Genomic DNA, 69,375 nt, shown 5'->3' with positions numbered 1-69,375 from the left:
TGAGCGTGGATGTTGTAGAGGTGAGCGTGGATGGTGTAGGGGTGAGTGTGGATGTTGTATGAGTGAGCATGGACGTTGTAGATGTGAGTGTAGATGGTATAGGGGAAAGCGTGGATGGTGTAGTGGTGAGTGTGGATGGTGTAGGGGTGAGCGTGGATGTTGCAGGAGTGAGCGTGGGTGTTGTAGGAGAAAACGAGGATGGTGTAGGGGTGAGCGTGGATGGTGTAGGGGTGAGCGTGGACGTTGTAAAGGTGAGCATGGATGATGTAGGAGTGAGTGTAGATGGTGTAGGGGGTGAGCGTGGAGGTTGTAAAGGTGAGCATGGATGGTGTATGAGTGAGCGTGGATGTTGTAGGGGTGAGAGTGAATGGGGTTGGGGTGGGCGTGGATGGTGTTGGGGTGAGTATGGATGTTGGCGTGGTGAGCATTGATGTTACAGGGGTGAGCGTGGATGTTGCAGGAGTGAGCGTGAATGTTGTAGGGGTGAGAGTGGATGTTGGAAAGGTGAGCGTGGATGGTGTAGGGGTGAGAGTGGATGTTGTATGAGTGAGCATGGAAGGTGTAGAGGTGAGTGTGGATGGTATAGGGGAAAGCATGGATGGTGTAGTGGTGAGCGTGGATGGTGTAGGGGTGAGAGTGGATTTGGTGGGGGTGAGCGTGGATGTGGTAGGGGTGAGCGTGGAAGGTGTAGGGGTGAGCGTGGATGGTGTAGGAGTGAGCGTGGATGGTGTAGGGGTGAGCGTGGGTGGTGGAGGGGTGAGCGTGGATGGTGTAGGGGTGAGCGTGGATGGTGTAGGAGTGAGCGTGGACATTGTAAAGGTGAGCGTGGACGGTGTAGGGGTGAGCGTGGACGTTGTAGGGGTGAACGTAGATGTTGTAGGGGTGAGCGGGGATGTTGTAGGGGTGAGGGTGGATGTTGTAGCGGTGAGCGTGGATGGTGTTGGGGTGAGGGTGGATGTTGTAGGGGTGAGCGTGGATGTTGTAGGGGTGAGCGTGGATGGTGCAGGGGTGAGCGTGGATGGTGCAGGCGTGAGCGTGGATGTTGCAGGAATGAGCATGGATTTTGTATGAGAGAGCGTGGATGTTGTAGGGGTGAGTGTGGATGGTGAAGGGGTGAGCGTGGATGTTGCAGGAGTGAGCGTGGGTGTTGTATGCGTAAACGTGGATGGTGTAAGGGTGAGCGTGGACGTTGTAAAGGTGAGCATGGATGATGTAGGAGTGAGCGTAGATGGTGTAGGGGGTGAGCGTGGAGGTTGTAAATGTGAGCGTGGAGGTTGTAAAGGTGAGCGTGGATGGTGTAGGAGTGAGCGTGGATGTTGTAGGGGTGAGAGTGGATGGGGTTGGAGTGGGCGTGGATGTTGTCGGGGTGAGTATGGATGTTGGAGAGGTGAGCGTGGATGGTGAAGGGGTGAGAGTGGATGTTGTATGAGTGAGCATGGACGGTGTAGATGTGAGTGTGGATGGTATAGGGGAAAGCGTGGATGGTGTAGGGGTGAACGTGGCTATTGTAGGGGTGAGCGTGGATGGTGTAGGGGTGAGCGTGGATGGTGTAGGGGTGAGCGTGGATGTTGCAGGAGTGAACATGGGTGTTGTAGGAGTAAACGTGGATGGTGTAGGGGTGAGCGTGGATGGTGTAGGGGTGAGTGTGGACGTTGTAAAGGTGAGCATTGATGATGTAGGAGTGAGCGTAGATGGTGTAGGGGGTGAGCGTGGATGTTGCAGGGGTGAGCGTGGATATTGCAGGAGTGAGCGTGAATGTTGTAGGCGTGAGCGTGGATGGTGTAGGGGTGAGCGTGGCTATTGTAGGGGTGAGCGTGGATGGTGTAGGGGTGAGCTTGGATGGTGTAGGAGTGAGCGTGGATGGTGTAGGGGTGAGCGTGGATGGTGTAGGGGTGAGCGTAGATGGTGTAGGGGGTGAGCGTGGAGGTTGTAAAGGTGAGCGTGGATGTTGTAGGGGTGAGAGTGGATGGGGTTGGGGTGGGCGTGGATGGTGTGGGGGGTGAGAGTGGATGGTGTCGGGGTGAGAGTGGATGGTGTCGGGGTGAGTATGGATGTTGGAGAGGTGAGCGTGGATGGTGTAGGGGTGAGCGTGGATGGTATAGGGGTGAGCGTGGATGGTGTAGGGGTGAGAGTGGATGTTGTAAAGGTGAGCGTGGATGGTGTAGGGGTGAGAGTGGATGATTTATGAGTGAGCATGGACGGTGTAGATGTGAGTGTGGATGGTATAGCGGAAAGCGTGGATGTTGCAGTGGTGAGCGTGGATGGTGTAGGGGTGAGCGTGGATGTTGTAGAGGCGAGCGTGGATGGTGTAAGGGTGAGCGTGGCTATTGTAGGGGTGAGCGTGGATGGTGTAAGGGTGAGCGTGGATGTTGCAGGAGTGAGCGTGGATTTTGTATGAGAGAGCGTGGATGTTGCAGGAGTGAGCGTGGGTGTTGTAGGAGTAAACGTGGATGGTGTAGGGGTGAGTGTGGATGGTGTAGGGGTGAGCGTGGACGTTGTAAAGGTGAGCATGGATGATGTAGGAGTGAGCGTAGATGGTTAGGGGGTGAGCGTGGATGTTGCAGGGGTGAGCGTGGATATTGCAGGAGTGAGCGTGAATGTTGTAGGGGTGAGCGTGGATGGTGTAGGGGTGAGCGTGGCTATTGTAGGGGTGAGCGTGGATGGTGTAGGGGTGAGCTTGGATGGTGTAGGAGTGAGCGTGGATGTTGTAAAGGTGAGCATGGATGATGTAGGAGTGGGCGTAGATGGTGTAGGGGGTGAGCGTGGGGGTTGTAGGGGTGAGAGTGAATGGGGTTGGGGTGAGCGTGGATGGTGTTGGGGTGAGTGTGGATGTTGGCGAGGTGAGCGTGGATGTTGCAGGAGTGAGCGTGGGTGTTGTAGGAGTAAACGTGGATGGTGTAGGGGTGAGCGTGGATGGTGTAGGGGTGAGCATGGACGTTGTAAAGGTGAGCATGGATGGTGTAGGAGTGAGCGTGGATGTTGTAGGGGTTAGAGTGGATGGGGTTGGGGTGGGCGTGGATGGTGTTGGGGTGAGAGTGGATGGTGTCGGGGTGAGTATGGATGTTGGAGAGGTGAGCGTGGATGGTGTAGGGGTGAGCGTGGATGTTGTAGAAGTGAGCGTGGATGTTGTAGGAGTGGGCGTGGATGGTGTAGGGGTGAGAGTGGATGTTGTAAAGGTGAGGGTGGATGGTGTAGGGGTGAGCGTGGATGTTGTAGAAGTGAGCATAGATGGTGTAGGAGTGAGGGTGGATGTTGTAGCGGTGAGCGTGGATGGTGTTGGGGTGAGGGTGGATGATGTAGGGGTGAGCGTGGATGTTGTCGGGGTGAGGGTGGATGGTGTAGAGGTGAGTGTGGATGTTGTAGAGGTGAGCGTGGATGGTGTAGGGGTGAGCGTGGCTATTGTAGGGGTGAGCGTGGATGGTGTAGGGGTGAGCGTGGATGTTGCAGGAGTGAACGTGGGTGTTGTAGGAGTAAACGTGGATGGTGTAGGAGTGAGCGTTGATGGTGTAGGGGTGAGCGTGGATGTTGTTGGGGTGAGAGTGGATGTTGTATGAGTGAGCATGGACGGTGTAGATGTGAGTGTGGATGGTATAGGGGAAAGCGTGGATGGTCTAGTGGCGAGCGTGGATGGTCTAGTGGTGAGCGTGGATGGTGTAGGGGTGAGCGTGGATGTTGTAGAGGTGAGCGTGGATGGTGTAGGGGTGAGCGTGGATGTTGTATGAGTGAGCATGGACGTTGTAGATGTGAGTGTAGATGGTATAGGGGAAAGCGTGGATGGTGTAGTGGTGAGTGTGGATGGTGTAGGGGTGAGCGTGGATGTTGTAGGGGTGAGCGTGGCTATTGTAGGGGTGAGCGTGGATGGTGTAGGGGTGAGCGTGGATGTTGCAGGAGTGAGCGTGGGTGTTGTAGGAGTAAACGTGGATGGTGTAGGGGTGAGCGTGGATGGTGTAGGGGTGAGCGTGGACGTTGTAAAGGTGAGCATGGATGATGTAGGAGTGAGTGTAGATGGTGTAGGGGGTGAGCGTGGAGGTTGTAAAGGTGAGCATGGATGGTGTAGGAGTGAGCGTGGATGTTGTAGGGGTGAGAGTGAATGGGGTTGGGGTGGGCGTGGAAGGTGTTGGGGTGAGTATGGATGTTGGCGAGGTGAGCATTGATGTTGCAGGGGTGAGCGTGGATGTTGCAGGAGTGAGCGTGAATGTTGCAGGGGTGAGAGTGGATGTTGTAAAGGTGAGCGTGGATGGTGTAGGGGTGAGAGTGGATGTTGTATGAGTGAGCATGGAAGGTGTAGAGGTGAGTGTGGATGGTATAGGGGAAAGCATGGATGGTGTAGTGGTGAGCGTGGATGGTGTAGGGGTGAGAGTGGATTTGGTGGGGGTGAGCGTGGATGTGGTAGGGGTGAGCGTGGAAGGTGTAGGGGTGAGCGTGGATGGTGTAGGAGTGAGCGTGGATGGTGTAGGGGTGAGCGTGGGTGGTGTAGGGGTGAGCGTGGATGGTGTAGGGGTGAGCGTGGATGGTGTAGGAGTGAGCGTGGACATTGTAAAGGTGAGCGTGGACGGTGTAGGGGTGAGCGTGGACGTTGTAGGGGTGAACGTAGACGTTGTAGGGGTGAGCGGGGATGTTGTAGGGGTGAGGGTGGATGTTGTAGCGGTGAGCGTGGATGGTGTTGGGGTGAGGGTGGATGTTGTAGGGGTGAGCGTGGATGTTGTAGGGGTGAGCGTGGATGGTGTAAGGGTGAGCGTGGATGTTGCAGGAGTTAGCATGGATTTTGTATGAGAGAGCGTGGATGTTGTAGGGGTGAGTGTGGATGGTGAAGGGGTGAGCGTGGATGTTGCCGGAGTGAGCGTGGGTGTTGTAGGCGTAAACGTGGATGGTGTAGGGCTGAGCGTGAATGGTGTAGGGGTCAGCGTGGACGTTGTAAAGGTGAGCATGGATGATGTAGGAGTGAGCGTAGATGGTGTAGGGGGTGAGCGTGGAGGTTGTAAATGTGAGCGTGGAGGTTGTAAAGGTGAGCGTGGATGGTGTAGGAGTGAGCGTGGATGTTGTAGGGGTGAGAGTGGATGGGGTTGGAGTGGGCGTGGATGTTGTCAGGGTGAGTATGGATGTTGGAGAGGTGAGCGTGGATGGTGTAGGGGTGAGAGTGGATGTTGTATGAGTGAGCATGGACGGTGTAAATGTGAATGTGGATGGTATAGGGGAAAGCGTGGATGGTGTAGTGGTGAGCGTGGATGGTGTAGGGGTGAGCGTGGATGTTGTAGAGGTGAGCGTGGATGGTGTAGGGGTGAGCGTGGCTATTGTAGGGGTGAGCGTGGATGGCGTAGGTGTGAGCGTGGATGTTGCAGGAGTGAGCGTGGATTTTGTATGAGAGAGCGTGGATGTTTAAGGAGCGAGTATGGTGTAGGGGTGAGCGTGGATGGTGTAGGGGTGAGCGTGGATGTTGCAGGAGTGAACGTGGGTGTTGTAGGAGTAAACGTGGATGGGGTAGGGGTGAGCGTGGATGGTGTAGGGGTGAGCGTGGACGTTGCAAAGGTGAGCATTGATGATGTAGGAGTGAGCGTAGATGGTGTAGGGGGTGAGTGTGGATGTTGCAGGGGTGAGCGTGGATATTGCAGGAGTGAGCGTGAATGTTGTAGGCGTGAGCGTGGATGGTGTAGGGGTGAGCGTGGCTATTTTAGGGGTGAGCGTGGATGGTGTAAGGGTGAGCTTGGATGGTGTAGGAGTGAGCGTGGATGGTGTAGGGGTGAGCGTGGATGGTGTAGGGGTGAGTGTAGATGGTGTAGGGGGTGAGCGTGGAGGTTGTAAAGGTGAGCGTGGAGGTTGTAAAGGTGAGCGTGGATGGTGTAGGAGTGAGCGTGGATGTTGTAGGGGTGAGAGTGGATGGGGATGGGGTGGGCGTGGATGGTGTGGGGGGTGAGAGTGGATGGTGTCGGGGTGAGAGTGGATGGTGTCGGGGTGAGTATGGATGTAGGAGAGGTGAGCGTGGATGGTGTAGGGGTGAGCGTGGATGGTGTAGGGGTGAGCGTGGATGTTGCAGGAGTGAGCGTGGATGTTGTAGGAGTGAGCGTGGATGGTGTAGGGGTGAGCGTGGATGTTGTAGGAGTGAGAGTGGATGTTGTAGGGGTGGGCGTGGATGGTGTAGGGGTGAGAGTGGATGTTGTAAAGGTGAGGGTGGATGGTGTAGGGGTGAGCGTGGATGTTGTAGAAGTGAGCGTAGATGGTGTAGGAGTGAGGGTGGATGTTGTAGCGGTGAGAGTGGATGGCGTTGGGGTGAGGGTGGATGTTGTAGGGGTGAGCGTGGATGTTGTCGGGGTGAGGGTGGATGGTGTAGAGGTGAGTGTGGATGTTGTAGAGGTGAGCGTGGATGGTGTAGGGGTGAGCGTGGCTATTGTAGGGGTGAACGTGGATGGTGTAGGGGTGGGCTTGGATGGTGAAGGTGTGAGCGTGGCTGGTGTAGGAGTGAGCGTGGCTGGTGTAGGAATGAGCGTGGATGGTGTAGGGGTGAGCGTGGATGTTGTAGGGGTGAGAGTGGATGTTGTATGAGTGAGCATGGACGGTGTAGATGTGAGTGTGGATGGTATAGGCCGGGAAAGCGTGGATGGTCTAGTGGCGAGCGTGGATGGTCTAGTGGTGAGCGTGGATGGTGTAGGGGTGAGCGTGGATGTTGTAGAGGTGAGCGTGGATGGTGTAGGGGTGAGCGTTGATGGTGTAGGGGTGAGCGTGGATGTTGCAGGAGTGAGCGTGGGTGTTGTAGGAGTAAACGTGGATGGTGTAGGGGTGAGCGTGGATGGTGTAGGGGTGAGCGTGGACGTTGTAAACGTGAGCATGGATGATGTAGGAGTGAGTGTAGATGGTGTAGGGGGTGAGCGTGGAGGTTGTAAAGGTGAGCATGGATGGTGTAGGAGTGAGCGTGGATGTTGTAGGGGTGAGAGTGAATGGGGTTGGGGTGGGCGTGGATGGTGTTGGGGTGAGTATGGATGTTGGCGAGGTGAGCATTGATGTTGCAGGGGTGAGCGTGGATGTTGCAGGAGTGAGCGTGAATGTTGTAGGGGTGAGAGTGGATGTTGTAAAGGTGAGCGTGGATGGTGTAGGGGTGAGAGTGGATGTTGTATGAGTGAGCATGGAAGGTGTAGAGGTGAGTGTGGATGGTATAGGGGAAAGCATGGATGGTGTAGTGGTGAGCGTGGATGGTGTAGGGGTGAAAGTGGATTTGGTGGGGGTGAGCGTGGATGTGGTAGGGGTGAGCGTGGAAGGTGTAGGGGTGAGCGTGGATGGTGTAGGAGTGAGCGTGGATGGTGTAGGGGTGAGCGTGGGTGGTGGAGGGGTGAGCATGGATGGTGTAGGGGTGAGCGTGGGTGGTGGAGGGGTGAGCGTGGATGGTGTAGGGGTGAGCGTGGATGGTGTAGGAGTGAGCGTGGACGTTGTAGGGGTGAACGTAGATGTTGTAGGGGTGAGCGGGGATGTTGTAGGGGTGAGGGTGGATGTTGTAGCGGTGAGCGTGGATGGTGTTGGGGTGAGGGTGGATGTTGTAGGGGTGAGCGTGGATGTTGTAGGGGTGAGCGTGGATGGTGCAGGGGTGAGCGTGGATGGTGCAGGGGTGAGCGTGGATGTTGCAGGAGTGAGCATGGATTTTGTATGAGAGAGCGTGGATGTTGTAGGGGTGAGTGTGGATGGTGAAGGGGTGAGCGTGGATGTTGCAGGAGTGAGCGTGGGTGTTGTATGCGTAAACGTGGATGGTGTAGGGGTGAGCGTGGACGTTGTAAAGGTGAGCATGGATGATGTAGGAGTGAGCGTAGATGGTGTAGGGGGTGAGCGTGGAGGTTGTAAATGTGAGCGTGGAGGTTGTAAAGGTGAGCGTGGATGGTGTAGGAGTGAGCGTGGATGTTGTAGGGGTGAGAGTGGATGGGGTTGGAGTGGGCGTGGATGTTGTCGGGGTGAGTATGGATGTTGGAGAGGTGAGCGTGGATGGTGTAGGGGTGAGAGTGGATGTTGTATGAGTGAGCATGGACGGTGTAGATGTGAGTGTGGATGGTATAGGGGAAAGCGTGGATGGTGTAGGGGTGAGCGTGGCTATTGTAGGGGTGAGCGTGGATGGCATAGGTGTGAGCGTGGATGTTGCAGGAGTGAGCGTGGATTTTGTATGAGAGAGCGTGGATGTTTAAGGAGCGAGTGTGGATGGTGTAGGGGTGAGCGTGGATGGTGTAGGGGTGAGCGTGGATGTTGCAGGAGTGAACATGGGTGTTGTAGGAGTAAACGTGGATGGTGTAGGGGTGAGCGTGGATGGTGTAGGGGTGAGTGTGGATGGTGTAGGGGTGAGCGTGGATGTTGCAGGAGTGAGCGTGGGTGTTGTAAGAGAAAACGTGGATGGTGTAGGGGTGAGCGTGGATGGTGTAGGGGTGAGCGTGGACGTTGTAAAGGTGAGCATGGATGATGTAGGAGTGAGTGTAGATGGTGTAGGGGGTGAGCGTGGAGGTTGTAAAGGTGAGCATGGATGGTGTATGAGTGAGCGTGGATGTTGTAGGGGTGAGAGTGAATGGGGTTGGGGTGGGCGTGGATGGTGTTGGGGTGAGTATGGATGTTGGCGTGGTGAGCATTGATGTTACAGGGGTGAGCGTGGATGTTGCAGGAGTGAGCGTGAATGTTGTAGGGGTGAGAGTTGATGTTGTAAAGGTGAGCGTGGATGGTGTAGGGTTGAGAGTGGATGTTGTATGAGTGAGCATGGAAGGTGTAGAGGTGAGTGTGGATGGTATAGGGGAAAGCATGGATGGTGTAGTGGTGAGCGTGGATGGTGTAGGGGTGAGAGTGGATTTGGTGGGGGTGAGCGTGGATGTGGTAGGGGTGAGCGTGGAAGGTGTAGGGGTGAGCGTGGATGGTGTAGGAGTGAGCGTGGATGGTGTAGGGGTGAGCGTGGGTGGTGGAGGGGTGAGCGTGGATGGTGTAGGGGTGAGCGTGGATGGTGTAGGAGTGAGCGTGGACGTTGTAGGGGTGAACGTAGATGTTGTAGGGGTGAGCGGGGATGTTGTAGGGGTGAGGGTGGATGTTGTAGCGGTGAGCGTGGATGGTGTTGGGGTGAGGGTGGATGTTGTAGGGGTGAGCGTGGATGTTGTAGGGGTGAGCGTGGATGGTGCAGGGGTGAGCGTGGATGGTGCAGGGGTGAGCGTGGATGTTGCAGGAGTGAGCATGGATTTTGTATGAGAGAGCGTGGATGTTGTAGGGGTGAGTGTGGATGGTGAAGGGGTGAGCGTGGATGTTGCAGGAGTGAGCGTGGGTGTTGTATGCGTAAACGTGGATGGTGTAGGGGTGAGCGTTGACGTTGTAAAGGTGAGCATGGATGATGTAGGAGTGAGCGTAGATGGTGTAGGGGGTGAGCGTGGAGGTTGTAAATGTGAGCGTGGAGGTTGTAAAGGTGAGCGTGGATGGTGTAGGAGTGAGCGTGGATGTTGTAGGGGTGAGAGTGGATGGGGTTGGAGTGGGCGTGGATGTTGTCGGGGTGAGTATGGATGTTGGAGAGGTGAGCGTGGATGGTGTAGGGGTGAGAGTGGATGTTGTATGAGTGAGCATGGACGGTGTAGATGTGAGTGTGGATGGTATAGGGGAAAGCGTGGATGGTGTAGGGGTGAGCGTGGCTATTGTAGGGGTGAGCGTGGATGGCGTAGGTGTGAGCGTGGATGTTGCAGGAGTGAGCGTGGATTTTGTATGAGAGAGCGTGGATGTTTAAGGAGCGAGTGTGGATGGTGTAGGGGTGAGCGTGGATGGTGTAGGGGTGAGCGTGGATGTTGCAGGAGTGAACATGGGTGTTGTAGGAGTAAACGTGGATGGTGTAGGGGTGAGCGTGGATGGTGTAGGGGTGAGTGTGGATGGTGTAGGGGTGAGCGTGGATGTTGCAGGAGTGAGCGTGGGTGTTGTAGGAGAAAACGTGGATGGTGTAGGGGTGAGCGTGGATGGTGTAGGGGTGAGCGTGGACGTTGTAAAGGTGAGCATGGATGATGTAGGAGTGAGTGTAGATGGTGTAGGGGGTGAGCGTGGAGGTTGTAAAGGTGAGCATGGATGGTGTATGAGTGAGCGTGGATGTTGTAGGGGTGAGAGTGAATGGGGTTGGGGTGGGCGTGGATGGTGTTGGGGTGAGTATGGATGTTGGAATTGTGAGCATTGATGTTACAGGGGTGAGCGTGGATGTTGCAGGAGTGAGCGTGAATGTTGTAGGGGTGAGAGTGGATGTTGTAAAGGTGAGCGTGGATGGTGTAGGGGTGAGAGTGGATGTTGTATGAGTGAGCATGGAAGGTGTAGAGGTGAGTGTGGATGGTATAGGGGAAAGCATGGATGGTGTAGTGGTGAGCGTGGATGGTGTAGGGGTGAGAGTGGATTTGGTGGGGGTGAGCGTGGATGTGGTAGGGGTGAGCGTGGAAGGTGTAGGGGTGAGCGTGGATGGTGTAGGAGTGAGCATGGATGGTGTAGGGGTGAGCGTGGGTGGTGGAGGGGTGAGCGTGGATGGTGTAGGGGTGAGCGTGGATGGTGTAGGAGTGAGCGTGGACATTGTAAAGGTGAGCGTGGACGGTGTAGGGGTGAGCGTGGACGTTGTAGGGGTGAACGTAGATGTTGTAGGGGTGAGCGGGATGTTGTAGGGGTGAGGGTGGATGTTGTAGCGGTGAGCGTGGATGGTGTTGGGGTGAGGGTGGATGTTGTAGGGGTGAGCGTGGATGTTGTAGGGGTGAGCGTGGATGGTGCAGGGGTGAGCGTGGATGGTGCAGGGGTGAGCGTGGATGTTGCAGGAGTGAGCATGGATTTTGTATGAGAGAGCGTGGATGTTGTAGGGGTGAGTGTGGATGGTGAAGGGGTGAGCGTGGATGTTGCAGGAGTGAGCGTGGGTGTTGTATGCGTAAACGTGGATGGTGTAGGGGTGAGCGTGGACGTTGTAAAGGTGAGCATGGATGATGTAGGAGTGAGCGTAGATGGTGTAGGGGGTGAGCGTGGAGGTTGTAAATGTGAGCGTGGAGGTTGTAAAGGTGAGCGTGGATGGTGTAGGAGTGAGCGTGGATGTTGTAGGGGTGAGAGTGGATGGGGTTGGAGTGGGCGTGGATGTTGTCGGGGTGAGTATGGATGTTGGAGAGGTGAGCGTGGATGGTGTAGGGGTGAGAGTGGATGTTGTATGAGTGAGCATGGACGGTGTAGATGTGAGTGTGGATGGTATAGGGGAAAGCGTGGATGGTGTAGGGGTGAGCGTGGCTATTGTAGGGGTGAGCGTGGATGGCGTAGGTGTGAGCGTGGATGTTGCAGGAGTGAGCGTGGATTTTGTATGAGAGAGCGTGGATGTTTAAGGAGCGAGTGTGGATGGTGTAGGGGTGAGCGTGGATGGTGTAGGGGTGAGCGTGGATGTTGCAGGAGTGAACATGGGTGTTGTAGGAGTAAACGTGGATGGTGTAGGGGTGAGCGTGGATGGTGTAGGGGTGAGTGTGGATGGTGTAGGGGTGAGCGTGGATGTTGCAGGAGTGAGCGTGGGTGTTGTAAGAGAAAACGTGGATGGTGTAGGGGTGAGCGTGGATGGTGTAGGGGTGAGCGTGGACGTTGTAAAGGTGAGCATGGATGGTGTAGGAGTGAGTGTAGATGGTGTAGGGGGTGAGCATGGAGGTTGTAAAGGTGAGCATGGATGGTGTATGAGTGAGCGTGGATGTTGTAGGGGTGAGAGTGAATGGGGTTGGGGTGGGCGTGGATGGTGTTGGGGTGAGTATGGATGTTGGCGTGGTGAGCATTGATGTTACAGGGGTGAGCGTGGATGTTGCAGGAGTGAGCGTGAATGTTGTAGGGGTGAGAGTGGATGTTGTAAAGGTGAGCGTGGATGGTGTAGGGGTGAGAGTGGATGTTGTATGAGTGAGCATGGAAGGTGTAGAGGTGAGTGTGGATGGTATAGGGGAAAGCATGGATGGTGTAGTGGTGAGCGTGGATGGTGTAGGGGTGAGAGTGGATTTGGTGGGGGTGAGCGTGGATGTGGTAGGGGTGAGCGTGGAAGGTGTAGGGGTGAGCGTGGATGGTGTAGGAGTGAGCGTGGATGGTGTAGGGGTGAGCGTGGGTGGTGGAGGGGTGAGCGTGGATGGTGTAGGGGTGAGCGTGGATGGTGTAGGAGTGAGCGTGGACGTTGTAGGGGTGAACGTAGATGTTGTAGGGGTGAGCGGGGATGTTGTAGGGGTGAGGGTGGATGTTGTAGCGGTGAGCGTGGATGGTGTTGGGGTGAGGGTGGATGTTGTAGGGGTGAGCGTGGATGTTGTAGGGGTGAGCGTGGATGGTGCAGGGGTGAGCGTGGATGGTGCAGGGGTGAGCGTGGATGTTGCAGGAGTGAGCATGGATTTTGTATGAGAGAGCGTGGATGTTGTAGGGGTGAGTGTGGATGGTGAAGGGGTGAGCGTGGATGTTGCAGGAGTGAGCGTGGGTGTTGTATGCGTAAACGTGGATGGTGTAGGGGTGAGCGTGGACGTTGTAAAGGTGAGCATGGATGATGTAGGAGTGAGCGTAGATGGTGTAGGGGGTGAGCGTGGAGGTTGTAAATGTGAGCGTGGAGGTTGTAAAGGTGAGCGTGGATGGTGTAGGAGTGAGCGTGGATGTTGTAGGGGTGAGAGTGGATGGGGTTGGAGTGGGCGTGGATGTTGTCGGGGTGAGTATGGATGTTGGAGAGGTGAGCGTGGATGGTGTAGGGGTGAGAGTGGATGTTGTATGAGTGAGCATGGACGGTGTAGATGTGAGTGTGGATGGTATAGGGGAAAGCGTGGATGGTGTAGGGGTGAGCGTGGCTATTGTAGGGGTGAGCGTGGATGGCGTAGGTGTGAGCGTGGATGTTGCAGGAGTGAGCGTGGATTTTGTATGAGAGAGCGTGGATGTTTAAGGAGCGAGTGTGGATGGTGTAGGGGTGAGCGTGGATGGTGTAGGGGTGAGCGTGGATGTTGCAGGAGTGAACATGGGTGTTGTAGGAGTAAACGTGGATGGTGTAGGGGTGAGCGTGGATGGTGTAGGGGTGAGTGTGGATGGTGTAGGGGTGAGCGTGGATGTTGCAGGAGTGAGCGTGGGTGTTGTAGGAGAAAACGTGGATGGTGTAGGGGTGAGCGTGGATGGTGTAGGGGTGAGCGTGGACGTTGTAAAGGTGAGCATGGATGATGTAGGAGTGAGTGTAGATGGTGTAGGGGGTGAGCGTGGAGGTTGTAAAGGTGAGCATGGATGGTGTATGAGTGAGCGTGGATGTTGTAGGGGTGAGAGTGAATGGGGTTGGGGTGGGCGTGGATGGTGTTGGGGTGAGTATGGATGTTGGCGTGGTGAGCATTGATGTTACAGGGGTGAGCGTGGATGTTGCAGGAGTGAGCGTGAATGTTGTAGGGGTGAGAGTGGATGTTGTAAAGGTGAGCGTGGATGGTGTAGGGGTGAGAGTGGATGTTGTATGAGTGAGCATGGAAGGTGTAGAGGTGAGTGTGGATGGTATAGGGGAAAGCATGGATGGTGTAGTGGTGAGCGTGGATGGTGTAGGGGTGAGAGTGGATTTGGTGGGGGTGAGCGTGGATGTGGTAGGGGTGAGCGTGGAAGGTGTAGGGGTGAGCGTGGATGGTGTAGGAGTGAGCGTGGATGGTGTAGGGGTGAGCGTGGGTGGTGGAGGGGTGAGCGTGGATGGTGTAGGGGTGAGCGTGGATGGTGTAGGAGTGAGCGTGGACATTGTAAAGGTGAGCGTGGACGGTGTAGGGGTGAGCGTGGACGTTGTAGGGGTGAACGTAGATGTTGTAGGGGTGAGCGGGGATGTTGTAGGGGTGAGGGTGGATGTTGTAGCGGTGAGCGTGGATGGTGTTGGGGTGAGGGTGGATGTTGTAGGGGTGAGCGTGGATGTTGTAGGGGTGAGCGTGGATGGTGCAGGGGTGAGCGTGGATGGTGCAGGGGTGAGCGTGGATGTTGCAGGAGTGAGCATGGATTTTGTATGAGAGAGCGTGGATGTTGTAGGGGTGAGTGTGGATGGTGAAGGGGTGAGCGTGGATGTTGCAGGAGTGAGCGTGGGTGTTATATGCGTAAACGTGGATGGTGTAGGGGTGAGCGTGGACGTTGTAAAGGTGAGCATGGATGATGTAGGAGTGAGCGTAGATGGTGTAGGGGGTGAGCGTGGAGGTTGTAAATGTGAGCGTGGAGGTTGTAAAGGTGAGCGTGGATGGTGTAGGAGTGAGCGTGGATGTTGTAGGGGTGAGAGTGGATGGGGTTGGAGTGGGCGTGGATGTTGTCGGGGTGAGTATGGATGTTGGAGAGGTGAGCGTGGATGGTGTAGGGGTGAGAGTGGATGTTGTATGAGTGAGCATGGACGGTGTAGATGTGAGTGTGGATGGTATAGGGGAAAGCGTGGATGGTGTAGGGGTGAGCGTGGCTATTGTAGGGGTGAGCGTGGATGGCGTAGGTGTGAGCGTGGATGTTGCAGGAGTGAGCGTGGATTTTGTATGAGAGAGCGTGGATGTTTAAGGAGCGAGTGTGGATGGTGTAGGGGTGAGCGTGGATGGTGTAGGGGTGAGCGTGGATGTTGCAGGAGTGAACATGGGTGTTGTAGGAGTAAACGTGGATGGTGTAGGGGTGAGCGTGGATGGTGTAGGGGTGAGTGTGGACGTTGTAAAGGTGAGCATTGATGATGTAGGAGTGAGCGTAGATGGTGTAGGGGGTGAGCGTGGATGTTGCAGGGGTGAGCGTGGATATTGCAGGAGTGAGCGTGAATGTTGTAGGCGTGAGCGTGGATGGTGTAGGGGTGAGCGTGGCTATTGTAGGGGTGAGCGTGGATGGTGTAGGGGTGAGCTTGGATGGTGTAGGAGTGAGCGTGGATGGTGTAGGGGTGAGCGTGGATGGTGTAGGGGTGAGCGTAGATGGTGTAGGGGGTGAGCGTGGAGGTTGTAAAGGTGAGCGTGGATGTTGTAGGGGTGAGAGTGGATGGGGTTGGGGTGGGCGTGGATGGTGTGGGGGGTGAGAGTGGATGGTGTCGGGGTGAGAGTGGATGGTGTCGGGGTGAGTATGGATGTTGGAGAGGTGAGCGTGGATGGTGTAGGGGTGAGCGTGGATGGTATAGGGGTGAGCGTGGATGGTGTAGGGGTGAGAGTGGATGTTGTAAAGGTGAGCGTGGATGGTGTAGGGGTGAGAGTGGATGTTGTATGAGTGAGCATGGACGGTGTAGATGTGAGTGTGGATGGTATAGGGGAAAGCGTGGATGTTGTAGTGGTGAGCGTGGATGGTGTAGGGGTGAGCGTGGATGTTGTAGAGGCGAGCGTGGATGGTGTAAGGGTGAGCGTGGCTATTGTAGGGGTGAGCGTGGATGGTGTAGGGGTGAGCGTGGATGTTGCAGGAGTGAGCGTGGATTTTGTATGAGAGAGCGTGGATGTTGCAGGAGTGAGCGTGGGTGTTGTAGGAGTAAACGTGGATGGTGTAGGGGTGAGTGTGGATGGTGTAGGGGTGAGCGTGGACGTTGTAAAGGTGAGCATGGAAGATGTAAGAGTGAGCGTAGATGGTTAGGGGGTGAGCGTGGATGTTGCAGGGGTGAGCGTGGATATTGCAGGAGTGAACGTGAATGTTGTAGGGGTGAGCGTGGATGGTGTAGGGGTGAGCGTGGCTATTGTAGGGGTGAGCGTGGATGGTGTAGGGGTGAGCTTGGATGGTGTAGGAGTGAGCGTGGATGTTGTAAAGGTGAGCATGGATGATGTAGGAGTGGGCGTAGATGGTGTAGGGGGTGAGCGTGGGGGTTGTAGGGGTGAGAGTGAATGGGGTTGGGGTGAGCGTGGATGGTGTTGGGGTGAGTGTGGATGTTGGCGAGGTGAGCGTGGATGTTGCAGGAGTGAGCGTGGGTGTTGTAGGAGTAAACGTGGATGGTGTAGGGGTGAGCGTGGATGGTGTAGGGGTGAGCATGGACGTTGTAAAGGTGAGCATGGATGGTGTAGGAGTGAGCGTGGATGTTGTAGGGGTTAGAGTGGATGGGGTTTGGGTGGGCGTGGATGGTGTTGGGGTGAGAGTGGATGGTGTCGGGGTGAGTATGGATGTTGGAGAGGTGAGCGTGGATGGTGTAGGGATGAGCGTGGATGTTGTAGGAGTGAGCGTGGATGTTGTAGGGGTGGGCGTGGATGGTGTAGGGGTGAGAGTGGATGTTGTAAAGGTGAGGGTGGATGGTGTAGGGGTGAGCGTGGATCTTGTAGAAGTGAGCATAGATGGTGTAGGAGTGAGGGTGGATGTTGTAGCGGTGAGCGTGGATGGTGTTGGGGTGAGGGTGGATGATGTAGGGGTGAGCGTGGATGTTGTCGGGGTGAGGGTGGATGGTGTAGAGGTGAGTGTGGATGTTGTAGAGGTGAGCGTGGATGGTGTAGCGGTGAGCGTGGCTATTGTAGGGGTGAGCGTGGATGGTGTAGGGGTGAGCGTGGATGTTGCAGGAGTGAACGTGGGTGTTGTAGGAGTAAACGTGGATGGTGTAGGAGTGAGCGTTGATGGTGTAGGGGTGAGCGTGGATGTTGTTGGGGTGAGAGTGGATGTTGTATGAGTGAGCATGGACGGTGTAGATGTGAGTGTGGATGGTATAGGGGAAAGCGTGGATGGTCTAGTGGCGAGCGTGGATGGTCTAGTGGTGAGCGTGGATGGTGTAGGGGTGAGCGTGGATGTTGTAGAGGTGAGCGTGGATGGTGTAGGGGTGAGCGTGGATGTTGTATGAGTGAGCATGGACGTTGTAGATGTGAGTGTAGGTGGTATAGGGGAAAGCGTGGATGGTGTAGTGGTGAGTGTGGATGGTGTAGGGGTGAGCGTGGATGTTGTAGGGGTGAGCGTGGCTATTGTAGGGGTGAGCGTGGATGGTGTATGGGTGAGCGTGGATGTTGCAGGAGTGAGCGTGGGTGTTGTAGGAGTAAACGTGGATGGTGTAGGGGTGAGCGTGGATGGTGTAGGGGTGAGCGTGGACGTTGTAAAGGTGAGCATGGATGATGTAGGAGTGAGTGTAGATGGTGTAGGGGGTGAGCGTGGAGGTTGTAAAGGTGAGCATGGATGGTGTAGGAGTGAGCGTGGATGTTGTAGGGGTGAGAGTGAATGGGGTTGGGGTGGGCGTGGATGGTGTTGGGGTGAGTATGGATGTTGGCGAGGTGAGCATTGATGTTGCAGGGGTGAGCGTGGATGTTGCAGGAGTGAGCGTGAATGTTGTAGGGGTGAGAGTGGATGTTGTAAAGGTGAGCGTGGATGGTGTAGGGGTGAGAGTGGATGTTGTATGAGTGAGCATGGAAGGTGTAGAGGTGAGTGTGGATGGTATAGGGGAAAGCATGGATGGTGTAGTGGTGAGCGCGGATGGTGTAGGGGTGAGAGTGGATTTGGTGGGGGTGAGCGTGGATGTGGTAGGGGTGAGCGTGGAAGGTGTAGGGGTGAGCGTGGATGGTGTAGGAGTGAGCGTGGATGGTGTAGGGGTGAGCGTGGGTGGTGTAGGGGTGAGCGTGGATGGTGTAGGGGTGAGCGTGGATGGTGTAGGAGTGAGCGTGGACATTGTAAAGGTGAGCGTGGACGGTGTAGGGGTGAGCGTGGACGTTGTAGGGGTGAACGTAGATGTTGTAGGGGTGAGCGGGGATGTTGTAGGGGTGAGGGTGGATGTTGTAGCGGTGAGCGTGGATGGTGTTGGGGTGAGGGTGGATGTTGTAGGGGTGAGCGTGGATGTTGTAGGGGTGAGCGTGGATGGTGTAAGGGTGAGCGTGGATGTTGCAGGAGTTAGCATGGATTTTGTATGAGAGAGCGTGGATGTTGTAGGGGTGAGTGTGGATGGTGAAGGGGTGAGCGTGGATGTTGCCGGAGTGAGCGTGGGTGTTGTAGGCGTAAACGTGGATGGTGTAGGGCTGAGCGTGGATGGTGTAGGGGTCAGCGTGGACGTTGTAAAGGTGAGCATGGATGATGTAGGAGTGAGCGTAGATGGTGTAGGGGGTGAGCGTGCAGGTTGTAAATGTGAGCGTGGAGGTTGTAAAGGTGAGCGTGGATGGTGTAGGAGTGAGCGTGGATGTTGTAGGGGTGAGAGTGGATGGGGTTGGAGTGGGCGTGGATGTTGTCAGGGTGAGTATGGATGTTGGAGAGGTGAGCGTGGATGGTGTAGGGGTGAGAGTGGATGTTGTATGAGTGAGCATGGACGGTGTAGATGTGAGTGTGGATGGTATAGGGGAAAGCGTGGATGGTGTAGTGGTGAGCGTGGATGGTGTAGGGGTGAGCGTGGATGTTGTAGAGGTGAGCGTGGATGGTGTAGGGGTGAGCGTGGCTATTGTAGGGGTGAGCGTGGATGGCGTAGGTGTGAGCGTGGATGTTGCAGGAGTGAGCGTGGATTTTGTATGAGAGAGCGTGGATGTTTAAGGAGCGAGTATGGTGTAGGGGTGAGCGTGGATGGTGTAGGGGTGAGCGTGGATGGTGTAGGAGTGAGCGTGGATGGTGTAGGGGTGAGCGTGGGTGGTGTAGGGGTGAGCGTGGATGGTGTAGGGGTGAGCGTGGATGGTGTAGGAGTGAGCGTGGACATTGTAAAGGTGAGCGTGGACGGTGTAGGGGTGAGCGTGGACGTTGTAGGGGTGAACGTAGATGTTGTAGGGGTGAGCGGGGATGTTGTAGGGGTGAGGGTGGATGTTGTAGCGGTGAGCGTGGATGGTGTTGGGGTGAGGGTGGATGTTGTAGGGGTGAGCGTGGATGTTGTAGGGGTGAGCGTGGATGGTGTAAGGGTGAGCGTGGATGTTGCAGGAGTTAGCATGGATTTTGTATGAGAGAGCGTGGATGTTGTAGGGGTGAGTGTGGATGGTGAAGGGGTGAGCGTGGATGTTGCCGGAGTGAGCGTGGGTGTTGTAGGCGTAAACGTGGATGGTGTAGGGCTGAGCGTGGATGGTGTAGGGGTCAGCGTGGACGTTGTAAAGGTGAGCATGGATGATGTAGGAATGAGCGTAGATGGTGTAGGGGGTGAGCGTGGAGGTTGTAAATGTGAGCGTGGAGGTTGTAAAGGTGAGCGTGGATGGTGTAGGAGTGAGCGTGGATGTTGTAGGGGTGAGAGTGGATGGGGTTGGAGTGGGCGTGGATGTTGTCAGGGTGAGTATGGATGTTGGAGAGGTGAGCGTGGATGGTGTAGGGGTGAGAGTGGATGTTGTATGAGTGAGCATGGACGGTGTAGATGTGAGTGTGGATGGTATAGGGGAAAGCGTGGATGGTGTAGTTGTGAGCGTAGATGGTGTAGGGGTGAGCGTGGATGTTGTAGAGGTGAGCGTGGATGGTGTAGGGGTGAGCGTGGCTATTGTAGGGGTGAGCGTGGATGGCGTAGGTGTGAGCGTGGATGTTGCAAGAGTGAGCGTGGATTTTGTATGAGAGAGCGTGGATGTTTAAGGAGCGAGTATGGTGTAGGGGTGAGCGTGGATGGTGTAGGGGTGAGCGTGGATGGTGTAGGAGTGAGCGTGGATGGTGTAGGAGTGAGCGTGGATGGTGTAGGGGTGAGCGTGGGTGGTGTAGGGGTGAGCGTGGATGGTGTAGGGGTGAGCGTGGATGGTGTAGGAGTGAGCGTGGACATTGTAAAGGTGAGCGTGGACGGTGTAGCGGTGAGCGGGGATGTTGTAGGGGTGAGGGTGGATGTTGTAGCGGTGAGCGTGGATGGTGTTGGGGTGAGGGTGGATGTTGTAGGGGTGAGCATGGATGTTGTAGGGGTGAGCGTGGATGGTGTAAGGGTGAGCGTGGATGTTGCAGGAGTTAGCATGGATTTTGTATGAGAGAGCGTGGATGTTGTAGGGGTGAGTGTGGATGGTGAAGGGGTGAGCGTGGATGTTGCCGGAGTGAGCGTGGGTGTTGTAGGCGTAAACGTGGATGGTGTAGGGGTGAGCGTGGATGGTGTAGGGGTCAGCGTGAACGTTGTAAAGGTGAGCATGGATGATGTAGGAGTGAGCGTAGATGGTGTAGGGGGTGAGCGTGGAGGTTGTAAATGTGAGCGTGGAGGTTGTAAAGGTGAGCGTGGATGGTGTAGGAGTGAGCGTGGATGTTGTAGGGGTGAGAGTGGATGGGGTTGGAGTGGGCGTGGATGTTGTCAGGGTGAGTATGGATGTTGGAGAGGTGAGCGTGGATGGTGTAGGGGTGAGAGTGGATGTTGTATGAGTGAGCATGGACGGTGTAGATTTGAGTGTGGATGGTATAGGGGAAAGCGTGGATGGTGTAGTGGTGAGCGTGGATGGTGTAGGGGTGAGCGTGGATGTTGTAGAGGTGAGCGTGGATGGTGTAGGGGTGAGCGTGGCTATTGTAGGGGTGAGCGTGGATGGCGTAGGTGTGAGCGTGGATGTTGCAGGAGTGAGCGTGGATTTTGTATCAGAGAGCGTGGATGTTTAAGGAGCGAGTATGGTGTAGGGGTGAGCGTGGATGGTGTAGGGGTGAGCGTGGATGTTGCAGGAGTGAACGTGGGTCTTGTAGGAGTAAACGTGGATGGGGTAGGGGTGAGCGTGGATGTTGCAGGGGTGAGCGTGGATATTGCAGGAGTGAGCGTGAATGTTGTAGGCGTGAGCGTGGATGGTGTAGGGGTGAGCGTGCTATTTTAGGGGTGAGCGTGGATGGTGTAAGGGTGAGCTTGGATGGTGTAGGAGTGAGCGTGGATGGTGTAGGGGTGAGCGTGGATGGTGTAGGGGTGAGTGTAGATGGTGTAGGGGGTGAGCGTGGAGGTTGTAAAGGTGAGCGTGGAGGTTGTAAAGGTGAGCGTGGATGGTGTAGGAGTGAGCGTGGATGTTGTAGGGGTGAGAGTGGATGGGGATGGGGTGGGCGTGGATGGTGTGGGGGGTGAGAGTGGATGGTGTCGGGGTGAGTATGGGTGTAGGAGAGGTGAGCGTGGATGGTGTAGGGGTGAGCGTGGATGGTGTAGGGGTGAGCGTGGATGTTGCAGGAGTGAGCGTGGATGTTGTAGGAGTGAGCGTGGATGGTGTAGGGGTGAGCGTGGATGTTGTAGGAGTGAGAGTGGATGTTGTAGGGGTGGGCGTGGATGGTGTAGGGGTGAGAGTGGATGTTGTAAAGGTGAGGGTGGATGGTGTAGGGGTGAGCGTGGATGTTGTAGAAGTGAGCGTAGATGGTGTAGGAGTGAGGGTGGATGTTGTAGCGGTGAGAGTGGATGGTGTTTGGGTGAGGGTGGATGTTGTAGGGGTGAGCGTGGATGTTGTCGGGGTGAGGGTGGATGGTGTAGAGGTGAGTGTGGATGTTGTAGAGGTGAGCGTGGATGGTGTAGGGGTGAGCGTGGCTATTGTAGGGGTGAACGTGGATGGTGTAGGGGTGGGCTTGGATGGTGAAGGTGTGAGCGTGGCTGGTGTAGGAGTGAGCGTGGATGGTGTAGGAATGAGCGTGGATGGTGTAGGGGTGAGCGTGGATGTTGTAGGGGTGAGAGTGGATGTTGTATGAGTGAGCATGGACGGTGTAGATGTGAGTGTGGATGGTATAGGGGAAAGCGTGGATGGTCTAGTGGCGAGCGTGGATGGTCTAGTGGTGAGCGTGGATGGTGTAGGGGTGAGCGTGGATGTTGTGGAGGTGAGCGTGGATGGTGTAGGGGTGAGCGTGGATGTTGTATGAGTGAGCATGGACGTTGTAGATGTGAGTGTAGATGGTATAGGGGAAAGCGTGGATGGTGTAGTGGTGAGTGTGGATGGTGTAGGGGTGAGCGTGGATGTTGTAGGGGTGAGCGTGGCTATTGTAGGGGTGAGCGTTGATGGTGTAGGGGTGAGCGTGGATGTTGCAGGAGTGAGCGTGGGTGTTGTAGGAGTAAACGTGGATGGTGTAGGGGTGAGCGTGGATGGTGTAGGGGTGAGCGTGGACGTTGTAAACGTGAGCATGGATGATGTAGGAGTGAGTGTAGATGGTGTAGGGGGTGAGCGTGGAGGTTGTAAAGGTGAGCATGGATGGTGTAGGAGTCAGCGTGGATGTTGTAGGGGTGAGAGTGAATGGGGTTGGGGTGGGCGTGGATGGTGTTGGGATGAGTATGGATGTTGGCGAGGTGAGCATTGATGTTGCAGGTGTGAGCGTGGATGTTGCAGGAGTGAGCGTGAATGTTGTAGGGGTGAGAGTGGAAGTTGTAAAGGTGAGCGTGGATGGTGTAGGGGTGAGAGTGGATGTTGTATGAGTGAGCATGGAAGGTGTAGAGGTGAGTGTGGATGGTATAGGGGAAAGCATGGATGGTGTAGTGGTGAGCGTGGATGGTGTAGGGGTGAGAGTGGATTTGGTGGGGGTGAGCGTGGATGTGGTAGGGGTGAGCGTGGAAGGTGTAGGGGTGAGCGTGGATGGTGTAGGAGTGAGCGTGGATGGTGTAGGGGTGAGCGTGGGTGGTGTAGGGGTGAGCGTGGATGGTGTAGGGGTGAGCGTGGATGGTGTAGGAGTGAGCGTGGACATTGTAAAGGTGAGCGTGGACGGTGTAGGGGTGAGCGTGGACGTTGTAGGGGTGAACGTAGATGTTGTAGGGGTGAGCGGGGATGTTGTAGGGGTGAGGGTGGATGTTGTAGCGGTGAGCGTGGATGGTGTTGGGGTGAGGGTGGATGTTGTAGGGGTGAGCGTGGATGTTGTAGGGGTGAGCGTGGATGGTGTAAGGGTGAGCGTGGATGTTGCAGGAGTTAGCATGGATTTTGTATGAGAGAGCGTGGATGTTGTAGGGGTGAGTGTGGATGGTGAAGGGGTGAGCGTGGATGTTGCCGGAGTGAGCGTGGGTGTTGTAGGCGTAAACGTGGATGGTGTAGGGGTGAGCGTGGATGGTGTAGGGGTCAGCGTGGACGTTGTAAAGGTGAGCATGGATGATGTAGGAGTGAGCGTAGATGGTGTAGGGGGTGAGCGTGGAGGTTGTAAATGTGAGCGTGGAGGTTGTAAAGGTGAGCGTGGATGGTGTAGGAGTGAGCGTGGATGTTGTAGGGGTGAGAGTGGATGGGGTTGGAGTGGGCGTGGATGTTGTCGGGGTGAGTATGGATGTTGGAGAGGTGAGCGTGGATGGTGTAGGGGTGAGAGTGGATGTTGTATGAGTGAGCATGGACGGTGTAGATCTGAGTGTGGATGGTATAGGGGAAAGCGTGGATCGTGTAGTGGTGAGCGTGGATGGTGTAGGGGTGAGCGTGGATGTTGTAGAGGTGAGCGTGGATGGTGTAGGGGTGAGCGTGGCTATTGTAGGGGTGAGCGTGGATGGCGTAGGTGTGAGCGTGGATGTTGCAGGAGTGAGCGTGGATTTTGTATGAGAGAGCGTGGATGTTTAAGGAGCGAGTATGGTGTAGGGGTGAGCGTGGATGGTGTAGGGGTGAGCGTGGATGTTGCAGGAGTGAACGTGGGTGTTGTAGGAGTAAACGTGGATGGGGTAGGGGTGAGCGTGGATGGTGTAGGGGTCAGCGTGAACGTTGTAAAGGTGAGCATGGATGATATAGGAGTGAGCGTAGATGGTGTAGGGGGTGAGCGTGGATGTTGCAGGGGTGAGCGTGGATATTGCAGGAGTGAGCGTGAATGTTGTAGGCGTGAGCGTGGATGGTGTAGGGGTGAGCGTGGCAATTTTAGGGGTGAGCGTGGATGGTGTAGGGGTGAGCTTGGATGGTGTAGGAGTGAGCGTGGATGGTGTACGGGTGAGCGTGGATGGTGTAGGGGTGAGTGTAGATGGTGTAGGGGGTGAGCGTGGAGGTTGTAAAGGTGAGCGTGGAGGTTGTAAAGGTGAGCGTGGATGGTGTAGGAGTGAGCGTGGATGTTGTAGGGGTGAGAGTGGATGGGGATGGGGTGGGCGTGAATGGTGTGGGGGGTGAGAGTGGATGGTGTCGGGGTGAGAGTGGATGGTGTCGGGGTGAGTATGGAAGGTGTAGAGGTGAGTGTGGATGGTGTAGGGGTGAGAGTGGATGTTGTATGAGTGAGCATGGAAGGTGTAGAGGTGAGTGTGGATGGTATAGGGGAAAGCATGGATGGTGTAGTGGTGAGCGTGGATGGTGTAGGGGTGAGAGTGGATTTGGTGGGGGTGAGCGTGGATGTGGTAGGGGTGAGCGTGGAAGGTGTAGGGGTGAGCGTGGATGGTGTAGGAGTGAGCGTGGATGGTGTAGGGGTGAGCGTGGGTGGTGTAGGGGTGAGCGTGGATGGTGTAGGGGTGAGCGTGGATGGTGTAGGAGTGAGCGTGGACATTGTAAAGGTGAGCGTGGACGGTGTAGGGGTGAGCGTGGACGTTGTAGGGGTGAACGTAGATGTTGTAGGGGTGAGCGGCGATGTTGTAGGGGTGAGGGTGGATGTTGTAGCGGTGAGCGTGGATGGTGTTGGGGTGAGGGTGGATGTTGTAGGGGTGAGCGTGGATGTTGTAGGGGTGAGCGTGGATGGTGTAAGGGTGAGCGTGGATGTTGCAGGAGTTAGCATGGATTTTGTATGAGAGAGCGTGGATGTTGTAGAGGTGAGTGTGGATGGTGAAGGGGTGAGCGTGGATGTTGCCGGAGTAAGCGTGGGTGTTGTAGGCGTAAACGTGGATGGTGTAGGGGTGAGCGTGGATGGTGTAGGGGTGAGCGTGGACGTTGCAAAGGTGAGCATTGATGATGTAGGAGTGAGTGTAGATGGTGTAGGGGGTGAGCGTGGATGTTGCAGGGGTGAGCGTGGATATTGCAGGAGTGAGCGTGAATGTTGTAGGCGTGAGCGTGGATGGTGTAGGGGTGAGCGTGGCTATTTTAGGGGTGAGCGTGGATGGTGTAAGGGTGAGCTTGGATGGTGTAGGAGTGAGCGTGGATGGTGTAGGGGTGAGCGTGGATGGTGTAGGGGTGAGTGTAGATGGTGTAGGGGGCGAGCGTGGAGGTTGTAAAGGTGAGCGTGGAGGTTCTAAAGGTGAGCGTGGATGGTGTAGGAGTGAGCGTGGATGTTGTAGGGGTGAGAGTGAATGGGGATGGGGTGGGCGTGGATGGTGTGGGGGGTGAGAGTGGATGGTGTCGGGGTGAGAGTGGATGGTGTCGGGGTGAGTATGGATGTAGGAGAGGTGAGCGTGGATGGTGTAGGGGTGAGCGTGGATGGTGTAGGGGTGAGCGTGGATGTTGCAGGAGTGAGCGTGGATGTTGTAGGAGTGAGCGTGGATGGTGTAGGGGTGAGCGTGGATGTTGTAGGAGTGAGAGTGGATGTTGTAGGGGTGGGCGTGGATGGTGTAGGGGTGAGAGTGGATGTTGTAAAGGTGAGGGTGGATGGTGTAGGGGTGAGCGTGGATGTTGTAGAAGTGAGCGTAGATGGTGTAGGAGTGAGGGTGGATGTTGTAGCGGTGAGAGTGGATGGTGTTGGGGTGAGGGTGGATGTTGTAGGGGTGAGCGTGGATGTTGTCGGGGTGAGGGTGGATGGTGTAGAGGTGAGTGTGGATGTTGTAGAGGTGAGCGTGGATGGTGTAGGGGTGGGCTTGGATGGTGAAGGTGTGAGCGTGGCTGGTGTAGGAGTGAGCGTGGATGGTGTAGGAATGAGCGTGGATGGTGTAGGGGTGAGCGTGGATGTTGTAGAGGTGAGAGTGGATGTTGTATGAGTGAGCATGGACGGTGTAGATGTGAGTGTGGATGGTATAGGGGAAAGCGTGGATGGTCTAGTGGCGAGCGTGGATGGTCTAGTGGTGAGCGTGGATGGTGTAGGGGTGAGCGTGGATGTTGTAGAGGTGAGCGTGGATGGTGTAGGGGTGAGCGTGGATGTTGTATGAGTGAGCATGGACGTTGTAGATGTGAGTGTAGATGGTATAGGGGAAAGCGTGGATGGTGTAGTGGTGAGTGTGGATGGTGTAGGGGTGAGCGTGGATGTTGTAGGGGTGAGCGTGGCTATTGTAGGGGTGAGCGTTGATGGTGTAGGGGTGAGAGTGGATGTTGCAGGAGTGAGCGTGGGTGTTGTAGGAGTAAACGTGGATGGTGTAGGGGTGAGCGTGGATGGTGTAGGGGTGAGCGTGGACGTTGTAAACGTGAGCATGGATGATGTAGGAGTGAGTGTAGATGGTGTAGGGGGTGAGCGTGGAGGTTGTAAAGGTGAGCATGGATGGTGTAGGAGTGAGCGTGGATGTTGTAGGGGTGAGAGTGAATGGGGTTGGGGTGGGCGTGGATGGTGTTGGGGTGAGTATGGATGTTGGCGAGGTGAGCATTGATGTTGCAGGTGTGAGCATGGATGTTGCAGGAGTGAGCGTGAATGTTGTAGGGGTGAGAGTGGATGTTGTAAAGGTGAGCGAGGATGGTGTAGGGGTGAGAGTGGATGTTGTATGAGTGAGCATGGAAGGTGTAGAGGTGAGTGTGGATGGTATAGGGGAAAGCATGGATGGTGTAGTGGTGAGCGTGGATGGTGTAGGGGTGAGAGTGGATTTGGTGGGGGTGAGCGTGGATGTGGTAGGGGTGAGCGTGGAAGGTGTAGGGGTGAGCGTGGATGGTGTAGGAGTGAGCGTGGATGGTGTAGGGGTGAGCGTGGGTGGTGAAGGGGTGAGCGTGGATGGTGTAGGAGTGAGCGTGGATGGTGTAAGGGTGAGCGTGGATGTTGCAGGAGTTAGCATGGATTTTGTATGAGAGAGCGTGGATGTTGCCGGAGTGAGCGTGGGTGTTGTAGGCGTAAACGTGGATGGTGTAGGGGTGAGCGTGGATGGTGTAGGGGTCAACGTGGACGTTGTAAAGGTGAGCATGGATGATGTAGGAGTGAGCGTAGATGGTGTAGGGGGTGAGCGTGGAGGTTGTAAATGTGAGCGTGGAGGTTGTAAAGGTGAGCGTGGATGGTGTAGGAGTGAGCGTGGATGTTGTAGGGGTGAGAGTGGATGGGGTTGGAGTGGGCGTGGATGTTGTCGGGGTGAGTATGGATGTTGGAGAGGTGAGCGTGGATGGTGTAGGGGTGAGAATGGATGTTGTATGAGTGAGCATGGACGGTGTAGATCTGAGTGTGGATGGTATAGGGGAAAGCGTGGATCGTGTAGTGGTGAGCGTGGATAGTGTAGGGGTGAGCGTGGATGTTGTAGAGGTGAGCGTGGATGGTGTAGGGGTGAGCGTGGCTATTGTAGGGGTGAGCGTGGATGGCGTAGGTGTGAGCGTGGATGTTGCAGGAGTGAGCGTGGATTTTGTATGAGAGAGCGTGGATGTTTAAGGAGCGAGTATGGTGTAGGGGTGAGCGTGGATGGTGTAGGGGTGAGCGTGGATGTTGCAGGAGTGAACGTGGGTGTTGTAGGAGTAAACGTGGATGGGGTAGGGGTGAGCGTGGATGGTGTAGGGGTCAGCGTGAACGTTGTAAAGGTGAGCATGGATGATGTAGGAGTGAGCGTAGATGGTGTAGGGGGTGAGCGTGGATGTTGCAGGGGTGAGCGTGGATATTGCAGGAGTGAGCGTGAATGTTGTAGGCGTGAGCGTGGATGGTGTAGGGGTGAGCGTGGCTATTTTAGGGGTGAGCGTGGATGGTGTAGGGGTGAGCTTGGATGGTGTAGGAGTGAGCGTGGATGGTGTACGGGTGAGCGTGGATGGTGTAGGGGTGAGTGTAGATGGTGTAGGGGGTGAGCGTGGAGGTTGTAAAGGTGAGCGTGGAGGTTGTAAAGGTGAGCGTGGATGGTGTAGGAGTGAGCGTGGATGTTGTAGGGGTGAAAGTGGATGGGGATGGGGTGGGCGTGGATGGTGTGGGGGGTGAGAGTGGATGGTGTCGGGGTGAGAGTGGATGGTGTCGGGGTGAGTATGGATGTAGGAGAGGTGAGCGTGGATGGTGTAGGGGTGAGCGTGGATGGTGTAGGGGTGAGCGTGGATGGTGTAGGGGTGAGCGTGGATGTTGCAGGAGTGAGTGTGGATGGTGTAGGGGTGAGAGTGGATGTTGTAAAGGTGAGCGTGGATGGTGTAGGGGTGAGAGTGGATGTTGTATGAGTGAGCATGGACGGTGTAGATGTGAGTGTGGATGGTATAGGGGAAAGCGTGGATGGTGTAGTGGTGAGCGTGGATGGTGTAGGGGTGAGCGTGGATGTTGTAGAGGCGAGCGTGGATGGTGTAAGGGTGAGCGTGGCTATTGTAGGGGTGAGCGTGGATGGTGTAGGGGTGAGCGTGGATGTTGCAGGAGTGAGCGTGGATTTTGTATGAGAGAGCGTGGATGTTGCAGGAGTGAGCGTGGCTGTTGTAGGAGTAAACGTGGATGGTGTAGGGGTGAGTGTGGATGGTGTAGGGGTGAGCGTGGATGTTGTAAAGGTGAGCATGGATGATGTAGGAGTGAGCGTAGATGGTTAGGGGGTGAGCGTGGATGTTGCAGGGGTGAGCGTGGATATTGCAGGAGTGAGCGTGAATGTTGTAGGGGTGAGCGTGGATGGTGTAGGGGTGAGCGTGGCTATTGTAGGGGTGAGCGTGGATGGTGTAGCGGTGAGCTTGGATGGTGTAGGAGTGAGCGTGGACGTTGTAAAGGTGAGCATGGATGATGTAGGAGTGAGCATAGATGGTGTAGGGGGTGAGCGTGGGGGTTGTAAAGGTGAGCATGGATGGTGTAGGAGTGAGCGTGGATGTTGTAGGGGTGAGAGTGAATGGGGTTGGGTTGAGCGTGGATGGTGTTAGGGTGAGTGTGGATGTTGGCGAGGTGAGCGTGGATGTTGCAGGAGTGAGCGTGGGTGTTGTAGGAGTAAACGTGGATGGTGTAGGGGTGAGCGTGGATGGTGTAGGGGTGAGCATGGACTTTGTAAAGGTGAGCATGGATGGTGTAGGAGTGAGCGTGGACGTTCTGGGGGTTAGAGTGGATGGGGTTGGGGTGGGCGTGGATGGTGTTGGGGTGAGAGTGGATGGTGTCGGGGTGAGTATGGATGTTGGAGAGGCGAGCGTGGATGGTTTAGGGGTGAGAGTGGATGTTGTAAAGGTGAGGGTGGATGGTGTAGGGGTGAGCGTGGATGTTGTAGAAGTGAGCGTAGATGGTGTAGAAGTGAGGGTGGATGTTGTAGCGGTGAGCGTGGATGGTGTTGGGGTGAGGGTGGATGTTGTAGGGGTGAGCGTGGATGTTGTCGGGGTGAGGGTGGATGGTGTAGAGGTGAGTGTGGATGTTGTAGAGGTGAGCGTGGATGGTGTAGGGGTGAGCGTGGCTATTGTAGGGGTGAGCGTGGATGGTGTAGGGGTGAGCGTGGATGTTGCAGGAGTGAGCATGGATTTTGTATGAGAGAGCGTGGATGTTGAAGGCGTGAGTGTGGTTGGTGTAGGGGTGAGCGTGGATGTTGCCGGAGTGAGCGTGGGTGTTGTAGGAGAAAACGTGGATGGTGTAGGGGTGAGCGTGGATGGTGTAGGGGTGAGCGTGGACGTTGTAAAGGTGAGCATGGATGATGTAGGAGTGAGCGTAGATGGTGTAGGGGGTGAGTGTGGAGGTTGTAAAGGTGAGCGTGGAGGTTGTAAAGGTGAGCGTGGATGGTGTAGGAGTGAGCGTGGATGTTGTAGGGGTGAGAGTGGATGGGGTTGGAGTGGGCGTGGATGGTGTCGGGGTGAGTATGGATGTGGAGAGGTGAGCGTGGATGGTGTAGGGGTGAGAGTGGATGTTGTATGAGTGAGCATGGACGGTGTAGATGTGAGTGTGGATGGTATAGGGGAAAGCGTGGATGGTGTAGTGGTGAGCGTGGCTATTGTAGGGGTGAGCGTGGATGGTGTAGGTGTGAGCGTGGATGGTGTAGGGGTGAGCGTGGATGTTGCAGGAGTGAGCGTGGATTTTGTATGAGAGAGCGTGGATGTTTAAGGGGTGAGTGTGGATGGTGTAGGGGTGAGCGTGGATGGTGTAGGGGTGAGCGTGGATGTTGCAGGAGTGAGCGTGGATTTTGTATGAGAGAGCGTGGATGTTGCAGGAGTGAGCGTGGGTGTTGTAGGAGTAAACGTGGATGGTGTAGGGGTGAGCGTGGATGGTGTAGGGGTGAGCGTGGACGTTGTAAAGGTGAGCATGGATGATGTAGGAGTGAGTGTAGATGGTTAGGGGGTGAGCGTGGATGTTGCAGGGGTGAGCGTGGATATTGCAGGAGTGAGCGTGAATGTTGTAGGGGTGAGCATGGATGGTGTAGGGGTGAGCGTGGCTATTGTAGGGGTGAGCGTGGATGGTGTAGGGGTGAGCTTGGATGGTGTAGGAGTGAGCGTGGACGTTGTAAAGGTGAGCATGGATGATGTAGGAGTGAGCGTAGATGGTGTAGGGGGTGAGCGTGGGGGTTGTAAAGGTGAGCATGGATGGTGTAGGAGTGAGCGTGGATGTTGTAGGGGTGAGAGTGAATGGGGTTGGGGTGAGCGTGGATGGTGTTAGGGTGAGTGTGGATGTTGGCGAGGTGAGCGTGGATGTTGCAGGAGTGAGCGTGGATTTTGTATGAGAGAGCGTGGATGTTGCAGGAGTGAGCGTGGCTGTTGTAGGAGTAAACGTGGATGGTGTAGGGGTGAGTGTGGATGGTGTAGGGGTGAGCGTGGATGTTGTAAAGGTGAGCATGGATGATGTAGGAGTGAGCGTAGATGGTTAGGGGGTGAGCGTGGATGTTGCAGGGGTGAGCGTGGATATTGCAGGAGTGAGCGTGAATGTTGTAGGGGTGAGCGTGGATGGTGTAGGGGTGAGCGTGGCTATTGTAGGGGTGAGCGTGGATGGTGTAGCGGTGAGCTTGGATGGTGTAGGAGTGAGCGTGGACGTTGTAAAGGTGAGCATGGATGATGTAGGAGTGAGCATAGATGGTGTAGGGGGTGAGCGTGGGGGTTGTAAAGGTGAGCATGGATGGTGTAGGAGTGAGCGTGGATGTTGTAGGGGTGAGAGTGAATGGGGTTGGGTTGAGCGTGGATGGTGTTAGGGTGAGTGTGGATGTTGGCGAGGTGAGCGTGGATGTTGCAGGAGTGAGCGTGGGTGTTGTAGGAGTAAACGTGGATGGTGTAGGGGTGAGCGTGGATGGTGTAGGGGTGAGCATGGACTTTGTAAAGGTGAGCATGGATGGTGTAGGAGTGAGCGTGGACGTTCTGGGGGTTAGAGTGGATGGGGTTGGGGTGGGCGTGGATGGTGTTGGGGTGAGAGTGGATGGTGTCGGGGTGAGTATGGATGTTGGAGAGGCGAGCGTGGATGGTTTAGGGGTGAGAGTGGATGTTGTAAAGGTGAGGGTGGATGGTGTAGGGGTGAGGGTGGATGTTGTAGAAGTGAGCGTAGATGGTGTAGAAGTGAGGGTGGATGTTGTAGCGGTGAGCGTGGATGGTGTTGGGGTGAGGGTGGATGTTGTAGGGGTGAGCGTGGATGTTGTCGGGGTGAGGGTGGATGGTGTAGAGGTGAGTGTGGATGTTGTAGAGGTGAGCGTGGATGGTGTAGGGGTGAGCGTGGCTATTGTAGGGGTGAGCGTGGATGGTGTAGGGGTGAGCGTGGATGTTGCAGGAGTGAGCATGGATTTTGTATGAGAGAGCGTGGATGTTGAAGGCGTGAGTGTGGTTGGTGTAGGGGTGAGCGTGGATGTTGCCGGAGTGAGCGTGGGTGTTGTAGGAGAAAACGTGGATGGTGTAGGGGTGAGCGTGGATGGTGTAGGGGTGAGCGTGGACGTTGTAAAGGTGAGCATGGATGATGTAGGAGTGAGCGTAGATGGTGTAGGGGGTGAGTGTGGAGGTTGTAAAGGTGAGCGTGGAGGTTGTAAAGGTGAGCGTGGATGGTGTAGGAGTGAGCGTGGATGTTGTAGGGGTGAGAGTGGATGGGGTTGGAGTGGGCGTGGATGGTGTCGGGGTGAGTATGGATGTGGAGAGGTGAGCGTGGATGGTGTAGGGGTGAGAGTGGATGTTGTATGAGTGAGCATGGACGGTGTAGATGTGAGTGTGGATGGTATAGGGGAAAGCGTGGATGGTGTAGTGGTGAGCGTGGCTATTGTAGGGGTGAGCGTGGATGGTGTAGGTGTGAGCGTGGATGGTGTAGGGGTGAGCGTGGATGTTGCAGGAGTGAGCGTGGATTTTGTATGAGAGAGCGTGGATGTTTAAGGGGTGAGTGTGGATGGTGTAGGGGTGAGCGTGGATGGTGTAGGGGTGAGCGTGGATGTTGCAGGAGTGAGCGTGGATTTTGTATGAGAGAGCGTGGATGTTGCAGGAGTGAGCGTGGGTGTTGTAGGAGTAAACGTGGATGGTGTAGGGGTGAGCGTGGATGGTGTAGGGGTGAGCGTGGACGTTGTAAAGGTGAGCATGGATGATGTAGGAGTGAGTGTAGATGGTTAGGGGGTGAGCGTGGATGTTGCAGGGGTGAGCGTGGATATTGCAGGAGTGAGCGTGAATGTTGTAGGGGTGAGCATGGATGGTGTAGGGGTGAGCGTGGCTATTGTAGGGGTGAGCGTGGATGGTGTAGGGGTGAGCTTGGATGGTGTAGGAGTGAGCGTGGACGTTGTAAAGGTGAGCATGGATGATGTAGGAGTGAGCGTAGATGGTGTAGGGGGTGAGCGTGGGGGTTGTAAAGGTGAGCATGGATGGTGTAGGAGTGAGCGTGGATGTTGTAGGGGTGAGAGTGAATGGGGTTGGGGTGAGCGTGGATGGTGTTAGGGTGAGTGTGGATGTTGGCGAGGTGAGCGTGGATGTTGCAGGAGTGAGCGTGGGTGTTGTAGGAGTAAACGTGGATGGTGTAGGGGTGAGCGTGGATGGTGTAGGGGTGAGCATTGACTTTGTAAAGGTGAGCATGGATGGTGTAGGAGTGAGCGTGGATGTTGTAGGGGTTAGAGTGGATGGGTTTGGGGTGGGCGTGGATGGTGTTGGGGTGAGAGTGGATGGTGTCGGGGTGAGTATGGATGTTGGAGAGGCGAGCGTGGATGGTGTAGGGGTGAGAGTGGATGTTGTAAAGGTGAGGGTGGATGGTGTAGGGGTGAGCGTGGATGTTGTAGAAGTGAGCGTAGATGGTGTAGGAATGAGGGTGGATGTTGTAGCGGTGAGCGTGGATGGTGTTGGGGTGAGAGTGGATGTTGTAGGGGTGAGCGTGGATGTTGTCGGGGTGAGGGTGGATGGTGTAGAGGTGAGTGTGGATGTTGTAGAGGTGAGCGTGGATGGTGTAGGGGTGAGCGTGGCTATTGTAGGGGTGAGCGTGGATGGTGTAGGGGTGAGCGTGGATGTTGCAGGAGTGAGCATGGATTTTGTATGAGAGAGCGTGGATGTTGAAGGGGTGAGTGTGGTTGGTGTAGGGGTGAGGGTGGATGTTGCCGGAGTGAGCGTGGGTGTTGTAGGAGAAAACGTGGATGGTGTAGGGGTGAGCGTGGATGGTGTAGGGGTGAGCGTGGACGTTGTAAAGGTGAGCATGGATGATGTAGGAGTGAGCGTAGATGGTGTAGGGGGTGAGCGTGGAGGATGTAAAGGTGAGCGTGGAGGTTGTAAAGGTGAGCGTCGATGGTGTAGGAGTGAGCGTGGATGTTGTAGGGGTGAGAGTGGATGGGGTTGGAGTGGTCGTGGATGGTGTCGGGGTGAGTATGGATGTGGAGAGGTGAGCGTGGCTATTGTAGGGGTGAGCGTGGATGGTGTAGGTGTGAGCGTGGATGGTGTAGGGGTGAGCGTGAATGTTGCAGGAGTGAGCGTGGATTTTGTATGAGAGAGCGTGGATGTTTAAGGGGTGAGCGTGGATGGTGTAGGGGTGAGCGTGGATGTTGCAGGAGTGAGCGTGGATTTTGTATGAGAGAGCGTGGATGTTGCAGGAGTGAGCGTGGGTGTTGTAGGAGTAAACGTGGATGGTGTAGGGGTGAGTGTGGATGGTGTAGGGGTGAGCGCTGGACGTTGTAAAGGTGAGCATGGATGATGTAGGAGTGAGCGTAGATGGTTAGGGGGTGAGCGTGGATGTTGCAGGGGTGAGCGTGGATATTGCAGGAGTGAGCGTGAATGTTGTAGGGGTGAGCGTGGATGGTGTAGGGGTGAGCGTGGCTATTGTAGGGGTGAGCGTGGATGGTGTAGGGGTGAGCTTGGATGGTGTAGGAGTGAGCGTGGACGTTGTAAAGGTGAGCATGGATGATGCAGGAGTGAGCGTAGATGGTGTAGGGGGTGAGCGTGGGGGTTGTAAAGGTGAGCATGGATGGTGTAGGAGTGAGCGTGGATGTTGTAGGGGTGAGAGTGAATGGGGTTGGGGTGAGCGTGGATGGTGTTAGGGTGAGTGTGGATGTTGGCGAGGTGAGCGTGGATGTTGCAGGAGTGAGCGTGGGTGTTGTAGGAGTAAACGTGGATGGTGTAGGGGTGAGCGTGGATGGTGTAGGGGTGAGCATTGACTTTGTAAAGGTGAGCATGGATGATGCAGGAGTGAGCGTAGATGGTGTAGGGGGTGAGCGTGGGGGTTGTAAAGGTGAGCATGGATGGTGTAGGAGTGAGCGTGGATGTTGTAGGGGTGAGAGTGAATGGGGTTGGGGTGAGCGTGGATGGTGTTAGGGTGAGTGTGGATGTTGGCGAGGTGAGCGTGGATGTTGCAGGAGTGAGCGTGGGTGTTGTAGGAGTAAACGTGGATGGTGTAGGGGTGAGCGTGGATGGTGTAGGGGTGAGCATTGACTTTGTAAAGGTGAGCATGGATGGTGTAGGAGTGAGCGTGGATGTTGTAGGGGTTAGAGTGGATGGGGTTGGGGTGGGCGTGGATGGTGTTGGGGTGAGAGTGGATGGTGTCGGGGTGAGTATGGATGTTGGAGAGGCGAGCGTGGATGGTGTAGGGGTGAGAGTGGATGTTGTAAAGGTGAGGGTGGATGGTGTAGGGGTGAGCGTGGATGTTGTAGAAGTGAGCGTAGATGGTGTAGGAGTGAGGGTGGATGTTGTAGCGGTGAGCGTGGATGGTGTTGGGGTGAGGGTGGATGTTGTAGGGGTGAGCGTGGATGTTGTCGGGGTGAGGGTGGATGGTGTAGAGGTGAGTGTGGATGTTGTAGAGGTGAGCGTGGATGGTGTAGGGGTGAGCGTGGCTATTGTAAGGGTGAGCGTGGATGGTGTAGGGGTGAGCGTGGATGTTGCAGGAGTGAGCATGGATTTTGTATGAGAGAGCGTGGATGTTGAAGGGGTGAGTGTGGTTGGTGTAGGGGTGAGCGTGGATGTTGCCGGAGTGAGCGTGGGTGTTGTAGGAGAAAACGTGGATGGTGTAGGGGTGAGCGTGGATGGTGTAGCGGTGAGCGTGGACGTTGTAAAGGTGAGCATGGATGATGTAGGAGTGAGCGTAGATGGTGTAGGGGGTGAGTGTGGAGGTTGTAAAGGTGAGCGTGGAGGTTGTAAAGGTGAGCGTGGATGGTGTAGGAGTGAGCGTGTATGTTGTAGGGGTGAGAGTGGATGGGGTTGGAGTGGGCATGGATGGTGTCGGGGCGAGTATGGATGTTGGCGAGGTGAGCATTGATGTTGCAGGGGTGAGCGTGGATGTTGCAGGAGTGAGCGTGAATGTTGTAGGGGTGAGAGTGGATGTTGTAAAGGTGAGCGTGGATGGTGTAGGGGTGAGAGTGGCTGTTGTATGAGTGAGCATGGAAGGTGTAGAGGTGAGTGTGGATGGTATAGGGGAAAGCATGGATGGTGTAGTGGTGAGCGTGGATGGTGTAGGGGTGAGAGTGGATTTGGTGGGGGTGAGCGTGGATGTGGTAGGGGTGAGCGTGGAAGGTGTAGGGGTGAGCGTGGATGGTGTAGGAGTGAGCGTGGATGGTGTAGGGGTGAGCGTGGGTGGTGTAGGGGTGAGCGTGGATGGTGTAGGGGTGAGCGTGGATGGTGTAGGAGTGAGCGTGGACATTGTAAAGGTGAGCGTGGACGGTGTAGGGGTGAGCGTGGACGTTGTAGGGGTGAACGTAGATGTTGTAGGGGTGAGCGGGGTTGTTGTAGGGGTGAGGGTGGATGTTGTAGCGGCGAGCGTGGATGGTGTTGGGGTGAGGGTGGATGTTGTAGGGGTGAGCGTGGATGTTGTAGGGGTGAGCGTGGATGGTGTAAGGGTGAGCGTGGATGTTGCAGGAGTTAGCATGGATTTTGTATGAGAGAGCGTGGATGTTGTAGGGGTGAGTGTGGATGGTGAAGGGGTGAGCGTGGATGTTGCCGGAGTGAGCGTGGGTGTTGTAGGCGTAAACGTGGATGGTGTAGGGCTGAGCGTGGATGGTGTAGGGGTCAGCGTGGACGTTGTAAAGGTGAGCATGGATGATGTAGGAGTGAGCGTAGATGGTGTAGGGGGTGAGCGTGGAGGTTGTAAATGTGAGCGTGGAGGTTGTAAAGGTGAGCGTGGATGGTGTAGGAGTGAGCGTGGATGTTGTAGGGGTGAGAGTGGATGGGGTTGGAGTGGGCGTGGATGTTGTCAGGGTGAGTATGGATGTTGGAGAGGTGAGCGTGGATGGTGTAGGGGTGAGAGTGGATGTTGTATGAGTGAGCATGGACGGTGTAGATGTGAGTGTGGATGGTATAGGGGAAAGCGTGGATGGTGTAGTGGTGAGCGTGGATGGTGTAGGGGTGAGCGTGGATGTTGTAGAGGTGAGCGTGGATGGTGTAGGGGTGAGCGTGGCTATTGTAGGGGTGAGCGTGGATGGCGTAGGTGTGAGCGTGGATGTTGCAGGAGTGAGCGTGGATTTTGTATGAGAGAGCGTGGATGTTTAAGGAGCGAGTATGGTGTAGGGGTGAGCGTGGATGGTGTAGGGGTGAGCGTGGATGGTGTAGGAGTGAGCGTGGATGGTGTAGGGGTGAGCGTGGGTGGTGTAGGGGTGAGCGTGGATGGTGTAGGGGTGAGCGTGGATGGTGTAGGAGTGAGCGTGGACATTGTAAAGGTGAGCGTGGACGGTGTAGGGGTGAGCGTGGACGTTGTAGGGGTGAACGTAGATGTTGTAGGGGTGAGCGGGGATGTTGTAGGGGTGAGGGTGGATGTTGTAGCGGTGCGCGTGGATGGTGTTGGGGTGAGGGTGGATGTTGTAGGGGTGAGCGTGGATGTTGTAGGGGTGAGCGTGGATGGTGTAAGGGTGAGCGTGGATGTTGCAGGAGTTAGCATGGATTTTGTATGAGAGAGCGTGGATGTTGTAGGGGTGAGTGTGGATGGTGAAGGGGTGAGCGTGGATGTTGCCGGAGTGAGCGTGGGTGTTGTAGGCGTAAACGTGGATGGTGTAGGGCTGAGCGTGGATGGTGTAGGGGTCAGCGTGGACGTTGTAAAGGTGAGCATGGATGATGTAGGAGTGAGCGTAGATGGTGTAGGGGGTGAGCGTGGAGGTTGTAAATGTGAGCGTGGAGGTTGTAAAGGTGAGCGTGGATGGTGTAGGAGTGAGCGTGGATGTTGTAAGGGTGAGAGTGGATGGGGTTGGAGTGGGCGTGGATGTTGTCAGGGTGAGTATGGATGTTGGAGAGGTGAGCGTGGATGGTGTAGGGGTGAGAGTGGATGTTGTATGAGTGAGCATGGACGGTGTAGATGTGAGTGTGGATGGTATAGGGGAAAGCGTGGATGGTGTAGTGGTGAGCGTGGATGGTGTAGGGGTGAGCGTGGATGTTGTAGAGGTGAGCGTGGATGGTGTAGGGGTGAGCGTGGCTATTGTAGGGGTGAGCGTGGATGGCGTAGGTGTGAGCGTGGATGTTGCAGGAGTGAGCGTGGATTTTGTATGAGAGAGCGTGGATGTTTAAGGAGCGAGTATGGTGTAGGGGTGAGCGTGGATGGTGTAGGGGTGAGCGTGGATGGTGTAGGAGTGAGCGTGGATGGTGTAGGGGTGAGCGTGGGTGGTGTAGGGGTGAGCGTGGATGGTGTAGGGGTGAGCGTGGATGGTGTAGGAGTGAGCGTGGACATTGTAAAGGTGAGCGTGGACGGTGTAGGGGTGAGCGTGGACGTTGTAGGGGTGAACGTAGATGTTGTAGGGGTGAGCGGGGATGTTGTAGGGGTGAGGGTGGATGTTGTAGCGGTGAGCGTGGATGGTGTTGGGGTGAGGGTGGATGTTGTAGGGGTGAGCGTGGATGTTGTAGGGGTGAGCGTGGATGGTGTAAGGGTGAGCGTGGATGTTGCAGGAGTTAGCATGGATTTTGTATGAGAGAGCGTGGATGTTGTAGGGGTGAGTGTGGATGGTGAAGGGGTGAGCGTGGATGTTGCCGGAGTGAGCGTGGGTGTTGTAGGCGTAAACGTGGATGGTGTAGGGGTGAGCGTGGATGGTGTAGGGGTCAGCGTGAACGTTGTAAAGGTGAGCATGGATGATGTAGGAGTGAGCGTAGATGGTGTAGGGGGTGAGCGTGGAGGTTGTAAATGTGAGCGTGGAGGTTGTAAAGGTGAGCGTGGATGGTGTAGGAGTGAGCGTGGATGTTGTAGGGGTGAGAGTGGATGGGGTTGGAGTGGGCGTGGATGTTGTCAGGGTGAGTATGGATGTTGGAGAGGTGAGCGTGGATGGTGTAGGGGTGAGAGTGGATGTTGTATGAGTGAGCATGGACGGTGTAGATTTGAGTGTGGATGGTATAGGGGAAAGCGTGGATGGTGTAGTGGTGAGCGTGGATGGTGTAGAAGTGAGCGTGGATGTTGTAGAGGTGAGCGTGGATGGTGTAGGGGTGAGCGTGGCTATTGTAGGGGTGAGCGTGGATGGCGTAGGTGTGAGCGTGGATGTTGCAGGAGTGAGCGTGGATTTTGTATGAGAGAGCGTGGATGTTTAAGGAGCGAGTATGGTGTAGGGGTGAGCGTGGATGGTGTAGGGGTGAGCGTGGATGTTGCAGGAGTGAGCGTGGATATTGCAGGAGTGAGCGTGAATGTTGTACGCGTGAGCGTGGATGGTGTAGGGGTGAGCGTGGATGTTGCAGGGGTGAGCGTGGATATTGCAGGAGTGAGCGTGAATGTTGTAGGCGTGAGCGTGGATGGTGTAGGTGTGAGCGTGGCTATATTAGGGGTGAGCGTGGATGGTGTAAGGGTGAGCTTGGATGGTGTAGGAGTGAGCTTGGATGGTGTAGGGGTGAGCGTGGATGGTGTAGGGGTGAGTGTAGATGGTGTAGGGGGTGAGCGTGGAGGTTGTAAAGGTGAGCGTGGAGGTTGTAAAGGTGAGCGTGGATGGTGTAGGAGTGAGCGTGGATGTTGTAGGGGTGAGAGTGGATGGGGATGGGGTGGGCGTGGATGGTGTGGGGGGTGAGAGTGGATGGTGTCGGGGTGAGAGTGGATGGTGTCGGGGTGAGTATGGATGTAGGAGAGGTGAGCGTGGATGGTGTAGGGGTGAGCGTGGATGGTGTAGGGGTGAGCGTGGATGTTGCAGGAGTGAGCGTGGATGTTGTAGGAGTGAGCGTGGATGGTGTAGGGGTGAGCGTGGATGTTGTAGGAGTGAGAGTGGATGTTGTAGGGGTGGGCGTGGATGGTGTAGGGGTGAGAGTGGATGTTGTAAAGGTGAGGGTGGATGGTGTAGGGGTGAGCGTGGATGTTGTAGAAGTGAGCATAGATGGTGTAGGAGTGAGGGTGGATGTTGTAGCGGTGAGAGTGGATGGTGTTGGGGTGAGGGTGGATGTTGTAGGGGTGAGCGTGGATGTTGTCGGGGTGAGGGTGGATGGTGTAGAGGTGAGTGTGGATGTTGTAGAGGTGAGCGTGGATGGTGTAGGGGTGAGCGTGGCTATTGTAGGGGTGAACGTGGATGGTGTAGGGGTGGGCTTGGATGGTGAAGGTGTGAGCGTGGCTGGTGTAGGAGTGAGCGTGGCTGGTGTAGGAATGAGCGTGGATGGTGTAGGGGTGAGCGTGGATGTTGTAGGGGTGAGAGTGGATGTTGTATGAGTGAGCATGGACGGTGTAGATGTGAGTGTGGATGGTATAGGGGAAAGCGTGGATGGTCTAGTGGCGAGCGTGGATGGTCTAGTGGTGAGCGTGGATGGTGTAGGGGTGAGCGTGGATGTTGTAGAGGTGAGCGTGGATGGTGTAGGGGTGAGCGTGGATGTTGTATGAGTGAGCATGGACGTTGTAGATGTGAGTGTAGATGGTATAGGGGAAAGCGTGGATGGTGTAGTGGTGAGTGTGGATGGTGTAGGGGTGAGCGTGGATGTTGTAGGGGTGAGCGTGGCTATTGTAGGGGTGAGCGTTGATGGTGTAGGGGTGAGCGTGGATGTTGCAGGAGTGAGCGTGGGTGTTGTAGGAGTAAACGTGGATGGTGTAGGGGTGAGCGTGGATGGTGTAGGGGTGAGCGTGGACGTTGTAAACGTGAGCATGGATGATGTAGGAGTGAGTGTAGATGGTGTAGGGGGTGAGCGTGGAGGTTGTAAAGGTGAGCATGGATGGTGTAGGAGTGAGCGTGGATGTTGTAGGGGTGAGAGTGAATGGGGTTGGGGTGGGCGTGGATGGTGTTGGGGTGAGTATGGATGTTGGCGAGGTGAGCATTGATGTTGCAGGTGTGAGCGTGGATGTTGCAGGAGTGAGCGTGAATGTTGTAGGGGTGAGAGTGGATGTTGTAAAGGTGAGCGTGGATGGTGTAGGGGTGAGAGTGGATGTTGTATGAGTGAGCATGGAAGGTGTAGAGGTGAGTGTGGATGGTATAGGGGAAAGCATGGATGGTGTAGTGGTGAGCGTGGATGGTGTAGGGGTGAGAGTGGATTTGGTGGGGGTGAGCGTGGATGTGGTAGGGGTGAGGGTGGAAGGTGTAGGGGTGAGCGTGGATGGTGTAGGAGTGAGCGTGGATGGTGTAGGGGTGAGCGTGGGTGGTGTAGGGGTGAGCGTGGATGGTGTAGGGGTGAGCGTGGATGGTGTAGGAGTGAGCGTGGACATTGTAAAGGTGAGCGTGGACGGTGTAGGGGTGAGCGTGGACGTTGTAGGGGTGAACGTAGATGTTGTAGGGGTGAGCGGGGATGTTGTAGGGGTGAGGGTGGATGTTGTAGCGGTGAGCGTGGATGGTGTTGGGGTGAGGGTGGATGTTGTAGGGGTGAGCGTGGATGTTGTAGGGGTGAGCGTGGATGGTGTAAGGGTGAGCGTGGATGTTGCAGGAGTAAGCATGGATTTTGTATGAGAGAGCGTGGATGTTGTAGAGGTGAGTGTGGATGGTGAAGGGGTGAGCGTGGATGTTGCCGGAGTGAGCGTGGGTGTTGTAGGCGTAAACGTGGATGGTGTAGGGGTGAGCGTGGATGGTGTTGGGGTGAGCGTGGACGTTGCAAAGGTGAGCATTGATGATGTAGGAGTGAGCGTAGATGGTGTAGGGGGTGAGCGTGGATGTTGCAGGGGTGAGCGTGGATATTGCAGGAGTGAGCGTGAATGTTGTAGGCGTGAGCGTGGATGGTGTAGGGGTGAGCGTGGCTATTTTAGGGGTGAGCGTGGATGGTGTAAGGGTGAGCTTGGATGGTGTAGGAGTGAGCGTGGATGGTGTAGGGGTGAGCGTGGATGGTGTAGTGGTGAGTGTAGATGGTGTAGGGGGTGAGCGTGGAGGTTGTAAAGGTGAGCGTGGAGGTTGTAAAGGTGAGCGTGGATGGTGTAGGAGTGAGCGTGGATGTTGTAGGGGTGAGAGTGGATGGGGATGGGGTGGGCGTGGATGGTGTGGGGGGTGAGAGTGGATGGTGTCGGGGTGAGAGTGGATGGTGTCGGGGTGAATATGGATGTAGGAGAGGTGAGCGTGGATGGTGTAGGGGTGAGCGTGGATGGTGTAGGGGTGAGCGTGGATGGTGTAGGGGTGAGCGTGGATGTTGCAGGAGTGAGCGTGGATGTTGTAGGAGTGAGCGTGGATGGTGTAGGGGTGAGCGTGGATGTTGTAGGAGTGAGAGTGGATGTTGTAGGGGTGGGCGTGGATGGTGTAGGGGTGAGAGTGGATGTTGTAAAGGTGAGGGTGGATGGTGTAGGGGTGAGCGTGGATGTTGTAGAAGTGAGCGTAGATGGTGTAGGAGTGAGGGTGGATGTTGTAGCGGTGAGAGTGGATGGTGTTGGGGTGAGGGTGGATGTTGTAGGGGTGAGCGTGGATGTTGTCGGGGTGAGGGTGGATGGTGTAGAGGTGAGTGTGGATGTTGTAGAGGTGAGCGTGGATGGTGTAGGGGTGAGCGTGGCTATTGTAGGGGTGAACGTGGATGGTGTAGGGGTGGGCTTGGATGGTGAAGGTGTGAGCGTGGCTGGTGTAGGAGTGAGCGTGGATGGTGTAGGAATGAGCGTGGATGGTGTAGGGGTGAGCGTGGATGTTGTAGGGGTGAGAGTGGATGTTGTATGAGTGAGCATGGACGGTGTAGATGTGAGTGTGGATGGTATAGGGGAAAGCGTGGATGGTCTAGTGGCGAGCGTGGATGGTCTAGTGGTGAGCGTGGATGGTGTAGGGGTGAGCGTGGATGTTGTAGAGGTGAGCGTGGATGGTGTAGGGGTGAGCGTGGATGTTGTATGAGTGAGCATGGACGTTGTAGATGTGAGTGTAGATGGTATAGGGGAAAGCGTGGATGGTGTAGTGGTGAGTGTGGATGGTGTAGGGGTGAGCGTGGATGTTGTAGGGGTGAGCGTGGCTATTGTAGGGGTGAGCGTTGATGGTGTAGGGGTGAGCGTGGATGTTGCAGGAGTGAGCGTGGGTGTTGTAGGAGTAAACGTGGATGGTGTAGGGGTGAGCGTGGATGGTGTAGGGGTGAGCGTGGACGTTGTAAACGTGAGCATGGATGATGTAGGAGTGAGTGTAGATGGTGTAGGGGGTGAGCATGGAGGTTGTAAAGGTGAGCATGGATGGTGTAGGAGTGAGCGTGGATGTTGTAGGGGTGAGAGTGAATGGGGTTGGGGTGGGCGTGGATGGTGTTGGGGTGAGTATGGATGTTGGCGAGGTGAGCATTGATGTTGCAGGTGTGAGCGTGGATGTTGCAGGAGTGAGCGTGAATGTTGTAGGGGTGAGAGTGGATGTTGTAAAGGTGAGCGTGGATGGTGTAGGGGTGAGAGTGGATGTTGTATGAGTGAGCATGGAAGGTGTAGAGGTGAGTGTGGATGGTATAGGGGAAAGCATGGATGGTGTAGTGGTGAGCGTGGATGGTGTAGGGGTGAGAGTGGATTTGGTGGGGGTGAGCGTGGATGTGGTAGGGGTGAGCGTGGAAGGTGTAGGGGTGAGCGTGGATGGTGTAGGAGTGAGCGTGGATGGTGTAGGGGTGAGCGTGGGTGGTGTAGGGGTGAGCGTGGATGGTGTAGGGGTGAGCGTGGATGGTGTAGGAGTGAGCGTGGACATTGTAAAGGTGAGCGTGGACGGTGTAGGGGTGAGCGTGGACGTTGTAGGGGTGAACGTAGATGTTGTAGGGGTGAGCGGGGATGTTGTAGGGGTGAGGGTGGATGTTGTAGCGGTGAGCGTGGATGGTGATGGGGTGAGGGTGGATGTTGTAGGGGTGAGCGTGGATGTTGTAGGGGTGAGCGTGGATGGTGTAAGGGTGAGCGTGGATGTTGCAGGAGTTAGCATGGATTTTGTATGAGAGAGCGTGGATGTTGTAGGGGTGAGTGTGGATGGTGAAGGGGTGAGCGTGGATGTTGCCGGAGTGAGCGTGGGTGTTGTAGGCGTAAACGTGGATGGTGTAGGGGTGAGCGTGGATGGTGTAGGGGTCAGCGTGGACGTTGTAAAGGTGAGCATGGATGATGTAGGAGTGAGCGTAGATGGTGTAGGGGGTGAGCGTGGAGGTTGTAAATGTGAGCGTGGAGGTTGTAAAGGTGAGCGTGGATGGTGTAGGAGTGAGCGTGGATGTTGTAGGGGTGAGAGTGGATGGGGTTGGAGTGGGCGTGGATGTTGTCGGGGTGAGTATGGATGTTGGAGAGGTGAGCGTGGATGGTGTAGGGGTGAGAGTGGATGTTGTATGAGTGAGCATGGACGGTGTAGATCTGAGTGTGGATGGTATAGGGGAAAGCGTGGATCGTGTAGTGGTGAGCGTGGATGGTGTAGGGGTGAGCGTGGATGTTGTAGAGGTGAGCGTGGATGGTGTAGGGGTGAGCGTGGCTATTGTAGGGGTGAGCGTGGATGGCGTAGGTGTGAGCGTGGATGTTGCAGGAGTGAGCGTGGATTTTGTATGAGAGAGCGTGGATGTTTAAGGAGCGAGTATGGTGTAGGGGTGAGCGTGGATGGTGTAGGGGTGAGCGTGGATGTTGCAGGAGTGAACGTGGGTGTTGTAGGAGTAAACGTGGATGGGGTAGGGGTGAGCGTGGATGGTGTAGGGGTCAGCGTGAACGTTGTAAAGGTGAGCATGGATGATGTAGGAGTGAGCGTAGATGGTGTAGGGGGTGAGCGTGGATGTTGCAGGGGTGAGCGTGGATATTGCAGGAGTGAGCGTGAATGATGTAGGCGTGAGCGTGGATGGTGTAGGGGTGAGCGTGGCTATTTTAGGGGTGAGCGTGGATGGTGTAGGGGTGAGCTTGGATGGTGTAGGAGTGAGCGTGGATGGTGTACGGGTGAGCGTGGATGGTGTAGGGGTGAGTGTAGATGGTGTAGGGGGTGAGCGTGGAGGTTGTAAAGGTGAGCGTGGAGGTTGTAAAGGTGAGCGTGGATGGTGTAGGAGTGAGCGTGGATGTTGTAGGGGTGAGAGTGGATGGGGATGGGGTGGGCGTGGATGGTGTGGGGGGTGAGAGTGGATGGTGTCGGGGTGAGAGTGGATGGTGTCGGGGTGAGTATGGATGTAGGAGAGGTGAGCGTGGATGGTGTAGGGGTGAGCGTGGATGGTGTAGGGGTGAGCGTGGATGTTGCAGGAGTGAGCGTGGATGTTGTAGGAGTGAGCGTGGATGGTGTAGGGGTGAGAGTGGATGTTGTAAAGGTGAGTGTGGATGGTGTAGGGGTGAGAGTGGATGTTGTATGAGTGAGCATGGACGGTGTAGATGTGAGTGTGGATGGTATAGGGGAAAGCGTGGATGGTGTAGTGGTGAGCGTGGATGGTGTAGGGGTGAGCGTGGATTTTGTAGAGGCGAGCGTGGATGGTGTAAGGGTGAGCGTGGATTTTGTAGAGGCGAGCGTGGACGGTGTAGGGGTGAGCGTGGACGTTGTAGGGGTGAACGTAGATGTTGTAGGGGTGAGCGGGGATGTTGTAGGGGTGAGGGTGGATGTTGTAGCGGTGAGCGTGGATGGTGTTGGGGTGAGGGTGGATGTTGTAGGGGTGAGCGTGGATGTTGTAGGGTTGAGCGTGGATGGTGTAAGGGTGAGCGTGGATGTTGCAGGAGTTAGCATGGATTTTGTATGAGAGAGCGTGGATGTTGTAGAGGTGAGTGTGGATGGTGAAGGGGTGAGCGTGGATGTTGCCGGAGTGAGCGTGGGTGTTGTAGGCGTAAACGTGGATGGTGTAGGGGTGAGCGTGGATGGTGTAGGGGTGAGCGTGGACGTTGCAAAGGTGAGCATTGATGATGTAGGAGTGAGCGTAGATGGTGTAGGGGGTGAGCGTGGATGTTGCAGGGGTGAGCGTGGATATTGCAGGAGTGAGCGTGAATGTTGTAGGCGTGAGCGTGGATGGTGTAGGGGTGAGCGTGGCTATTTTAGGGGTGAGCGTGGATGGTGTAAGGGTGAGCTTGGATGGTGTAGGAGTGAGCGTGGATGGTGTAGGGGTGAGCATGGATGGTGTAGTGGTGAGTGTAGATGGTGTAGGGGGTGAGCGTGGAGGTTGTAAAGGTGAGCGTGGAGGTTGTAAAGGTGAGCGTGGATGGTGTAGGAGTGAGCGTGGATGTTGTAGGGGTGAGAGTGGATGGGGATGGGGTGGGCGTGGATGGTGTGGGGGGTGAGAGTGGATGGTGTCGGGGTGAGAGTGGATGGTGTCGGGGTGAGTATGGATGTAGGAGAGGTGAGCGTGGATGGTGTAGGGGTGAGCGTGGATGGTGTAGGGGTGAGCGTGGATGTTGCAGGAGTGAGCGTGGATGTTGTAGGAGTGAGCGTGGATGGTGTAGGGGTGAGCGTGGATGTTGTAGGAGTGAGAGTGGATGTTGTAGGGGTGGGCGTGGATGGTGTAGGGGTGAGAGTGGATGTTGTAAAGGTGAGGGTGGATGGTGTAGGGGTGAGCGTGGATGTTGTAGAAGTGAGCGTAGATGGTGTAGGAGTGAGGGTGGATGTTGTAGCGGTGAGAGTGGATGGTGTTGGGGTGAGGGTGGATGTTGTAGGGGTGAGCGTGGATGTTGTCGGGGTGAGGGTGGATGGTGTAGAGGTGAGTGTGGATGTTGTAGAGGTGAGCGTGGATGGTGTAGGGGTGAGCGTGGCTATTGTAGGGGTGAACGTGGATGGTGTAGGGGTGGGCTTGGATGGTGAAGGTGTGAGCGTGGCTGGTGTAGGAGTGAGCGTGGATGGTGTAGGAATGAGCGTGGATGGTGTAGGGGTGAGCGTGGATGTTGTAGGGGTGAGAGTGGATGTTGTATGAGTGAGCATGGACGGTGTAGATGTGAGTGTGGATGGTATAGGGGAAAGCGTGGATGGTCTAGTGGCGAGCGTGGATGGTCTAGTGGTGAGCGTGGATGGTGTAGGGGTGAGCGTGGATGTTGTAGAGGTGAGCGTGGATGGTGTAGGGGTGAGCGTGGATGTTGTATGAGTGAGCATGGACGTTGTAGATGTGAGTGTAGATGGTATAGGGGAAAGCGTGGATGGTGTAGTGGTGAGTGTGGATGGTGTAGGGGTGAGCGTGGATGTTGTAGGGGTGAGCGTGGCTATTGTAGGGGTGAGCGTTGATGGTGTAGGGGTGAGCGTGGATGTTGCAGGAGTGAGCGTGGGTGTTGTAGGAGTAAACGTGGATGGTGTAGGGGTGAGCGTGGATGGTGTAGGGGTGAGCGTGGACGTTGTAAACGTGAGCATGGATGATGTAGGAGTGAGTGTAGATGGTGTAGGGGGTGAGCATGGAGGTTGTAAAGGTGAGCATGGATGGTGTAGGAGTGAGCGTGGATGTTGTAGGGGTGAGAGTGAATGGGGTTGGGGTGGGCGTGGATGGTGTTGGGGTGAGTATGGATGTTGGCGAGGTGAGCATTGATGTTGCAGGTGTGAGCGTGGATGTTGCAGGAGTGAGCGTGAATGTTGTAGGGGTGAGAGTGGATGTTGTAAAGGTGAGCGTGGATGGTGTAGGGGTGAGAGTGGATGTTGTATGAGTGAGCATGGAAGGTGTAGAGGTGAGTGTGGATGGTATAGGGGAAAGCATGGATGGTGTAGTGGTGAGCGTGGATGGTGTAGGGGTGAGAGTGGATTTGGTGGGGGTGAGCGTGGATGTGGTAGGGGTGAGCGTGGAAGGTGTAGGGGTGAGCGTGGATGGTGTAGGAGTGAGCGTGGATGGTGTAGGGGTGAGCGTGGGTGGTGTAGGAGTGAGCGTGGACATTGTAAAGGTGAGCGTGGACGGTGTAGGGGTGAGCGTGGACGTTGTAGGGGTGAACGTAGATGTTGTAGGGGTGAGCGGGGATGTTGTAGGGGTGAGGGTGGATGTTGTAGCGGTGAGCGTGGATGGTGATGGGGTGAGGGTGGATGTTGTAGGGGTGAGCGTGGATGTTGTAGGGGTGAGCGTGGATGGTGTAAGGGTGAGCGTGGATGTTGCAGGAGTTAGCATGGATTTTGTATGAGAGAGCGTGGATGTTGTAGGGGTGAGTGTGGATGGTGAAGGGGTGAGCGTGGATGTTGCCGGAGTGAGCGTGTGTGTTGTAGGCGTAAACGTGGATGGTGTAGGGGTGAGCGTGGATGGTGTAGGGGTCAGCGTGGACGTTGTAAAGGTGAGCATGGATGATGTAGGAGTGAGCGTAGATGGTGTAGGGGGTGAGCGTGGAGGTTGTAAATGTGAGCGTGGAGGTTGTAAAGGTGAGCGTGGATGGTGTAGGAGTGAGCGTGGATGTTGTAGGGGTGAGAGTGGATGGGGTTGGAGTGGGCGTGGATGTTGTCGGGGTGAGTATGGATGTTGGAGAGGTGAGCGTGGATGGTGTAGGGGTGAGAGTGGATGTTGTATGAGTGAGCATGGACGGTGTAGATCTGAGTGTGGATGGTATAGGGGAAAGCGTGGATCGTGTAGTGGTGAGCGTGGATGGTGTAGGGGTGAGCGTGGATGTTGTAGAGGTGAGCGTGGATGGTGTAGGGGTGAGCGTGGCTATTGTAGGGGTGAGCGTGGATGGCGTAGGTGTGAGCGTGGATGTTGCAGGAGTGAGCGTGGATTTTGTATGAGAGAGCGTGGATGTTTAAGGAGCGAGTATGGTGTAGGGGTGAGCGTGGATGGTGTAGGGGTCAGCGTGAACGTTGTAAAGGTGAGCATGGATGATGTAGGAGTGAGCGTAGATGGTGTAGGGGGTGAGCGTGGATGTTGCAGGGGTGAGCGTGGATATTGCAGGAGTGAGCGTGAATGTTGTAGGCGTGAGCGTGGATGGTGTAGGGGTGAGCGTGGCTATTTTAGGGGTGAGCGTGGATGGTGTAGGGGTGAGCTTGGATGGTGTAGGAGTGAGCGTGGATGGTGTACGGGTGAGCGTGGATGGTGTAGGGGTGAGTGTAGATGGTGTAGGGGGTGAGCGTGGAGGTTGTAAAGGTGAGCGTGGAGGTTGTAAAGGTGAGCGTGGATGGTGTAGGAGTGAGCGTGGATGTTGTAGGGGTGAGAGTGGATGGGGATGGGGTGGGCGTGGATGGTGTGGGGGGTGAGAGTGGATGGTGTCGGGGTGAGAGTGGATGGTGTCGGGGTGAGTATGGATGTAGGAGAGGTGAGCGTGGATGGTGTAGGGGTGAGCGTGGATGGTGTAGGGGTGAGCGTGGATGTTGCAGGAGTGAGCGTGGATGTTGTAGGAGTGAGCGTGGATGGTGTAGGGGTGAGAGTGGATGTTGTAAAGGTGAGTGTGGATGGTGTAGGGGTGAGAGTGGATGTTGTATGAGTGAGCATGGACGGTGTAGATGTGAGTGTGGATGGTATAGGGGAAAGCGTGGATGGTGTAGTGGTGAGCGTGGATGGTGTAGGGGTGAGCGTGGATTTTGTAGAGGCGAGCGTGGATGGTGTAAGGGTGAGCGTGGCTATTGTAGGGGTGAGCGTGGATGGTGTAGGGGTGAGCGTGGATGTTGCAGGAGTGAGCGTGGATTTTGTATGAGAGAGCGTGGATGTTGCAGGAGTGAGCGTGGCTGTTGTAGGAGTAAACGTGGATGGTGTAGGGGTGAGTGTGGATGGTGTAGGGGTGAGCGTGGATGTTGTAAAGGTGAGCATGGATGATGTAGGAGTGAGCGTAGATGGTTAGGGGGTGAGCGTGGATGTTGCAGGGGTGAGCGTGGATATTGCAGGAGTGAGCGTGAATGTTGTAGGGGTGAGCGTGGATGGTGTAGGGGTGAGCGTGGCTATTGTAGGGGTGAGCGTGGATGGTGTAAGGGTGAGCGTGGATGTTGCAGGAGTTAGCATGGATTTTGTATGAGAGAGCGTGGATGTTGTAGGGGTGAGTGTGGATGGTGAAGGGGTGAGCGTGGATGTTGCCGGAGTGAGCGTGGGTGTTGTAGGCGTAAACGTGGATGGTGTAGGGGTGAGCGTGGATGGTGTAGGGGTCAGCGTGGACGTTGTAAAGGTGAGCATGGATGATGTAGGAGTGAGCGTAGATGGTGTAGGGGGTGAGCGTGGAGGTTGTAAATGTGAGCGTGGAGGTTGTAAAGGTGAGCGTGGATGGTGGAGGAGTGAGCGTGGATGTTGTAGGGGTGAGAGTGGATGGGGTTGGGGTGGGCGTGGATGGTGTGGGGGGTGAGAGTGGATGGTGTCGGGGTGAGAGTGGATGGTGTCGGGGTGAGTATGGATGTTGGAGAGGCGAGCGTGGATGGTGTAGGGGTGAGAGTGGATGATGTAAAGGTGAGGGTGGATGGTGTAGGGGTGAGCGTGGATGTTGTAGAAGTGAGCGTAGATGGTGTAGGAATGAGGGTGGATGTTGTAGCGGTGAGCGTGGATGGTGTTGGGGTGAGGGTGGATGTTGTAGGGGTGAGCGTGGATGTTGTCAGGGTGAGGGTGGATGGTGTAGAGGTGAATGTGGATGTTGTAGAGGTGAGCGTGGATGGTGTAGGGGTGAGCGTGGCTATTGTAGGGGTGAGCGTGGATGGTGTAGGGGTGAGCGTGGATGTTGCAGGAGTGAGCATGGATTTTGTATGAGAGAGCGTGGATGTTGAAGGGGTGAGTGTGGTTGGTGTAGGGGTGAGCGTGGATGTTGCCGGAGTGAGCGTGGGTGTTGTAGGAGAAAACGTGGATGGTGTAGGGGTGAGCGTGGATGGTGTAGGGGTGAGCGTGGACGTTGTAAAGGTGAGCATGGATGATGTAGGAGTGAGCGTAGATGGTGTAGGGGGTGAGCGTGGAGGATGTAAAGGTGAGCGTGGAGGTTGTAAAGGTGAGCGTCGATGGTGTAGGAGTGAGCGTGGATGTTGTAGGGGTGAGAGTGGATGGTGTAGGGGTGAGCGTGAATGTTGCAGGAGTGAGCGTGGATTTTGTATGAGAGAGCGTGGATGTTTAAGGGGTGAGCGTGGATGGTGTAGGGGTGAGCGTGGATGTTGCAGGAGTGAGCGTGGATTTTGTATGAGAGAGCGTGGATGTTGCAGGAGTGAGCGTGGGTGTTGTAGGAGTAAACGTGGATGGTGTAGGGGTGAGTGTGGATGGTGTAGGGGTGAGCGCTGGACGTTGTAAAGGTGAGCATGGATGATGTAGGAGTGAGCGTAGATGGTTAGGGGGTGAGCGTGGATGTTGCAGGGGTGAGCGTGGATATTGCAGGAGTGAGCGTGAATGTTGTAGGGGTGAGCGTGGATGGTGTAGGGGTGAGCGTGGCTATTGTAGGGGTGAGCGTGGATAGTGTAGGGGTGAGCTTGGATGGTGTAGGAGTGAGCGTGGATGTTGTAAAGGTGAGCATGGATGATGTAGGAGTGAGCGTAGATGGTGTAGGGGGTGAGCGTGGGGGTTGTAAAGGTGAGCATGGATGGTGTAGGAGTGAGCGTGGATGTTGTAGGGGTGAGAGTGAATGGGGTTGGGGTGAGCGTGGATGGTGTTAGGGTGAGTGTGGATGTTGGCGAGGTGAGCGTGGATGTTGCAGGAGTGAGCGTGGGTGTTGTAGGAGTAAACGTGGATGGTGTAGGGGTGAGCGTGGATGGTGTAGGGGTGAGCATTGACTTTGTAAAGGTGAGCATGGATGGTGTAGGAGTGAGCGTGGATGTTGTAGGGGTTAGAGTGGATGGGGTTGGGGTGGGCGTGGATGGTGTTGGGGTGAGAGTGGATGGTGTCGGGGTGAGTATGGATGTTGGAGAGGCGAGCGTGGATGGTGTAGGGGTGAGAGTGGATGTTGTAAAGGTGAGGGTGGATGGTGTAGGGGTGAGCGTGGATGTTGTAGAAGTGAGCGTAGATGGTGTAGGAGTGAGGGTGGATGTTGTAGCGGTGAGCGTGGATGGTGTTGGGGTGAGGGTGGATGTTGTAGGGGTGAGCGTGAATGTTGTCGGGGTGAGGGTGGATGGTGTAGAGGTGAGTGTGGATGTTGTAGAGGTGAGCGTGGATGGTGTAGGGGTGAGCGTGGCTATTGTAAGGGTGAGCGTGGATGGTGTAGGGGTGAGCGTGGATGTTGCAGGAGTGAGCATGGATTTTGTATGAGAGAGCGTGGATGTTGAAGGGGTGAGTGTGGTTGGTGTAGGGGTGAGCGTGGATGTTGCCGGAGTGAGCGTGGGTGTTGTAGGAGAAAACGTGGATGGTGTAGGGGTGAGCGTGGATGGTGTAGCGGTGAGCGTGGACGTTGTAAAGGTGAGCATGGATGATGTAGGAGTGAGCGTAGATGGTGTAGGGGGTGAGTGTGGAGGTTGTAAAGGTGAGCGTGGAGGTTGTAAAGGTGAGCGTGGATGGTGTAGGAGTGAGCGTGGATGTTGTAGGGATGAGAGTGGATGGGGTTGGAGTGGGCATGGATGGTGTCGGGGCGAGTATGGATGTTGGCGAGGTGAGCATTGATGTTGCAGGGGTGAGCGTGGATGTTGCAGGAGTGAGCGTGAATGTTGTAGGGGTGAGAGTGGATGTTGTAAAGGTGAGCGTGGATGGTGTAGGGGTGAGAGTGGATGTTGTATGAGTGAGCATGGAAGGTGTAGAGGTGAGTGTGGATGGTATAGGGGAAAGCATGGATGGTGTAGTGGTGAGCGTGGATGGTGTAGGGGTGAGAGTGGATTTGGTGGGGGTGAGCGTGGATGTGGTAGGGGTGAGCGTGGAAGGTGTAGGGGTGAGCGTGGATGGTGTAGGGGTGAGCGTGGGTGGTGTAGGGGTGAGCGTGGATGGTGTAGGGGTGAGCGTGGATGGTGTAGGAGTGAGCGTGGACATTGTAAAGGTGAGCGTGGACGGTGTAGGGGTGAGCGTGGACGTTGTAGGGGTGAACGTAGATGTTGTAGGGGTGAGCGGGGATGTTGTAGGGGTGAGGGTGGATGTTGTAGCGGTGAGCGTGGATGGTGTTGGGGTGAGGGTGGATGTTGTAGGGGTGAGCGTGGATGTTGTAGGGGTGAGCGTGGATGGTGTAAGGGTGAGCGTGGATGTTGCAGGAGTTAGCATGGATTTTGTATGAGAGAGCGTGGATGTTGTAGGGGTGAGTGTGGATGGTGAAGGGGTGAGCGTGGATGTTGCCGGAGTGAGCGTGGGTGTTGTAGGCGTAAACGTGGATGGTGTAGGGGTGAGCGTGGATGGTGTAGGGGTCAGCGTGGACGTTGTAAAGGTGAGCATGGATGATGTAGGAGTGAGCGTAGATGGTGTAGGGGGTGAGCATGGAGGTTGTAAATGTGAGCGTGGAGGTTGTAAAAGTGAGCGTGGATGGTGTAGGGGTGAGAGTGGATGTTGTATGAGTGAGCATGGACGGTGTAGATGTGAGTGTGGATGGTATAGGGGAAAGCGTGGATGGTGTAGTGGTGAGCGTGGATGGTGTAGGGGTGAGCGTGGATGTTGTAGAGGTGAGCGTGGATGGTGTAGGGGTGAGCATGGCTATTGTAGCGGTGAGCGTGGATGGCGTAGGTGTGAGCGTGGATGTTGCAGGAGTGAGCGTGGATTTTGTATGAGAGAGCGTGGATGTTTAAGGAGCGAGTATGGTGTAGGGGTGAGCGTGGATGGTGTAGGGGTGAGCGTGGATGTTGCAGGAGTGAACGTGGGTGTTGTAGGAGTAAACGTGGATGGGGTAGGGGTGAGCGTGGATGGTGTAGGGGTGAGCGTGGACGTTGTAAAGGTGAGCATTGATGATGTAGGAGTGAGCGTAGATGGTGTAGGGGGTGAGCGTGGATGTTGCAGGGGTGAGCGTGGATATTGCAGGAGTGAGCGTGAATGTTGTAGGCGTGAGCGTGGATGGTGGAGGGGTGAGCGTGGCTATTTTAGGGGTGAGCGTGGATGGTGTAGGGTGAGCTTGGATGGTGTAGGAGTGAGCGTGGATGGTGTTGGGGTGAGCGTGGATGGTGTAGGGGTGAGTGTAGATGGTGTAGGGGGTGAGCGTGGAGGTTGTAAAGGTGAGCGTGGAGGTTGTAACGGTGAGCGTGGATGGTGTAGGAGTGAGCGTGGATGTTGTAGGGGTGAGAGTGGATGGGGTTGGGGTGGGCGTGGATGGTGTGGGGGGTGAGAGTGGATGGTGTCGGGGTGCGAGTGGATGGTGTCGGGGTGAGTATGGATGTAGGAGAGGTGAGCGTGGATGGTGTAGGGGTGAGCGTGGATGGTGTAGGGGTGAGCGTGGATGTTGCAGGAGTGAGCGTGGATGTTGTAGGAGTGAGCGTGGATGGTGTAGGGGTGAGAGTGGATGTTGTAAAGGTGAGCGTGGATGGTGTAGGGGTGAGAGTGGATGTTGTATGAGTGAGCATGGACGGTGTAGATGTGAGTGTGGATGGTATAGGGGAAAGCGTGGATGGTGTAGTGGTGAGCGTGGATGGTGTAGGGGTGAGCGTGGATGTTGTAGAGGCGAGCGTGGATGGTGTAAGGGTGAGCGTGGCTATTGTAGGGGTGAGCGTGGATGGTGTAGGGGTGAGCGTGGATGTTGCAGGAGTGAGCGTGGATTTTGTATGAGAGAGCGTGGATGTTGCAGGAGTGAGCGTGGGTGTTGTAGGAGTAAACGTGGATGGTGTAGGGGTGAGTGTGGATGGTGTAGGGGTGAGCGTGGACGTTGTAAAGGTGAGCATGGATGATGTAGGAGTGAGCGTAGATGGTGTAGGGGGTGAGCGGGGAGGTTGTGAAGGTGAGCATCCATCCACGCTTTCCCCTATACCATCCACACTCACATCTACACCGTCCATGCTCACTCATACAACATCCACTCTCACCCCTACACCATCCACGCTCACCTCTCCAACATCCATACTCACCCCGACAACATCCACGCTCACCCCTACACCATCCACGCTCACCCCTACACCATCCACGCTCACCCCTACACCATCCACGCTCACTCCTACACCATCCACGCTCACCCCTACCACATCCACGCTCACCCCCACCAAATCCACTCTCACCCCTACACCATCCACGCTCACCACTACACCATCCATGCTTTCCCCTATACCATCCACACTCACCTCTACACCGTCCATGCTCACTCATACAATATCCACTCTCACCCCTACACCATCCACGCTCACCTTTACAACATCCACTCTCACCCATACAACATCCACGCTCACCCCTGCAACATCAATGCTCACCTCGCCAACATCCACACTCACCCCAACACCATCCACGAACACCCCAACCCCATTCACTCTCACCCCTACAACATCCACGCTCACTCCTACACCATCCACGCTCACCCCTACACCATCCACGCTCACCCCTACAATAGCCACGCTCACCCCTACAACATCCACGCTCACCCCTACACCATCCACACTCACCACTACACCATCCACGCTTTCCCCTATACCATCCACACTCACATCTACACCGTCCATGCTCACTCATACAACATCCACTCTCACCCCTACACCATCCACGCTCACCTTTACAACATCCACTCTCACCCCTACACCATCCACGCTCACCCCTACAACATCCACGCTCACTCCTACAACATCCACGCTCACCCCTACACCATCCACGCTCACCTCTCCAACATCCATACTCACCCCGACACCATCCACTCTCACCCCTACAACCTCCACGCTCACTCCTACATCATCCATGCTCACTCCTACACCATCCACGCTCACTCCTACACCATCCACGCTCACTCCTACATCATCCATGCTCACTTTTACAAAGTCCACGCATAAACGTGGATGGTCTAGGGGTGAGCATGGACGGTGTAGAGGTGAGTGTGGATGGTATAGGGGAAAGCATGGGTGGTGTAGGGATGAGTGTGGACGTTGTAAAGGTGAGCATGGATGATGTAGGAGTGAGCGTAGATGGTGTAGGGGGTGAGCATGGAGGTTGTAAAGGTGAGCGTGGATGTTGCAGGGGTGAGCGTGGATGTTGCAGGGGTGAGCGTGGATGGTGTAGGGGTAAGAGTGGATGGTATAGGGGAAAGTATGGATGGTGTAGTGGTGAGCGTGGATGGTGAAGTGGTGAGCGTGGATGGTGTAGGGGAGAGCGTGGATGATGTAGGGGTGAGCGTGCAGCTCCAAAGCTTTGGAATGCTTTGCCTTTGCTAAAAAGATCATCAGAGTCGTTGGGTATATTTAAGTGTCTTGAAAACTCACCTCTTTAAACTGGCCTTTACCCCTTAGTTCTGGCCGTTTACTCAGCTGGTTCTGTTAATTTCCTGCTTTCCATACACATGACACATTGGGATCTATGGATGAAATGCACCTTACAAATGTAAATTATGACTGCCTACAGATACAGTATCACCAAATACATTGTATAATAGCCATAATAATCATAACCATAGTAATGAAGATGATGATGACAACAATTTAAGTCAACCACTGTAGGACATCGTATTCTGTAGGGTCCTCCCGACTCTACACACACAGCCCACACACCCAAGCGTGTGCCCCCCACTCTACAAGCAGCCTGCAGGGTGCCCCCCACTCTACACAGCCTGCAGGGTGCCCCCCACTCTCAGTGAGTATAAAAGTGTAGGTGTGAATCAAAATGAAATACCGCTAATCCACGTGAACGAGTTGGTAATCCACTGCGCGAGGTTTTAACTTCACCACGCGTCGCTACCTCGCGACACGAGGCCAGCACCCACAATGTCGAGAACGGCACACGGAGCCTGATCACGGGGCGGAGTGATTCTCGGCAGTGCGCACTCGCGAACGTGCGGGGCGGTTTACTCCGACAAATAGTCCGGTCTACCGCGCGTGGTCCTCGGGAGCGGTGGGGCGGAGTCGGTCAGAGGGGGGGTTGGGGGTTGTTGCGTTGTTGCCGATGTTTGTGTGCACACACACACACGTGTATGTATATATACATACACGTGTGTGTGTGTATTTTACGTGTGAAAGCTTGGGTAATCCATCATCCAACAGTGGATTGAACATGGCAGCTGCGAATGATGATCTGTGGCGGTCGGTGAATAAGGACACCCGCTGAAGTTAGCGGTGGCCGGATATTGAACTCATGTCACTGGATTCATGGTGCAGTGTTGCTATCCGCTGCGCCACCAGTCCACCTCATACAAAGACTTTCGGCTCGCAGTAACGATTATCTGAAACAATTCCGGGCGTCCCCTAGGTCGACTCTGCCTCAAGTGGGTACCTGGTGCGGTGTGTAAACATCGCCAATAGGAAGACAAAGGTGTCCAGGCGTGGTCCTGGCCACAACATACCCTCGTGCGCCGCTCCGGCCTTCAGAGCTGCTCGCTAGTAACACTTCCCCGAACAGTCTGTTAAGGCTATGCAGGGGGGCCTTTGTGTTTGTGGTTACAGTGCCATCGATGAGCTCCTCCGACAGGCGAGGCTGCGTTGCCCAAGCAGCTTCTGTTTGGCCGGATAGAAGGGGGCTAAACGAACGCGGCACAGCCTCGAGAAGAGCCGGGCCAATGTGGTACAGGAGGATGTGGAGCTGAGACTTGATAACCGCTACCAGCAGGGGTGTCAAGATCGTGAAGGAGGCGTCTGGGAACTTGGAGGCGTTCGCTCTTCAGCAACAATGGAGGGCAGAGAGGCGACGCTCACAACAACGCACGGAGCGCCGCGTGGATAAAACGCAGACAATTGGCCCAATCACGTGACCTCGAAGTGCACCAAGCCTGGCACAAGCGTGGTGGTAACGTCACCTCTTTTTGCGCATATGAAGTTTGAATGATCACCATCTGTTCTTCAGAGACTGAGTAAGTAAGTACCTGGTGCGGTGTGTAACCACTGGGCCACCGTTCCACTCACACATTCATACAAATCTGGCATCACAGGCACCAGAATGTAAGACGCACCCTAGATGGGTGGTGTGTCACATGGTGGGGAGATGGTTGGGTAGGTGTGTGTGAGTGAGTGTCGTGCTGCGCTATGAACCCGGCGACCGCGTTCGATTCTCACGGTCAACACCTGTGACGATTATTTAATCGGTGCTAGGCCTCGCATAGGTCGACTCAGCCTCAAATGAGTACGTGGTGTTTTCTGTAAATATCGACACTTTTTACACATCGTTACTGGGAGACAAAGGGGGTCGGGCGTGGTGCTACCCACCTACCCCTACTGTACCGTGCCGGTATTCATAGGTGCTCGCTAACAGTACCTACCCCAACATTCTGTTGAGGCTACACGGGGGATCTTTGTCTTTGTTTGTCAGTGTGGGAAGCAGTGGTGCAACGGTTGGCGCGCAACGATCCCGGCGATCCGAGATCGCTCATTGGTCAGTGGAGTCGTGACGTTGCACTAAGGGAGCGCGCTGATTGGTCGGCAGCGTGCACTGGGCTCGATGGCTGGGGACGTGGATTGTATCATTGCAGAATGCCGCGTCACGGTCATGTGGCGATGAGCTGCTTTGGTGTCCTGAAGCGATGCTGCTTCCTCAAGCAAATTGAGTGAAGCTGCCTGGAATCAATGTATCATTGTAATGAATACGGTACTATATTTGGCACATTCAACATTATTATGAAATTAGGAGACGCAACAAATAATTAAAAGTGTGAGGTTCCTCAATAATCTGGATTTTGATTAAATAAATATGTATTGTACTTTGTCACTGGAGATTTCCCACGTCAGTCCTTTGTTGAAAATGTTTAAACATGTTTGACTTACAATATGTGACATGCATTTGTAGGGGATGTCCGAGCCATCCTCACACACTCGCACCACACAGACACACAATCTCCGCACTCAACATCGCACACACCAATCACACGCTAAGGAATACACGAGAAAGGGGTCAAGGGTTAAAGGGCGCTGACGTCACACGCACGCGGCGTGCTCGACAGAGACGTGGATTAGGAAGGGGGTGGAGTTGGAGGGTTTAAAGGGGGCGCGGTGAGACGCGTGTTCGGGGTTGGTTTGAGGAACGAGTGTGGCTGTGGTTTGAAGAATAAAGAAGTGCTTTACCAGTCTCCGACTCCTCTTCACATTCAACATCAAAGCAATACACTGTAATTATTCTGTTTGGTTACGAATCATTAATTTAAACGCAGCAGCCTTTGTTTCACTTTTTGCACTAAGTGGGTGGCTCTGAAAAGAGCCTTTGTGGTGGAGTGAATCGCGCGTGGCCCGAGCGGATTCACTTCTTTGACTTCGTAGCATTGGACTTGGCCGGACTCTTCAGCACCTTCTTGGTCTCGACAGCTAACTTCAACTTATTGGGACTCTTGGACGCCTTGGCAGCTTTTTTGCTTCCATGGGAGAGTTCCAGGAAAGCAAAGAAGCAGCGGAAGTGGGGTCGAAAGTGATGGTTGGGGGTGAGGCGGATAGTGATGGTGGGTTTGGGTGGATAGTGAAAGTAGGGGGTGGGGTGGAGGGTGGTGTGGTGGAGGGTGGGGTGGCGGGGTGGGGTGGAGGGTGGTGTGGTGGGGTGGCGGAGTGGTGTGGTGGGGTGGAGTGTTGTGGTGGGGTGAAGGGTGGTGTGGTGGCATGGAGGGTGGTGTGGCGTGGTGGAGTGGAGGGTAGTGTGGTGGGGTGGAGGCTGGTGTGGTGGGGTGGAGGGTGGTGTGGCGGGGTGGAGGGTGGTGTGGCGGATGGGGTGGAGGGTGGTGTGGCGTGGTGGAGTGGAGGGTGGTGTGGTGGGGTGGGGTGGAGGGTGGTGTGGTGGGGTGGGGTGGAGGGTGGTGTGGCGTGGTGGAGTGGAGGGTGGTGTGGCGTGGTGGAGTGGAGGGTGGTGTGGCGTGGTGGAGTGGAGGGTAGTGTGGAGGGGTGGGGTGGAGGGTGGTGTGGTGGGGTGGGGTGGAGGGTGGTGTGGCGGAATGGAGGGTGGTGTGGCGAGGTGGAGGGTGGTGGGGTGGGGTGGAGGGTGGTGTGGCGAGGTGGGGTGGAGGGTGGTGTGGCGGGGTGGGGCGGAGGGTGGTGTGGCGGGGTGGGGCGGAGGGTGGTGTGGCGGGGTGGGGTGGAGGGTGGTGTGGCAAAGTGGGGCGGAGGGTGGTGTGGCGGAGTGGGGTGGAGTGTGGTGTCGCGTGGTGGGGTGGAGGGTGGTGTGGTGGTGGGGTGGAGGGTGGTGGGGTGGAGGGTGGTGGGGTGGAGGGTGGTGGGGTGGAGGGTGGTGGTGTGGAGGGTGGTGGGGAGTGGGGCACATCGTCATGGTGTGGGGTGAGGAGCATCGTGTTGGTTGAGGATGAGGAGTATAGTGATGGTGGAGAGTTAGGCGGATAGTGATGGTGTTTCAAGTTTCATTTATTTAGGTATAGCCCTGTGAGCCATGCGGCTCTTAAGTCGGGTGCAACCGCAACCAACAAAATATGAATACAGAACATCCCAAAGCGACGACGCGCAACAGAAACATCCTGGAACAGTGGTTCTTAACCTGGGTTCGATCGAACCCCAGGGGTTCGGTGAGTCGATCTCAGGGGTTCGGCAGAGCCCCCGCCACGGAGGTCCGGACACACTTGAATTATTGTGTAAATTTGTGATGACACACACGGCCCGCTTGGCCATCACTGGCTGCAGATGATCATGCTACACTGCTTGGCCAATCAGCGCTGCGGGGAATTTAGTGCGTACTCAGTAGTCAACGTGTGACTGTTGTTGTCGTACGTCGTGTGATTTCTTTAATATTTTATCCATACTAACTATGTCGGGCAAAAGAAAAAAGTGGTCGGACGAATATGTACAACATGGATTCTCATGTATCACGGAACGTGATGGGAGTGAGCGTCCTATCTGCATGATTTGCAACGCAAGTTGAGCAACTCTAGTCTTGCACCGGCAAAACTAAAGGAACACTTCTTGAAGCTGCATGGAGACGGGGAATACAAGAACACAACACTTGCTGAATTCAGGGTGAAGAGAGCCAGATTCGATGAAAGGGCCACTCTGCCTGCTCTTGGATTTGTACCTGTTAACAAACCGATCCTGACAGCATCGTACGAAGTTGCTTACCTGATCGCAAAGCAGGGCAAGCCACACACCATTGGTGAAACACTTGTGAAACCAGCTGCATTAAAGATGGCGAATCTGATACTCGGAACAGCGGCCGAAGGTAAATTATCCCAAATTCCCCTTTCAAATGACCCCGTCAGTGACAGAATAGAAGACATGAGTAAAGACATCTTGGCTCAAGTAGTCGCGGATCTGATTTCAAGCCCGGCAAAATTCAGCCTTCAACTCGACGAAACCACAGACGTTTCTGATCTAAGCCAGCTTGCTGTTTTTGTACGCTATGTGAAAGACGACATGATAAAAGAAGAGTTTTTATTTTGTAAGCCTCTTACAACAACAACGAAGGCAGCCGATGTGAAGAAGCTTGTGGATGACTTCTTCAGAGACAACAATCTTTCATGGGATATGGTTTCTGCAGTTTGTACGGACGGAGCTCCAGTCATGCTGGGAAGAAAGTCTGGTTTTGGTGCGCTAGTAAAGGCCGATGCACCACACATCATTGTGACGCATTGTATTCTGCACAGGCATGCGTTGGCAACAAAAACCTTACCTCCAAAAATGACAGAAGTATTAAAAACTGTGGTGGAATGTGTGAACTATGTGCGAAAAAGTGCTCTGAGGCACCGCATCTTCAGTGAGCTGTGTAAAGAAATGGGCTCTGAATTTGAGGTACTTCTGCTCCATTCTAATATTCGGTGGTTATCCCGGGGACAGGTGCTGAATCGTGTTTTTGCCATGCGTGTGGAATTAGCCCTGTTTTTGCAAGAGCACCAACACTGCCATGCAGATTGCTTCAAAAATCCTGAGTTCATTCTCATTTTAGCGTACATGGCTGATATATTCGCAGCTCTCAATCATCTCAATCAGCAGATGCAGGGTGGTGGAGTCAATATCATGGAAGCGGAAGAACACCTGAAGGCTTTTCAAAAAAAGCTACCGTTATGGAAACGACGAACAGAGAACAATAACTTCGCAAACTTCCCGCTTCTGGACGACTGTGCAAGTAAGATCGAAGATGTGTCTGGAATCGGAGATATTTCTGTATCCACAGAACTGAAGCAAACAATTGCCACGCACTTAGATGAGCTTGCAAAGTCTCTCGACGGATATTTCCCTACAAGAGAGTCATATCCAGCATGGGTGAGACAGCCGTTCACGTTTGCTGTTGAAACAGCAGATGTCAATGATGAATTCCTCGACGAAATCATTGAAATTCAGCAGAGCCAGGTTCAACAGCAACTCTTCAGAACAACAACGCTCTCAACGTTTTGGTGTCGACAAATGAACAAGTATCCAGTTATTGCTAAGAAAGCCCTGGATTTTTTATACCATTTGTTACAACATATCTTTGTGAGCAATCCTTTTCGAGGATGCTGGACATAAAAACGAAGAAAAGGAACAGACTTTGCTGTGAAAATGACATGAGAGTGGCACTTGCCAAGGTGAAGCCACGCATATCTGAACTGATCTCTCAAAGGCAACAGCAGAAGTCACATTGATTTCCAGGTATGTAATTTGTTGTGAGTTTATGCATTGTGTTGGTTTTATTCTTTGAACAAGGTAATGTTCATGCACGGCTCATTTTGTGTACCAGTAAAAAACATATCTATGTCTTGAATTTGAAAAAAATCACATTTTATTTTTCACTAAACAGGGGTTCGGTGAATGCGCATATGAAACTGGTGGGGTTCGGTACCTCCAACAAGGTTAAGAACCACTGTCCTGGAATAAACCAGGAAATATTCCACACACACAAAAAACGTATTAAAACGCTGTGTGCAAAAATCACAATGTGGTGCAAGCCAACAACAACAACTATAAGACAAATTTTGATTTTTATTGTTTCATATATTTTTTATTATTTTGTTGTTTCCCTTCAACGCGACTTTACCGAAAGAACTAAGAATATGAACTATAAGACAATTTAGATTAACCATATGTTTTTGAATCACCAAAATAAAGCTATAAAAAACAATGTAACAACAGTAATCTTAGGAACTGTAATTTTAAATTTAACAATAAACGATATACATAACACTGACGACAAAAACCTGCAGCCATAACTGGCAGCACGACACTCCCAGTGTATGATGTGTGAGTGAGTCAGCAGCAGCGTGAGTGAGTGTATGATGTGCGAGTCACTGTATGATGGTTGAGTCCGTATTAGGTTGAGTGAGTGTATGATGTGTGAGTCAGCGTACGATGTGTTAGTCAGCACATGATGAGTGAGTCAGTGTATGATGTGCGAGTCAGTGTATGATGTGTGAGTGAGTCAGCAGCAGCGTGAGTGTATGATGTGTGAGTCAGCGCACAATGTGTTAGTCAGCGCATGATGAGTGAGTCAGTGTATGATGTGTGAGTGAGTCAGCGGCAGTGTGAGTGAGTTTATGATGTGCGAGTGAGCCAGCACACGATGAGTGAACCTGTGTATGATGAGTGAATGGGTCAGTGGTTGTGCGAGTGTATGATGTGTGAGTGAGTAAGCACATGATGAGCGAGTCAGTGCATGATGTGTGAGGGAGTCAGTGTATGATGTATGATAAAGTCAGTGTCGGCTCCCTCTGCTCGCGCGTCGCCCCCCCCCCTCCCCCCCCCCCTCCGGCTCCGTCGGCCCTCCCTTGGCTCCGTCGGCCCCCCCCCGGCTCCGTCGCCCCGCCCCCCCCGGCTCCGTCGCCCCCCCCGGCTCCGTCGCCCCCCCCCCGGCTCCGTCGCCCCCCCCCGGCTCCGTCGCCCCCCCCCGGCTCCGTCGCCCCCCCCCCGGCTCCGTCGCCCCCCCCCCGGCTCCGTCGCCCCCCCCCCGGCTCCGTCGCCCCCCCCCGGCTCCGTCGTCCCCCCCCGGCTCCGTCGCCCCCCACGGCTCCGTCACCCCCCCCCCCGGCTCCGTCGCCCCCCCTCCGGCTCCGTCGCCCCCCCCCCGGCTCCGTCGCCCCCCCCCCGGCTCCGTCGACCCCCCCCCCGGCTCCGTCGTCCCCCCCCGGCTCCGTCGCCCCCCCCGGCTCCGTCGCCCCCCCCCCCGGCTCCGTCGCCCCCCCCCCGCCCCCGTCGCCCCCCCCCCCGGCCCCCTCGGCTCCATCGGATCCTTCTGTCGGCTCCCTCGGCCCCTCACAAACGGCCCCACCAGCCCCTGCTCGGAGTGCGGCCCGGGAACGCCCCGGGAGCGCACGCGCGCCTCAGGCGGCCATCTTGGATTCGTCTTCTTGGTCTTTGTCGAGGATGGGTTGGATAGTGATGGTAAGGGGTGGGGCGAAAAGCGATTGTTGTGGGTGGGGAAGATAGTGATGGTGGGGGGGATGGGCATATAGTAATATTTGGGCGTGTGGCGGATCGTGATGGTGCAGGTTCAGGTGGATAGTGATGGTGAGGGGTGGGTGGATTGTGATGGGGGAGATTGAGGAGGGTAGTGATGGTGAAGGGTGAGGCGGATAGGAATGGTAAGGGGTGGGGTTAATAGTGATTGTGGTGGGTGGGGCAGATCGTGATGGCGGTGGGATGGGCGTATAGTAATGACGGTGGGTGGGGCAGATTGTGATGTTGGGGGGTTGGGTGGATCGTGATGTTGCGGCGTTTGTTGGATAGTGATTGTGGGGTTTGGGGCGGATAGTGATGGTAGGGGGTCGGGCGGATTGTGATGGTAGTGGCTGGGTTGGATAGTGATGGTGAGGGGTGGTGAATAGTGATGTTAGGGGGGGGGGGGGGGCGGATAGTGATGGTGAGGAGTGAGGCGGATCGTGATGGGGAAGGGTGAGGCGGATTGTATTGGTAAGGGGTGGGGCTAATAGTGATTGTAGTTGGTCGGGCAGATCGTGATGGTGGGGGGATGGGTGTATAGTAATGGTGGTGGGGGGGGATAGTGGGGATGAGGCGTTCGTTGATGGTGGTGGATGGGGCAGATTGTGATGGTGGGGGATGGGTGGATAGTGATGTTGCGGGGCTGGTTGGATGGTGATTGTGGGGTTTGGGGCGGATAGTGATGGTGGAGGGCACACCGAATAGTGATGATGGGGGTTGGGGCTTACTGTGAAGGTGGGGGGTGAGTGGATGGTGATGGTGGAGGGTGGTTTGGAGAGTGATGGTGGGGGGTGAGATGGTCGGGCAGGATGGAGGGGAGGCGGGGAGAAGATTTTCAGACGAAAATCTTCTCCCCGTGGCAGCGCCTCTTCTTGCTGAGTGAAGGCCTCCCGCAAAAGTCATTATAATATGAGAGGTTGACTCTCAGGTGGCCTCCCACTTCGTAGCCCTGCTCCTCGGCCACGAAGGAGGGGCAAGTCCTCTGGGCCCGCGTCATCACCCCCACCGGAGCTCGGGGACGCTTTGTGGGACGAGCCAAGCAGCTGCTGCTGTTGGGTCCAGCTGCTTTTTTCTGCCGGCGTCGTTGAGGTGACTTCTTGGCTGCTTCCATCTCGAGCCAGATGTCCTTAACAGCCGCCGCCTCCCAGAACCCGACTGTAGGAACTGGCGCAGGGTCGACCTGAGATAACTGAGGCCCGCACAGGCCCAGGCAGCAACAGCAGCTGCACAGCTGTTCATATCCCAGCAGGGGATTCTCGGCTGTCAGGAGGCAGGCGTCGTGGAGGAGGTGGTGGTACTCTGTTGACTCCGCTCCTTCACAGGATTCTGGGGGATGAGTGAGACCTAGGGCACAGTAGGGGGATGTCATCAGCACTGGGCAGTACCTGGACCGTACCCTTAATTATCATCATGCAAGTACTCACATTCGTCATTCAGTCATCCACGTCAACATTCTATGATCATTGTACTTAAACGTCGGCTGGACCCTTAGAATTGCATGGAAAGCTTGTGGGAGGAGCACACGGACCTTGGAATATGTACGACCCAAATACATCATTGCGAGGGTGACCTTGGCTAGGCAACGCATCTAGACGGCCATGTCATCAATGTTTTTATTGTAATTATATACTAATTATATTTTATATCAAAGTAATTGTAGTGTAAATTTTGATTTAAAGCTTTCGTGACTGCAGTAATTCATATTCTTAGCACTTTCGGTAAAGTCACATTGAAGGGAACATAACACAAACGGTCGAAACGTCGTGAGAATTTTTATTGTTTTATATATATTTTATTATTTTATTGTTTCCCTTCAACGTGACTTTACCGAAAGAGCTAAGATTATAATTGTAGTGTTCTACGATGGGGGCGGAGCCTGCAGAAGACGGGGGCGGGGCCACATAGGCCGTGGCAGTGACGTCACCAGAGGGCGGGGCTCGAGGCCTGGACCGTTGGCGACAGTTGGAGCGGGGAGGCCGTTGCCATGGCTACCCGGGTTTGTTGTTGCCCACCGACATCGCTATAATAAAGACTTTACTTGTTTACTTAGCGCTCGTTTATCATTGATTTACTTATTTATCGTTACCGAGACTATCCTTATGACTTAATTACTTGTTAAATAGATAGCAACTCGTCACGTTCTTTAGAAGGAAAACCAAAGAGGCAAATTTACACATAAGTGCTTCTGGCAGATGTGGCCACAGGCCAAAGAGACACGCACATTGATGTACTCATCGTCGGTATTAAATTATTGTTTACTATCGATCAAGGACGGGCACGTCAAAGCTATTTGAGGAAAGTGAGTGGTGGTGCTGATTGGTACTTGCTATGAGCACCTGCCCCTAGTCAGAATCAGAATCTCAATCTATATTCATACTGGAGGAATACGATGAACTATACAGCTCGTTTTCAAAGATGTTCAGTACCTTGGTTCGCCTCGTAGTCTGCGACCACTTCGGCCCAAGCGGCTGTGGAGGGGGACTTCGCAGGCTTCTCAGAATCCGGAGTCGAAAGGGAGGGAACGGGGGGGAGGCGGAGGAAGAAAATCGTGAAGCGTGCCGCTAAGCATGCTCCTCATATACAGCTACAGAGACGAAGATCCCCCTGGCAGCCTTGGACCAGTGCTGTGCTGAAGAGCAGCACGGCACACCACGCCTGGCCACCTTTGTCTCCCCTATGCTGATGTTTTCAACGGGGGCTCTTTACATAGGTGATGTTTTAACACGTTGAATCAGATACTGTAATCGTTTTGAGTCTGAGTAGACAAAGAGGAGGCCCATGACTTTTTCACTAAATACCAACCACCGTGGAATATAAATTCGCGCTACTCCTCTAGCGACACAACAGCCCTGCCTACTCCCCACACAGGAATCTACACACACACACAGCAACACTCGCTCCACTCACCATGTCAATATCTTTTCGTGCAATATTCTCGTATGAGGTCATCATTTGGAAATCTTGAGCAACGCAAGAACGCAGCTCTCTGCTCAACGCCTCTGCTCAATATGGCAGTTAGGACCACGTGACATCGGTTAGGGCCTCGTGACGGCGCGTCGGACAACTCGTTGCGAGGCAACTGGCGATTTGGGTGACGCCACGGCGAGTCACGTGCTCCTTGGTACACGAATCAGAGAGGAACCCAGCACACTAACCACTCACACGCGCCTCGCGCACCCTTCTGAACAGACTGTTGGTAGAAGGTGCACACACACACCCCAACAAATACACTTCGTATAACACGCGTGAATACGAATGTAAATAGATGTTCCATTGTCCGAATATTTATTTCAGATACCGACGTACAAATTAATTAGAATATGTATTTATACTGGAGAAATCCAATCAATAACTCACAAACCACCCACCCACCCTCTCAAGTTCTCAAGCATACAATAACCCATTCGCCAAGCCGTGCTGGCCTTCACAGATGCTTGCTCACAGCACCTGCCCTAATAATCTGTTAGGGCTGTTGGGGGGTAGGTGCTGCGGGATCTGTGTCTTTGTGTGGGCTGGTGAATGTGGGGAGCGGTAGTGTCGTGATTAACGCACTTCGCCACGAAGCCGGCCAATCAGTTCGATTCCCGCTCACGGCAAAGACAAGTGACGATTGTCTGAATCGGTTATTGGCCTCGCTAATTCAGCCTGAAATCAACACGTTGTGTAAACATCACGACTAGGGAAACAAATGCGGCCGGGGATGGTGTTGGTCACTTATGCCCTCGTGTACCGTGCCGTTCTTCATAGGTAGTCGCTAACAGTACCTGCCCCAACATTCTGTTAAGGCTACACGGGGGATCTTTGTCTTTGTTTGTGAAAGTGTGGGGAGCGGTGGTGCAACGGTTAGCGCGCTGCGAACCTGGAGATCAGAGATCTCTGGCGCAGAGCGCGCTCTCATTGGTCAGTGGAGTCGTGACGTGATGCTAAGAGAGCGTGTTGATTGGGGTCGTCAGCTTGCAAAGGGCTCGATGCTGGAGCCGTGTTCATAACAAACTCGACGCTCGTGGTTTGTATCATTGCAGAATGCCGCATCAAAGTCAAGTGGCTATGAGCTGCTTTGGTGTCCTTAAGTGCTGCTCCTTTCTCAAGAAAATACCCTTCCAAAAAAAGATACTCGATTAAAACCACGAGAGACCGTGCAGTGGTTGTTTTGGCACCATTCAGTATACATCATCTAAATAAGATGTTAATCTTTGAAACTGCACATTTTTAAAGATGTAATAACGAGGTCATAACAAGTGTCAGATGTAAAACCTCTTTCCATTGTTTGGATTTCACTTCCCCATAATTCGGGTGCAAATTATCGCAACATTCAAATATCGTGTACAGAATATGCTCTTTGTTGAGACCACGAATGAAATAGATTTTACTGCATGGTTGTTCGAAACCATGACTCTGAAATCGTTTTGGTACACAACTATGCACTGCGAAAACCTACCGACAGAAAACATGTTTTTGTAACCAAACACTCAATGCTGAGAGCGTTTGGTTATGAAAATATTTGTGCGAGTGTGCTGCACGGGACTTTGCCTTGGCTCGAGATTAACCACCGGTCTTGCCACGTCCAGACATGGTGAGGACGACGAGGACACATTGAAAAGGAGACTCGGGCTGGTGTACTTCAACTTATTTATTTCGTTGTCACCGCTCGTACATTACAGCAACACTCATCATCAAACCAACCCAGTTCCACGTTTTTCAGCCACTTTTAAACCTCTTCTCCACCAATTACCTTTCTCCCACTTCTCGCTCTTTCCCGATCCGCTCTCCGCACCAATCCGATCCGAGTGTCAACCACTCACTCATCAGATTGCGTTTCGTGCACGTCGTGCTCACACCCCGATCTCTCTTCCCCGCCCGAGCGTGCCGCGTGCGTGACGTGGTGATCCCTGACCTCCGACCCTTGATGCGTTAGGCATGCGTGATGTCGAGTGCGGAAGGTATGCGTGCTGTTTGTGTTGTGCGAGTGTGTGAGGATGGGTGACACATCCTCTATATCACCGCTTTCTCGGTTGAGACCAGAGCCCTCCTCGGCTACTGCAGCTGCTGCAGTAGCAGCAGACGGCGCCTCACGCAACCGCGCGTCGCTCGCGACTCCCGAGCAGAGCGCGCGGCTGCGATTCTACGAGAAGAAGAGCCCGGTCCACTCTCACGAGGAACTGGCGCGCAACATCAAAACACGTTTCGGGCAATTACCCTTCCCAAAGCACTCTATAATCAGATCGGCACAGCCGCAGAGAACGCAGGAGGGACGCGATATTGTGAGGGACGTGGGCCCCTGGCTCCCCCTCCGGGGGAGGGTTGATCTCGGGAGAGCTGCAGGTTCCGGACTCCTCGCTCATGTGAGAGTCGCCGCTATCCAACTGCTCACTCGTGGGGAGAGGGCTGCCGCTCCCCAGCTCCTCTCCTCGCGCTGGAGCCCCTCGGGTCCGCAGGTTCTGTTTGGGGGGCATAGCTCGGGGCTGGCGCATGGCTGCCTGGAATCAATATGTCGCTTCTCAGCCACTCAAACGCGACGTATCCGTTCACACAACCCCACGCACCACTCGCACGCGCTGAAGAGGGGGTCAGAGGGCAATGACGTCCTTCGCACACGCGTTGCCACCGAGGGCGGGCAATGGAGATTGTTTAAAGGGCTGTAGGGATAATCCCACGTGTACCCAGGCGAGTCCACCGTCGCTCACCGCGGGCACACGCTAAACAAAGGCAGTATGGATAATTGTGCGTGTACGCCGCCTGTCTACCTAACGCACACATTAAACACAAGGGCGGATGAGTAACCTCCCGTGCCCCTGTACGAGTCCGCCGCCGCTCGCCACACACACACGCTAATCACGAGCTATGCGCAGGGGCGAGCGCAAACACGTGGGTAAATACACACTCGCGCACAAACACAGGGTACGACGCAGGAACCCCGGTCGGGCCCGCACACAATGGCCGCCTCAACAGAGTTACCCACGTGCAAATCCCCGTACCACGACGAGCGGACTCACACCACCATGTGCCCGTTCCACACTCGCAGAAACCACATAACAAGGTTTGTTGATCACTGACGATTTATTCCTGGCGTGTCTGTGGGCTACTATTACCCGAGT

The sequence above is a fragment of the Petromyzon marinus genome, chromosome 23 (genome assembly GCF_048934315.1).
Source record: "Petromyzon marinus isolate PM22_M1 ecotype Great Lakes invasive population chromosome 23, UKy_Petmar_22M1.pri1.0, whole genome shotgun sequence".
In the NCBI taxonomy this organism is placed as follows: Eukaryota; Metazoa; Chordata; class Hyperoartia; order Petromyzontiformes; family Petromyzontidae; genus Petromyzon; species Petromyzon marinus.
Note: the sequence above shows the minus strand (reverse complement) of the source record.